Here is a 72,089-nt window from a genome sequence, read left to right as displayed (position 1 = left end):
AAAATATTTACTAAACGATAGAGTTGGAATCATTAAACTTGGATTTAATATCACTGTTGGGGTATGTAGGAAGTTTTGGAAATTGGTACTACTGTGTAATAAATTTCGTATAATTTGAATTGTGAGTGAACCGATAGAGATGGAATCCTGAAACTTGGATTTAGGATTACTGTGGGGGTGTAGGATTGGGAAATGTAGGAAGGTTTGGGAATTGGTACTACTGTGCACTAAATTTGGTACAATTTGAATTGTGGGGGACAGATACAGTTGGAATCCTGAAACTTGGATTTAGGATCACTGTGGGGGTGAAGGTTTTGGGGTATGGAATATGGACGTTTTGGAAATTGGTACTACTGTGTACTAAATTTTGTACAATTTGTACCGATAGAGTTGGAATCCTGAAACTTGGATTTAGGATCACTGTGGGGGTGAAGGTTTGGGTGTGTAGAAAGTTTTAAAAGTTCGTACTGCTGTGTACTAAATTTGGTACAATTTGAATTGTGGGTAAACCGATAGATTTGGAATCCTGAAACTTGGATTTAGGATCTCTGTGGGGGTGTAGGATTTGGTACAGCTTGGATTGTGTGTAAACCGATAGAGTTGGAATCCTGAAACTTGGATTTACGAAGTTTTGTTGGATGGTACAATTTGGATTTGGGCGAACCTTTAGAGGTCGAATTATGAAATTTGGCACAAAATTGTACTCGAATTTAATTTATGGTCGATATTATTGTGTAAATTGCTTAGTGTTTCTGACATATGCAGTTTTCGGTGAAAATAAAAAAAATATGTTAATAGATGTTTAAATATATCCCACAATCGCTAACGAAGTAGCGGGCATATGCAAGTATAAAATTAAATATTAACAGGTCGAAATATCTCATATAAATTTAAGCATCTAAAAACATCGGTATCGAATTTTTATACCCTACACAGCTATGTTGTCAGGGTATTATAGCTTTGTGCAGCCCCAAGAGTTTGTAACGCCGCGAAATATTGGTCCTAGACCCACCTTTATGTATACCGATCGTCATATCTCGACTAGCTGAGTCGATCTAGACATGTGTGTCCGACCGTCAGTCCATCTGTCCATTATAATTTGTAAACACGAGACAGGCCACAATTATGGACCAATCTTCACGAAATTTTGCATGTACGATGGCTTCTGTCCAATGAAGACCCCAATTGCTTTTGGTAAAGATCGGTTAATATTTAGGGGTTGAAATGGACCAAAAACTGATTTTCTGGGCGCTCCAGAGGCCTCAATTATAGTTTTGGCATGTATCGTCTGGTTCTGCTTCTTCTACCTCCACATTCAGGAATGCTCCTCTGCTGCGATGGATGGGGTGGTCTCCAATTATGGTATTCACTCGATATTGCTCTACTGCCTGAGCGACTGCATCCGTGTGAATACCATTCAGACCTGCTTGATAGACTTCTTTATCTAGGTGTTCACGCTTGTACCTTTGGACCTCTCTCTCTATATCATGAAGATCTTTCCTGACGTGCCTGGGTGGGGGAGTCCTGTCCATAAGGCTATGGCAGGGATGTTCCTGACGATAACACCCAAACAAGTACTGCATCGACAACATATAATTGTGACGATGGACGGGTAAGATCTTCGTCTCCTCTTGAAGATGGTCCACTGGAGTCATGATGAGCCACCCTTTTGCAGTTCTCAGGGCAGCGTTCTGGCAGGTCTGAATATTCTTCCACTAACATTCGCGAACCACACTGGCGCCGCATAGCTTACCACTGACCGGCCTATTGCTTCATAAGATGTCAACAAGGTTTCTTTGTCAGTGCCCCAAGTGCTGCCGGCTAGCGACTTGAGGACCTTGTTCCTACTTCTAAGCTTATCGCATAAAGCAGTGGCATGCGCGGACGACTTGAAAAGGCTGTCGAACGTTACTCCCAATATCTTGTGGTAGTTGGTGGTCGGAATCAATTCTCCATCGAACTTATGCTACGTCGCATAAGGGCACTCCGAGCTGAGGAGGAACCACCACAATTTACGAAGGAGGATGTTGCAGATGTCATTAATAACGCTAAGTCATCCAAAGCGTTGGGCCCGGACGGAATTTCCATGGTAATACTTAAGCAGCTGGATGAACCTGAAGTTGAGTACTTAACATCAGCCCTCAACTTGTCGTTAACCACCCACATAGTTCCTGAAGCCTGGAAAATAGGCAGGGTGGTCCCGCTACTGAAGCCAGGCAAAGCCGATTTCACTCCTGTCGCCGGTAGCGAAGACACTTGAGGCGCTACTCCTACCATCGTTGAAAAGCAGTTTTCCAGTTGTCCAACACCAACATGGATTCCGTAAGATGCATAGCACAACAACAGCATTAGAGTCTAAACGCAACCAGGGAGTCACGAGTCAGCGTCATACTTTTTCGCCGGCGTGAAAACCAAACGAAAGAGTTAGCGTTAGCGGCACAAAATGTCAATTATTTGTTTTCATTTTCTGACAGAAAATTTTACTTTGTGCAAACCAAAATCAATTTATTATTTAATAAACAATAATGTCAAGGAACTTGGATAACATTATTGAAAAAAATATTTTTCTTCCATTTTATTATTAATTCGTTAAAAAAACATCCACAATCTTTGAAAATATTCGTTTTTTTTAACAGCACTGCCATATGTTTTGATATAAATTCTCATTGAAATTTGGTACCACCGTTGATTTTTACCTAAAATATGGCAACTCAATTGAGAGCAAGAGAGAAATTTTGAGTATGACGCTGAGCAAAAATGAATAAAATCTATTCTAGCGTCATGCCGCTAGACGCGAACGTCAGCCGTCGCGATTTCCCGTTGCCAATAAGAAACACACGGCAAACGACTGTCGCTGACTCTAGACTCTATGGTTGCGTTTAGACTCTTACACGCCATTTCCACACATATTAGCAGAACAGGCCGTGCAACCGAACAGTTATGGTGGCACTTGACCTATCGAAGGCCTTCGATACCGTCAACCATGCCAAGCTGTTCGAGGATATAGAGAGGACAAATCTCCGACCGTGTTTGAAACGTTGGATAATCAACTATATGTGTGGACGCCAGTCGTATGTGGAATTCAGAAACATGAAGTCTAAACCCCGTAGAGTGAAACAGAGAGTTCCCCAAGGAGGGGTGATATCTCCGGAACTGTACCTTTCTGATATTCCACAACCACCGGACGGCATAGAGATCGTAATGTATGCGGACAATTGCACGATCATGGCATCGGGTCCCATTATTGATGATATATGTGAGAGGCTAAACGTCTACATAGCCGATATTGTTAACTTCTTCCATCTGAGGAATATGAAAATATCCGCCACTAAATCAACAGCCACACTGTTCACCACATGGACGGCTGAAATGAAGCTCCCACTGAACATAATGGTCGATGGAGAACTCCGTGGTAGTTGTGTAGGGTATCGAATGGTCGGCCCCGCCCGACTATACTGCTCCGCTCACTGGTTTATAGTAGTCTTTCAGATTTTTTTTATGCAAAATGAAATTGTGACATATTGTTACTTTGTATTATTTATGTATTCCACACCAGTAGTACCTTTCCTCTTGTTTTATAGCTAATTTCTTCTTCCGAACATAATGACGTTTCCCTCCACCTTTTTATTGCTATTTCTTCTCTACTCACTTCCCTCGACGTTTAGTATTCAAAACGATGTTTAGGTGATTACTTCTGATGTCTAAGTTGAATTCAGGAAACTAGACACGAGCCTACAAGACCAGTGGCGTCGTCGATGACGACGACACACGCTCATTATCATTATGCTAATGTCTGTATGTACATACGTACAAAGGAATTATTTTTATAGAATTCTTATTTCAGCTGTTATCCGGCGTGTGTCACTTTAGTATCTGGCCAATGAATCATAGATGTGTCGGGGTGGACAGAGACGTTTCATTCCTGTAGTTTTTAAATGTTTACCCTGAGTTGAATTATTATTATAATTTTCAAAAATCCACGCCTCATCAACTGGCCTCATCATTGATTAATACCTAAAATCAACAATAAATCTCCATCAAATACCCAATCACCTCCAACGAAAATCACCCACCACAACCTACAGAGATAATTTGCATTTACTTGGAGGCGATATTGACTTGATATTTCGAAAATAAATCAGCTTTTGGATCGTTTTGAAAAAATAAAAATCACATGCACACAAAAATATCTCCTCCATTCATCTAAAAAGATATTCACATCACGTTCTCCCGCTATATCTCTCTCTTTTGGCACGTAGTTGAGAGATGAAGTAACTGCTGATCGAACGCCAACGAAAATGAAATCCGCCAACATTTAAACATCGGACCGACCAACCGTCCATTTTAGCCGTTACTTTTCGTTTTTGCAGATAACAGATGTGGTGGTGAGGGTGCTGCTGCTGATGTTGTTGTTGCTGTCTTAATCTAGTGTTGTTGTTTTTGCTAGTTATTGCACACATTTGGTGTGTGCGTGTGTTTGCTTTGCGTTGATGGTTTATCTCATAAATATTTCTCTTTCGAAAAAAAAAAATAAATAAAAGTAAACACCCACCCGTTACCGTTGACCTTGGATGGATGGATGGACGTAGCGGATACATGCGGATGGTTGGTTAGACATACATATTTCGGAAATTTATGGCAAACGTATGTTAGATGGTGTTTTGTTTTTGTTATTGTTGTAGCACCACTATCTGTGCTTGAGATAAGCATCGTTCGGAACAGCTGCAGACATAAAAAGGAAGCAAATTTCGGAAAAACAAACAGCCGTTTTGCAAAATTTTAGTTATAGGGGTAGGTTTTGTGGCAGGACATGGAGTGAACAAAGGCCAATGTTGTGGAAATTGTTAGTCAATGCAATTATGATTAATCCTTAGGGGACTAATTTTCATGGATATACGAAAAACAAATCTAAAAAAATTGGCAACCCTCTAAATTTGTGTAAGATTTTTTTGTAACCGACTTAAAGCAAACCCACAAAATTCCTCTCTAAGTCGTCGTCATTACTACTTCGTAATGTTGAAATATAGTCACTTCGGTTGGAAAATGCGTCTAGGACTATTATATGGAGACTATGACAAAGGTCAACCCATATGTGTAATTTTTGGTAGGAATATTTGTCACCCAGATAGGCAGATGTATTTTACTTTGGTAGGCAGGTGTACTTTATGGGAATCCAAAATATAAAATTAAAGACAAAATAGTTTAAAAACGTACTCAAACTCCCCAAAATACCGAAAATCCGAAATTACGGTTATAAAGTTGCTATGCCGAAACATGGACCAATATGGATAATTTTGGCTTGAGAGAATTGGCATCCAATGAGAACACAAAATTTCAAATCATACGATACAATTTGGTCGAAAAACATGCTCAAAATTGTTGTTTCTTCATTTATTTCCATCAAAACACACACACACACACATACACGCAAACTTAGTACATAACTGATAAATTAACCAAAAAATATATAAAAATAAATAACATAATCCAAATCAAGGTGTATTTTATTCTTTTTGCAAGGGTTTGCTTCTTCTTTTTCTTGCTTAAGTGAAATTTGACAACAAGGCAAAGAAAAAACAACAACTGAGCAAACGGTGGCGGCAATTGGTCACAGTCCGTAGTAGTGGCAAAACAAAACATGCAAATTTCCTGTGTTAACAGCAACAACAACTACTGCAATGCAATGACATTGAGTGTCAGCACCACACGATGACTGTGTGTGAGAGAGAACAGTTTAGTGTTCTCTCTCAACGGAGGAACAAAGGAGAAATTTGCAAAGCAAAGCTTTGTGTGCGAGTAGTGGGCAAGCCACTGAGACTGGACTTGAGGAAACATGAATAGCAACAACCGGCATGTTATTCTTTGCTTAATTTTTTTTTTGACTTGCTTTTTTTCTTTAAACTTTATACAGTATTTTTCGGTTAATTGACCCTACGGTTAATTGGTTTCCACGCTTAATTGAACCACATGATGGGTCAAAAATATTTCATTTCATAGTAAGCGGGTTCGGATAATTGGTTCCTCGGTTAATTGAACAAAAATTTGTGCAAATTTTGATGTGCAATTAACCGAAAAATACTGTAACAGACATTAGAAATTTGATATTAGAAGAAGAATGTCTTGATTTTGTTTGAATGAAAACAAAATGAACGGTTTAATTCAACGTTGCTGTTGTGTGTGCATGGCAGGAAAAAAGTTTATTCTTCTAATATTGGAAAATAATCTGCTATGCTGTAAAAATAAAAATAGGAATAACCGTTACCAAAACCAGCAGCAACAAAAACAACAACACAAGTGCCAATCACACAATAATCTAGTTTTGTGAATTTTTAGAATTTAGACCAACCACATCATGCTTGCTTTAACCACTAATCGTAGATAAATTGGAACGAACGACGGCGGCGATAAGATAACATATGATAACAAAACAGCACACAGCGGAATGTGAAATGACTTCAGAACTTAAAATTAAAGATAGAATAATTTTGTTCTCGAAGTAGAAGAAGATAAGAAAAACAAAATTGTTGAAAATTGGCAAACCAGTTGACGTTAGTTCTCATGATTAAACGTCATAAAAAAACTGTGAAGCATATTATGATTATTTGTTGTTTTTGGTTTTTGTTATGATTTAGCAAAAAATATACATATATTTTTTTTCAGTTCACTATTCATATCTTTTGCCAGCTTTATCTTGAACAAACAAGCATAAAAAAATTCCCAAAAAAGGTGTCATAATATTTATAACAAAAAAAAACACGTCATATTTTTTTTAATAAATATTTTAAAGAAAAATAGAAAAAAATATTTTCTTTAGAATAACAAAAAACGGCATACCATCACTAATTAAACAAATATGCAAGGCAGAAAAAAATACGTTATTTTTTAAAACCAAAGCCACACAACAGGCATACTCGGCACTTACTTTTATAAATACATACATACATACATGAGGAGAAAGACTGCCATACTTGTATGGGTGTTTTCCGAATGTTTGCTATTTTTGTAGTATTTTTTTGCTTTGCTTTTTTTAATTCACCATAAACAGCTTTAAATGACGACTACCATAAACAGTCATGAGTCATTAATGGCAGCCAGAACAACAACAACAACGAAAAAAGCAAACATCCCAAAAAAGTATCAGTTTTTTTTTGTTATAAAGTACAACAACAAGAAAACACAGATGACAATCCCAGTTTGCTATTTCTTTTCATAATATATTTTTTGTTGTTGTTTTATTTGTCTTTTTTTTCTTTTTGTACATTTTGTACATCATATGCCTTAATTAAGTACAAAGCCGGCTTTTTATTTCGTCCAACAACGTCACCAACCATTCTCATCATCTCTGTGTACATACCATAGTTGTTTGTGTTCTCCTTTATTGGGTTTGTTCTCTCGCACACAACCCCTCCCTAATTAAAATAAACTAACGGAGAGCAGCTCAGTTTATCTCTCCAAACGCTGAGACATGCACTCTACTGCACAGTCGGGCGAAGCACCGCACGCGTGCACTCTCGCGAGAGTAAGTATCGCTATTCTCTCACACACATTCAACTGAACCAATTGAAAAACCATTGACACACACACAAAGAAAAGTGCGTGAGAACAGAATTTTTTATGCTCTGCCCGTTCCTGCTCTACTGTCTTGTCGTTGATATGATGACGACAAAAACCGGCTTATGTTTGCACTTGAATCAACTCTCCACATACACACACAAAGAGTAGTGTAAACGACTCTCTTTCACTCCCTTTCCCCTATTACTCTGTTAGATAAAGGGTATCATCTTCATTATGGTGGGAATAGCTTAAAATAGACTTTTTCTAAGCTTGCGTTTATTTTTCATAGGAAAAAAGAAGAAAACATATGTAAATGAATAAAAAATGCCCAACTATTTTTGGCCAACATAAAAAAGAGAACATTGAAAAAATTCAGCTGGAATTGTATGGCATTTCTTCTCAGCTGTTTGTTGGATCTTTTTTGTTGTTGCTTAAGTAGGCCACACACCTCAAACATGTGCGTTCGATCGGTGTGAAGCTCCTAGCCCACACACGTCAAACGGATCCATTAAACTTCATTTCATATTTATTTTTGAAGCGTGAAGATGGACCGCGATAGTGATGACGGAAAAAAGATGAAATATTTTTATTTAATATAAATGTATTAAATACTTTTACTTTATTCCGGGAAAAAACATTTTTATTTGGCACACAGTAGAATATGTGTACAAATATCAAAAAATCTTCCAAATACATATGTATTGCATTTGTCCGCTGATCCGCACTCCACGAAATTTCTCAACAAATGAGAAAATATCCACACACCAGGCCACAGACGTCAAACATGTGCGCGTCGCACAACGAAAAATTAAAAATTTTTAATTTCTTTCGATCGGTGTGCGCACCGGCAAATCGGTGTGAACACCGTACCACACACGTCAAACATTGCTTCGATTCACACCGATCGAACGCACATGTTTGACGTGTGTGGGCCACTTTATGTGTTGCTCTTATATACATATGTGTTTGTATTTTGTGCAATTTGTTGTGTATGGTAGGAGAAAATACATTTTTTTCTTGGTTTTGTTATGTATTTTAAAGTCTGGTTTTTTGTTGTTGTTGTTATTTATGTTTCACATAAAGGAAATGTTCTTATAAGGATATCTACATTATGTTTCTTCAATTTATTTTCGTTTTCCTTTTCTTATTATATGGAGAAATTATATACGATCGATGATTAATTATAGTTTGAATGCCGCCATATTACTGTGTTGTTGGACTAAGAGAGTCAGAGAGAGAGAGCGAGATAAGTGCGGTCTTATCGGAAATAAATTCTAATTTAGGAACTAAGTACTGTTGATTCTTCGGAAATGATGACTATTATGGCTAGATTTTTGTTGTTGGTGTTAGAAAAAAAATATTAGACGAAATTAATAGAACATTAAAAAAATGGAAAATCTAAATTTTTAATAAAATACATGAATGATTAAAACATTAAAATAAAAAAAAATATTTTATAATTAGAAAAAAATAGGAAAATATTTCATAAATTTCCTTAGGTAAATGAAATGGTAATGATTTGAAAATGTTTGCCTTATTTACATTTTATGACCTTAAAGAAATAATTAAAATAATGTTTCAAATATTGAAAACAATGGAATGGATATTTTGAAAGATAGGAAAATAATTCATAAATTAAAAGTTATATTAATATTTCTTGCAATCCCCTACATTTGAATTTAAAACTAAATAAATTTTGTTTAAAAAATCTCTACATTCCCAACCCGAATTTGAAAAAATCAACACATTTTTATTTGTTTTTTAATTTCTTCATTTTATTTATTTTATAAAAAATTTTATAATTTTGTAATGTCATCGATGCGGATGGTGGGTGACATTCCGAAATAAATGTAATTTTCTCTGGCTTCACTTGAAATTATTAAATTAAAATATATTTAAAATTAAACATATTAATTAAATAATAATAAATAAGAAGAAAATAAAAAAAATTGGAATCGAAAAAAATAAAAAAAATCGGAATAATAAAAACTAAAAAATAACAAAACTTAAAAAATCACAATACAAAATTAAATTTTCTTATCAACCAAATTTTAATTAAAATTAAAAAAATATTAATAATTTGAAATAGATTTAAATAAGAAAAAAAAAAAAATAAAAAATCTGAATAATAAAAATTAAAAAAAAAAAAAAATGATGAGAAAAAAATTAAAAACATCGGAATAATAAAAACTAAAAAAATAACAAAAATTAAAAAATCAATACAAAATTAAATTTTCTTATGAACCAAATTTTAATTAAAAAACCAGTGAGCGGAGCTGTATTGTCGGACGGAGCCGATCATACGACACCCTACACAACTACCACGGAACTCTTACTTTCTGCGGATGTTTATTTCTAGCCTGGGCAATATTTCGTGATATTTGCACCCTATTGACCGATTAGTAATCACCTCAGCACCTCTTCCTTAAACTGACATACATAACTGGAAGCTCATGGAACATTTCGTGATGATTGGTCCATAACAGTGGCCTGTATCGTGTTTACAAATTGTAATGGACGGACGGACGGGCGGACACACATGTCTAGATCGACTCAGCTAGTCGAGATATGACGAAGGGTATACTTAAAGATGGGTCTCGGACCAATATTTCGCGGCGTTACAAACACTTGGGGCAGCACAAAACTATAATACCCTGCCAACATAGTTGTGTAGGATATACAAATTGAATATTAAAAACTGAAAAATATTAACAAAACTTAAAAAAATCAAAATACAAAATTACATGTTGTTATTAACCAAATTTTAATTAAAAAATAATTATTGCACACAATATTTATAATTTTTTTATTAAAATTTGGTTACTAAAAAAATGCAATTTTGACGAATTTATTTTTTTTAATTCCAATTTTTGTTATTCAAAATTTTGAATATTTACTGTGGATTTTTTATTTATATTTTTTTCAAAATTATTTTTAGTTTTTTATTTTTTTTAATTTTACTTATTTATTTTTATATACTTGTTGGTTTTTTTAACTATTTTTTTTGAATATTTTTATTACTGTGGATTTTTTTTATTTATATTTTGTTTTAGTTAAAAAAGTAATTATTTTATATTTTTTTCCAAAATTATTTTCAAAGTTATTTTTTTTATTAATTTTACTCATTTATTTTCATATTTTTGTTAGGGTGTTTTTTCAAAATATTATTGTTTTTATAACCTCCAAATAAGAAAAATGTGTTATTATAATTTTTATTAATTCAAAATCATAAAAGGAAAGAAAATAAAAATTAAATTATTTTTCTTTTATGATTTTTTTATTAATATGAATTATTTTTTATAAAAGTTTTTTCTTTTTTCTTAAATTTTGTTGATAATTGATTTTAAGATTTTGTTTTTTTTTTTAATAAAAATTTGTTTCCGTTCTCCGATAAATTTAATTTTGTTTTTTATATTTGTATTTAATTTTGTTTAATTTTTACTTAAATTTTGTTGATATTTGATTTTGTGATTTTGGTTTTTTTTAAATATTTTTTTGTTTTCCTTTAATGTTTCTTAATTTAATTTATTATTTTTTTTTAATAAAATAACTATTTTTATTTTTCAATTATTAATGATTCATATTTCAAAATATTTTTCAAGTTATTGTTTCTCAGTCCTTTTTACTTATTTTATAATTTAAGATTTTTTTAAATTATTTATATCATTTATTATATATTGTTTAATTGTATTCCCTTGATTTTATAACTTAATATATTTTTTTATTTAATTTTATATGATTTTTATTGTTTTATTTATGTGCTGTGCCCTTTAATTATTAAATATTTTGAAAATATTTTCCTTCCACAATTTTAAACAATATGTTTTTTTTCTTAATTTCCGTTCAATATTTTTTTTGGTTTAACAAAAAATTTAAAAGAAAATTGAACTTAAATCTTCTTGGAAAATAAATGACTTATTGAGACTCAATGATTATGGTGGTTTAATAATTCCCTTATTTTTTGTTAATTGATAAACAATAATTTTACAAAAATATTATTAAATATAAAATAATATAAATTTTTTCTTTTATTTTTTAACTTCCAAAAAAATCCTCAACAAATCTTATCAGTAAAAACGAAACGACTGAGTCACAACAAATGCCACAGCGAAGAGTTTCAATCGTTGGGCTTCTCGTTGATAAACACACATTTTGTTGTTTCATGTCGTGTGTGTGTGTGTGCGCTTTGGTGGGGAGAAAAACCAAACCAAAAACAAACTACGGCTTATGCTCAACAACAGTCTGACTGAGAAAAAAAACAACACCCAATCAGCTACACATACACACACGCACACACACAAATTCAATGAAACAAAACCCCTAAGTCTGATGACTCGCCTATATGGTTGTTTTGTTGTTGTTGCATGATTAAGAGCAAGAGAGTGTTTCAACAAAAGAGTCGTGTCTGAGAGAGTTGTGACTTTATCACTTTGTGTTAAGCCAAAGTATCTGTGTGCCTTAACGGCAAATGCATGTATCTGAAAATGCGGGCTTATTATGAATGTGTGATATTGTTGTTGTTGTGTGGTTGGAGAGATAAAGAGAGTCCACCGCCATTAATTCTCTGGAAATATACGATTGTGCATGCATATTTCCATATATGGTAAAATGTCTGAAAATCCATAGAGAACGAAAAAAGCGCAAGGAGCCATTAGGGGTGGACGCCTTTATAAGCGCCGGCACAACGAGTTTTTGATATCATTACAGTTTGCGTTCTTGTGCTGCGTGTTGGATACATCGCGAGACCTCCCAAACCAACAAACAAAAAGACTTAATTTATTTATTTAATTTTTAGTAATTTAACAAACAAAAAAGTAAGTATTTTTTTGGTGCAAAAAAATGAACAACAACAAGAAAAGACAATATAATGCAATGAACATTAAGAAAAAATATTTAAAAAAAGTGGCAAAGAATTTTTATGAAAACAGTGACTCAAAGAACATTTTGAAAAAATACGGAAAAATTACTAATTTTGAAAAAACACCAAAAACAATTTGTGAAAAATTCGAAAGAAAATGCAGTCAGTCTCAGCTTCAAATCAAGTGGATTACTTCAGATAAAAAATATGATTTATTAAAAAAAAAGTCATAAATTTCAAACAAAAAATTATCAACATTTTTGAGTGATTCTTTTTTCCAACAAATATTACATAATATTATTGTTATCTTGAAAATTCAATACTCATCATCAATCAACGAAAACAAATACGAATGATTTTGATAAGATAATAGTTCAAAAAAATAAAGTGTGAAGATAATTTTAATTTGGTCACATGTGTGGAATCCAATCAAAATTCAAGACATAACCGTTAAGATTTTTTGTATTTTGCTCTGCGAAAGTCTGTGTGTAATACCAAACAATTTGAAAAAAATGGTTTCAAAACTCTAATAAAAAATAACCGTTACACTCCATTGATATGCCAAATTCACACACTTTCTCTCTGCATTTTCTTCTTCTTCTTCTTGTGCAGCAGATATGAATGAAATATCAAGACGAGACATGACTTTCACAAATTTCTGTTTTGCAGAGATCGTTAAAAATAAAAAGAAATTTTGAAAATTCAACAATTGGAGAAAATTGTTCTTTAACGAATTTTTATATTTTGAACAAATTAAAAGAAATGGAGAACATTTTTTAATTTTTGTTTTTCTTTTTGAAAATTAATGTTTTCGCAATTGGATTTTAGGGCGTTAACCTCCACCCTTTGCGATTTTTTTCAAAGAGAAAAAAATTTGAAATAAAACAAAATTTTTTTTTTTTAATTTTGGTTTTGGAAAAACATTATTGAAAGAAAACAAATTTTCAGGGCGTTAACCTTTCTTCCGTATAATGAGATTTTTTTTTCAAAGAAAAAAAATATTGAAGTTTAATTTTTTTGTTTTAACCTCAAAGAATATGAAACAAATTAAAAGAAACAAAAATAATTTTTCATCTGATATAAAATTATTTACAGTTAAACTAAAAATTTAGTTAATTTTTTTTTTTAAATTTCAATATTTTTTTCCAATATTCTTAAATAATACTACAAAAATATATCAAAAATGTTAATTTAAAAATTCTTTCAATCATTTCCAAGCTATTTTTTTCATTTCAAAATGTGAAAAATTTCCGTATTTTTGTATTTACAAAATTTTAACAAGTTTTCTGCAAAATATCAATCTCAAAATTCCAAAAAAAACAAAAATGTCTTTAACCATCATTTTTTTCGATTTAAAAATATATTTCTCTATTAAAAATTTTAACATTTCTTAAAAATATCAATTTCAAAATTCCAAAAAAAAAACCAAAAATGTTTTAACCAACATTTTTTCTCGTATTAAAAATCTAATTCTCCATTAAAAATTATTCAATTAAAAAAAAATTATTCGAATTTGAACATTTTCGGGGATCATGTTTAAGGATAATTATAAACAAATTTCTCAAAATATATTAATTCCAAATATTGATTTAAACATATTCATTCCACAATTGCCATCAACAATTCAAAACTTTTTTTTTTTAATTTTCCCCTTAAACTGGATTACTCCGTTTACGATCTTATTAGAATATTACCACTTCAAATACCAACAACAAACAGAAACCTTGCTCTCATTCAAATATTTCTCCATTTAAATATTTTTCCTAAAAAAATCTTCATAACATTTTCTAAGGGTCTCCAAATGCTATTTAAAAAAAAAATCTTAAAGAATTGTTTTTCTATTTTTTTTCAAAATTCTAACGGTTTAATTTGAATTTGACCTTAAAATTTTCTATTCACCATTTGTTTTTGTCATACATAACTTCCTCCCAAATACAACAAACAAAAAACTCGGTTCCCACCATTTAAAAAAAACTTATCAATTCCATTGACTTTATTAGACAAAAAAACCAAATATTCAAAAAATAACTACTTGAGAATTGAACACGTCATGCAAAACTTCATTATTTTTTTGGCGTTGACACATCAACACCAATATCTCAAGAACTTCTTGTATCTGTGGTGTAAACATTTTAGCAAGTAGCAAACCCACAACTTGAACTTGACTCATTTTGTTTTTTTTTTTGTTCTGTTGCTGAAAATATTTGTTTCCGCAGAGATATAAATATTATGTAGCTGTTCAACACACACACACACTCTCTCACATCATATAAGAATGCCGGTTGTGTGGTCACAATTCCAAAAAAAGAACAAATTTCAAAGAATTATTTTCAACGCAAAAAAATATAACCATTATCTCCAAAATGGTATTGGGTGTGACTCTCTTCTGTTATCTACACTTATTCGCTCTCTCTCTCTTTCCCCTTATTTAACGTTTTTCCATTATATCGTGAAATCGTTGGAACACAAAACATGACCATATATGGTCACAAAAATGGTTAAAAACGTCGATTGCGTTTTGTTATTTCGTTTTTCCAGTATTTTCTCTGCAAATGCAAAATGTGAGAGAGCAAGAGTTTCTTAGCGCAATTACCATGAGTGCGAAAGAACCAGCTATATGCCGTAACCCAAGATAACAGTGAGTTCTCTCTTTGATTGTGTGTTGAAAGAGTATCTTAAACGTGGGTTTTTGTGTGGTTATTTCTAAATATGTCAATATCTGCTGCTGCCTACTCTCTTTTTGTGGATATTTATGTGCTGTTGTTGTTGCTGTGTGTATATAACACACACAGGCACACACCCATATTTGCACAAACGCATATCTTTCTTTACTGCTTTTTCCTTGGCTGCGCCACTGTCACAAATTTACAAATTAACTGACTTATTCGCTTGCTTCAATTCATTCGTAGTCCAGCTGTCAAGCTTTGTGGTTCGTTCGTTCTTCAGTTCATCAACAGTAAATAAATACACGGTACGGTATTTAATTTTCAAAATTTTTTTGAATTACAATCAAAAAAGAAATGTGCAATTTCGATTTAACAAATACTGATTAAAGCAACAAACAATTAAAAGATTAATTTTGTTACTGTGCTCTTTCCCCTTGGAGATTACATAGTGCGAATATTTAACAGAAAGAAAATAGTTTTTTTTTTGTCTTTTTTTTAATTTAATAAATGTGCAACGAATTCTTTAAATGTTTTTAAAAAATATTGTGCATTAATAACGAATTAATATCGTGATTTGTTTTGTTAAGCCGCATCTAATTTAAATAGATTTTTTTCCTTTGTAAATTCTTGTGCAAAATAATTCCTACTATATGTGGCTGGCTTGCCCTTTTTACGCCATTTTCTTTTGCAATTTTTTTTTTGTTTCTTTCCTTCGTTTTCTCCTTGATTTTCTTTTTACATAAAAAGCCGGCTGTGGTGGCCTCCGTACACTTTTGTCTATGCTTCCTCTTTTCTTTCGGTTCTCATTCCGTTACGTATGACTCCCTTTGTTAAGAGAGTTATAACGGAGTTGCCAACCACATTATACATCCGACATATGAGGGTGACAGTTGCCAACCACATTATGCACACTACACATAAAGGCGGCAGCATTGGCTGCTGTCATGGCATAATGTGACAAGTCATTATTTTTTCATTTGCAAATTAAAATTATAAATCAAAAAAATTAAATTTTTAGTACTAAAATTAGTAACTCAATATTTAATTACTATAAATTAACGGAGCACAAAAAAAGGTTAGCTGTGTTTTAAAACAAAATCAGAAGAAAATAATGTACTTGAGAAACGGATGAAATTTTGCAAACAAAAAACTGCCACAATTTTTTTTTATAAAAATTCTTGAGCTATTTTTTCATAAAAATTCTTGCCAATTTTTTTTTAAATTCAAAACAAATTTCAGAATTCCATACTAATTTCCCATCTTTTTAATTTGTTTCCTTTGCAGCAAACAAAATGTGTGACGAAGAAGTTGCTGCATTAGTTGTTGATAACGGTTCCGGTATGTGCAAAGCCGGTTTCGCCGGTGATGATGCACCCCGTGCTGTCTTCCCCTCAATTGTCGGTCGCCCCCGTCATCAAGGTGTCATGGTTGGTATGGGACAAAAGGACTCGTATGTCGGTGATGAAGCCCAAAGCAAACGTGGTATCCTCACATTGAAATACCCCATTGAACACGGTATTGTCACCAACTGGGACGATATGGAAAAGATCTGGCATCACACCTTCTACAATGAATTGCGTGTCGCCCCCGAAGAACATCCCGTCTTGTTGACTGAAGCTCCCTTGAATCCCAAAGCTAATCGCGAAAAGATGACACAAATCATGTTTGAAACCTTCAACACACCCGCTATGTATGTTGCCATTCAGGCTGTATTGTCATTGTACGCCTCCGGTCGTACCACTGGTATTGTCTTGGATTCTGGTGATGGTGTCTCTCACACCGTACCAATCTATGAAGGTTATGCCTTGCCTCACGCTATCTTGCGTTTGGATTTGGCTGGTCGCGATTTGACCGACTACTTGATGAAGATCTTGACTGAACGTGGTTACTCATTCACCACCACCGCTGAACGTGAAATCGTTCGTGACATCAAGGAGAAATTGTGCTATGTCGCCTTGGACTTTGAACAAGAAATGGCCACCGCCGCCTCCAGCTCCAGCTTGGAGAAGAGCTACGAATTGCCCGATGGTCAAGTGATCACCATTGGCAATGAACGTTTCCGCTGCCCCGAAGCCTTGTTCCAACCTTCCTTCTTGGGTATGGAAGCCTGCGGTATCCACGAAACCACCTACAACTCCATCATGAAGTGCGATGTTGATATCCGTAAGGACTTGTACGCCAACACTGTGTTGTCTGGTGGCACCACCATGTACCCTGGTATTGCCGATCGTATGCAAAAGGAAATCACCGCCTTGGCTCCATCCACCATGAAGATCAAGATCATTGCTCCCCCAGAACGCAAATACTCCGTCTGGATCGGTGGTTCCATCTTGGCTTCCTTGTCCACCTTCCAACAGATGTGGATCTCCAAGCAGGAATACGACGAATCCGGCCCATCCATTGTGCACAGAAAGTGCTTCTAAGCGGTTTCTTCCTACAACCAAAAATATACACCACTGCTGCCTCGTCAACTGCATCATCAGTTGTATGGTGGCTGTTGATGATGATGCTGCTGTGGTGTGTGTCGTCGTCGTTAACAACAACAACAACAACAACTGCGTAGAAACCCTTTTAGTAGCTGCCGTATTAGTCGTAGTAATTATAAGGAGAAGTTAAGATCTAACAACAACAACAAGAGGAAAAAGAGGAGGTTTTTATATACAACAACAAACAACTAGAAGAGAATGCTCTACTAAAGAAATTTTCATAATTTTTAATGAAAATTCTCTTTGGTCCAGTGTTTGAAGAAGAAATAATTCCAAAAAAATCATTTTTTTAAAGAAAACCATACGTTCCACACACACCTAAAACTATTACACACAAGAGCAACAAAAAACATACATTTACAAGAACATCCCAAAAAACAACAACAAAAATAATTAATTTGCAAAATATAATAATTTTTATTATTTTTTTAATTTTATTTTAATTTCTTTTTGAAAACAACTCGCAAATGTATTATTATTTCTTAATTATTATTATTATATAATTATATAAAAAACAAAGATGAAAAAAACCCTAAAAACAAACATGTCTTTTTCCTTAAAAAAATCACCAACCATCACCATTTTCACCATAATACCCACCATTCCACATTCACTTTCACAAATTCATTAACTTTTTGAGAAGAGCTGTCTTATCTCCTTTTCCTTTATATCCTTGGTACACCACAGAGAGCTTTGAGAAGAACACATTTTTATAACCTCCTAGCCTATGGTACCAAGGGAATACAATTTGATGATAGACCTTGTTAGACATATTTAAGAGAACAAGGAAATATCAAAAAACATTCCCAATCACCCTCCCCCGGAAAAACCATAATCACAGATTTTTTTTTGCAAAGAATTTTTTTTTATTTAAAAAAATCATAACCCCCAAGAACAACAACAAAAAGACTTCAAATTTTCGATAAATGAAAATTTATCAACTTTTTTTTAAAGATTTTTTTTTCAATAAATTATATTGCAAAGGATTGAAATAGTTGTACTATTGTCCTTTTGTTTAATAAAAAATAACAACAATTGAGCACTCTTATCTTTTTCTAAGGGAACATAATCTACCAAATCGCACACATTTATTTATTAAAAAACAAACAACAACAAGAAAGAAAGAAAATATGCCAAAATTCTAAACCCCCGTATAAAGAAGAAGAAGAGTGTTTTCAGAAATAAAAAAACATTTGCAAACAACAAATTACAACTAATAATTATTTACTACCTACAAACTATTATTATACCTTAAAGCTGAATGATTGAATGAATGTATATGGTGTCGAAGAAGAAAATGAAGATACAGATGAAGAAGAAAAGATACACTAAAAACAACAACAACTACACACGATCTCTATAAATCCAAGTATCACAAAACCTATATATCGAAAAACAAATATCGTGTTGAAAAAGAAAAGATTTGAAAAGGCCACAACATCCATCTCTATAAGAAATAACACAATGAGAACAAAAGCGCGATGCGAAAAAAAGAAATGAAAAAACATCAATGAAATTGTAATAATTTGTCAATAAAAAAAACAACTTTAAAAAATAATTAAAATTCTTTCTATTGTCAGGTTTTCGGTATTTTTTGGGGGGTTTTTAGGTCAGAATCATTAGTGCGTGTGACTTGTTTGTTCGTGTTTAAATATACGTAAACCGTTATAATCTTTTGTTGTGACTTGGCTGTAATACTATAAAACGTCGATACTAAAGGAAGAATTTTTGAGAACATTGCAGTGGATTTTTAAAACGAAATTTTAGAGGTACTATAAATAAGGGTGATACTTTTAAACAATTGAAAGGACTACATATAGGTGTGGATTTTAAAATATTTGTATTTTAAGACCAACAAAACTCGGGGAGTTTTAAAATTATTTTTTTTGAGAGATCAACAATAGATAGGCGTGGATTTTTTTTTAAATTTTATTTTAAAGGGACTATAGATAGTGGTGGATTGTTTAAATGTATGTTTAAAGGGACTATAGATATGCTTAGATTTTTTTAATTTAAGTTTAAAGGGACTAGATAGGCGTGGATTTTTTTAAATTTAATTTTAAAGGGAATATAGATAAGCTTGGATTTTTTTAATGTAAGTTTAAAGGGACTAGATAGGCTTGGATTTTTTTAAATTTAATTTTAAAGGGACTATAGATAGGTGTGGATTTGTTTTAAAATTTAAGTTTAAAGGGACTATAGATAGTGTTGGATTTTTTAAATTTAATTTTAAAGGGACTATAGATAGGCGTGGATTTTTTTAAATTTAAGTTTAAAGGAACTATAGATAGGCGTGGATTTTTTTAAATTTAAATTTCGACAAAGAAAATAAAGAATTCTAGGCAATCCTAAAACTGTTGATTATTGTGAATACCTTTCAAATTAACAACGGCGACGTTGTTTAAATGTTTACATCATTGTGAATTGTCACCATAGCAATAACGGCGGCAGATATGATTTGAAGACTTTGTGAAGTAGTGTGCGGGAATTTGTGTAAACATTTAAACGGCTGTCATTTGAATGAGAAAAACTGCCGCAATATGTTATAAATATTTAATCTAAAGTTTATATGCGATATCAAATAATGGTAGAATAAATCTATTTACAGGACGAAATAAAAGGTAAGGAATTGTTTTTAATATTAGCTGTAACATCGAGTTGTTATTGTTGTAGGAGCTGAAATGCAAAATTGTACAATGTTTTCCTGGTTCTGGCTCCTGCCTATCCAAATGTAGGAAGATTGGGCTGCGTCCTTAAATAATTGGAAGAGAGGAAGTAGGCTTAACTGCATAGTTAAACAGACGGTATAAAAATAAAGTTTATGGACTGTTCGTGGATGTAAGACGTGGATTTTTGGCTATCCATATCCTCGAAGTTTTATCGCGTAAATGCTTGGAAGCTGACGAAGAAAAAGGGACGAATTGTCACAGAGATGGAGACAAAATAAACAAATAAATAAACAAAGCACGGTCCAAAACATCAACTTCCAGGTATCCTCTTCATCAACAAAAATATATTCAAAATATTCGGAAGCCAGTTTGTGATATTGATAATAAAGAATTCAAATAAGAAGGTTAGAAGAAATTCTTAAATTCAAGTTGTTAATAGTTTGAAAGGATTTTTTATGCTTTCTTTTTCTAAGGGCGACAATCAGCCAAATAGGCGTGGATTTTTTTTTAAATATACCTCCTATATATATATATATATATATTCGTCCGATTTTAAGTAAATTGTGGCGTAGGGTATGATAAATACCAAGCAACGGCTCTGATTAGGTTTAACATGGCGAAGCCCAGGCTTATCTTGGTCCCTCTTTCATCTCAATTGTGGACACTGCCCTCCCCGCAATGTCACCTGGGGTCCAAATGAAGGAGTCAGAATGAAGGTCAGAGTAGCAATTAATCGGCTGAAGAACAATAAAGCAGCTGGTGCCGATGTATCACCAGCCAAACTATTCAAGACCGCTGGTCCGATGCTAGTCAGGAGTATTCACCAGCTGATTTGTACAATTTGACTAGAGGAATGCATGCTCAATGATTGGAACCTCAGTATCCCATGTCCCGTGCACAAAAAAGGAGACAAGACGATATGTGTCAACTATAGAGGTATTAGTCTCCTTCCCATCGCATATAAAGTGCTATCCAGCGTGATGTGTGTACGATTGAAGCCAATGGTCAATGACATTATGGGACCATACCAATGTCTCTTTAGGCCTGGCAAATCCACCATTGACCAGATTTTCACTCTGCGCCAGATCCACGAAGAACACATTGACACATTCCATCTATTGGTCGACTCTAAAGCCGCATTCGACAGCCCTATCCGTTCAGAGGTGTTTAAAGCCATATCAGCGTTTGGAATTCCTGCAAAATTAATACTTTAACTGGTACAATGCCAGCAGTTAAAGTCGGAAAGGAACTCTCCGAGCCCTTTAATACCGATCGAGGATTCAGATCAGGTGACAGTTTGTCGTGTGGCCTTTTTAACATCCTGCTGGAAAAGGTCATATGATATGCAAATGTGAACAGAAATGACACTCTGTACACCAAACAGCATATGCTACACCGACGACATCGACATAAAGGATCGAACATTGCGAGCGGTAACAGCCCCCTTTTGAACGAATTGAGAAGGATTCTGCCAAAGTGGGTGGGCAGTAAATTGCGAGAAAACCAATCTGATGATATCAACGCGCAAGACATTCAGTAGACTCGGACCAGCATATGCTACACCGACGACATCGACATAAAGAATCGAACTTTGCGAGCGGTAACAGCCCTCTTTTGAACGAATTGAGAAGGATTCTGCCAAATTGGGTGGATTTCTAAATTGCGAGAAAACCAAGCTGATGGTATCAACGCGCAAGACATTCAGTAGACTCGAACCAACTGTGGACAGCTTCGAGGTAGTCAAAGATTTTATATACCTTGGTACCGCCATAAACAAAACTATAGAATAGTGTTGGCCAACAGATGCTACTATGGCCTAAGTAAGCAACTCAAAACCATATCGAAGCATATGTGTTTTTAAAATATTCCTCTAAGTAAAACGGATATTATTTAATCGTATTTAAATTAAATAATAAATATTACAATATTTTGTCGTGTTCTTTTTTGCATTTATTTTTTATTGTATTATCGTATGTAATAGTACAGCTTTCGGTATAAATTAAAAACAAAATTCAATTTCAATTAAATACAATGTTAATATTGATTAGCATAGTGTATACTTTCCTGTATTAATTTTCCATTCTTTGATGTATTTATATGTAAATAATTAAGCAATGACATGTTGAAATTTAACCATGTGCCGCCATGCAGCCGTATCGGTCTTTCACCCAAAATAATTTTAGTCTCTGCCATTAGTACTTTTGTAACGCTTTGACAGACACGGTTCGTTCGAAGTGTTGTATTAAAAAAAAAACAAAATGTCAATTGAAAATTTTTATCGAAATCAAGAAATTTTTATTACGGGTGGCTCAGGTAAAAAAAAAATTAAATATATAAAAGGAATTTATAAAAAAGATATATGAAAGCATTCAGAGAGGAGGTTGAAGTGAATTTGTTTAAATTTATTTATTTTCGTATAAAAAATATTAAAAACTATTGATAACCTATAAAGTCTTATTTATTTAAATTAACAAACTGTTCGTATATTTCAAATCACATATTCGCTTCGAATAAACTATCAGAAAAAATTCTTCTGATATACAAATAAGGATGTTAATCGTCATGGGAAAAATGGACATAAGATTCGGTTAGGTCAAAAGATTGTTATCATCCTGAAAATAATATACCAAACCGTATAGTTGGTCACAGTACGCAATGAAGACATGTCAAGACATGTCGCAATGAATGATCGGATGCCTCGGATTTTTCAAAAATTTCAAAAATAGCAAATTTTTCTAGGTTCTGCAATAAAGCTTATATGTGATAATAACGTTCAGTGTATCCGACTAATTAATAAATGTTCATGTTCCCCTGCAGGTTTCATTGGAAAGGCACTGATCGAAAAACTTCTGCGTTCGCTGCCAAACTTTGGAAAAATGTATGTTCTGATACGCAGTAAAAAGGGTAAAAGTGCAGCCGAACGTCTGGAAGAAACTTTGAACTCGACGCTATTTCGTCGGGCACGTGAAGAGCAACCCGATGCATTTAAACGTATCATTCCCATTGAGGGTGATTGTAATGAATTGGGACTGGGAATTTCAGCGGAAAATTTACAAAAGCTACAAAATGTCAATTTAATATTTCATGTAGCGGCATGTGTCCGCTTCGATGATACTCTAAAAAATTCCATATTTCTAAATACACGAAGCACTTATGAACTGGTGAAAATTGCGGAACGCATGAAGAATTTAAAGGCATTCATACATGTTTCGACAACATACGCCCATCCGGATCGTATAACTATTGAGGAGATGGTAAGTTGCGGAAAAAATATTTTTAGAAATCCACGCTTATTTTATGTACATCAAAAAAATATTTTTAAAGAAACCTTTGGATAGGTCCTTAAAAACTACATTTAAAAATCCAGGCCTTTGCATAGGCCCTTTAAAACTACTTTTAAAAAATCCACGCCTTTGGATGGGTCCTTAAAAACTACCTTAAAAAATCGAAGCCTTTGGATAGGCCCTTAAAAACTACATTAAAAAAAATCGAGGCTTTTGGATAGGCCCTTAAAAACTACTTTTAAAAAATCCACGCCTTTGGATAGGCCCTTAAAAACTACCTTTAAAAAAACCACGCCTTTGGATGGGTCCTTAAAAACTACCTTAAAAATCGAAGCCATTGGATAGGCCCTTAAAAACTACTTTTAAAAAATCCACGCCTTTGGATGGGTCCTTAAAAACTACCTTAAAAATCGAAGCCTTTGGATAGGCCCTTAAAAACTACTTTTAAAAAATCCACGCCTTTGGATGGGTCCTTAAAAACTACCTTAAAAATCGAAGCCTTTGGATAGGCCCTTAAAAACTACCTTAAAAATCGAGGCTTTTGGATAGGCCCTTAAAAACTACTTTTAAAAAATCCACGCCTTTGGATAGGCCCTTAAAAACTACCTTAAAAATCGAGGCTTTTGGATAGGCCCTTAAAAACTACTTTTAAAAAATCCACGCCTTTGGATAGGCCCTTAAAAACTACTTTTAAAAAATCCACGCCTTTGGATACGCCCTTAAAAACTACTTTTAAAAAATCCAAGCCTTTGGATAGGCCCTTAAAAACTACTTTTAAAAAATCCACGCCTTTGGATACGCCCTTAGTTTTTAACTTTACTTTTTAAAAATCCACGCCTTTGGATAGGCCCTTAAAAACTACTTTCAAAAAATCCACGCCTTTGGATAGGCCCTTAAAAACTACCTTTAAAAAATCCACGCATTTGGATAGGCGTTCTCCGCCTTCGGGGAGCAGAGCTGAATGGTAGGCTGTGAATAACAAATAAACAGTCGCGGACAATTTACGGGCTCAGGGGAGAGTCTCGGAGGAAATGAACGAGTGCCTATGATCCCTGGGCCGACGAGGCAAGAATGGCGCCCCTATACAACCATCTCAAAAGGTCTGGGTCACTACCTCTTTAATGTGGCCCCCTAACGCTGGGGTGTCATGCGACTTCGCGCCTATCAGCGTTCTACGGTTTGCAGTCAGGACACTTTCTATGGAGTCGAATTTTAATACTGGAACTGATGGATGGTTCATCAGTACCAGTAACTGCTAGGCAAGTCGATGCCAAGGAGATCGCTGCCAAGAAGATGTACCAGAGAGCAGTAAACTACTGCAACCGATACGTCGGACGGGACAGCGACTCCATCACGGGAAAGGTGTTCCTTTTAATCAAGAGGAACCTCAAATTTATCTGGAAGTTCTCCAGAAACTATCCAAACTATATTGAGAGGGACTTCTTGATTGATAGGATCCCCCGACCCAGTACTAAGACCACCACGGTAGTCCCTTCAAAGAAGGAGAAACCTGTCGGGGGTTCTAGTACATCTATGAAGCTAAAGCCTGTGTACTCGATAAATATAACGCAATAGATAATAGCACCCCAAGTGTAAACTGAGTACTAAGACGTCCCAACTTTTAAAAAATCCACCTCTTTGGATTGTTCCTTAAAAAATATTTTTTACAAAATCATCGCCTTAGGGTGGTCCTAAAAAACTACTTAAAAAAACCACGCCTTCAAAGGTTTTTAATAAAATTTTATTTTCAATTTTTTAAGGTCTACCCACCCTATGCAGATTGGCGAACCACTATAAAATTGGCCGAAACTTACGATGACGAGATTCTGGATACACTATTTCCCAAATACGCTGAAAGTCACCCGAATACCTATACCTTTACCAAAAGTTTGGCGGAACAAATCATACGCGAATATAGAACAAAGTTGCCTGTGGCCATTTTCCGACCATCTATAGGTAGGTTATAAACATATAAACCATTACAGTCCTTCCCTAATCTCTTTTCCAAAAATTCCCTTTCAGTTATTTCCTCCATTGAGGAACCCTTTCCCGGTTGGGTCGATAATTTCAATGGTCCCATTGGTATGCTGGTCGCCTGTGGCGTTGGTATTATGCGTACAAATAATGGCAATCCCGATTGTATTCCCGATTTTATACCAGTTGATTTTTGTGTACGAACACTGTTGTTAACTGCCTATAAAGTCGTGACGCAACCCACACCATCTGATCAGATTGCCGGAGATGTTGAAGTTTTCCATTGTTCTAATTCGAAAATGAATTCAATTAGTACAGGTGAATTGATTGAAATGGGCAAAAAGGTCATTTTGGAAAATCCATTTGAAAAATGTATTTGGGTGCCGCAGGGCAATATAACCAGATGTGATGTATGGCACTATACTAGGGTGAGTCTGAAGTTCGATCAGCTGATCATCCAATTCTTTACTTTTATTTTAATTTTACATCTTGTTTTTCAGGTATTCTGTGTACAAATATTACCGGCTCTTCTGTTTGACTTTTTGCTGCGATTCACCAAATATCCTCCATTGTAAGTCATTATAGAGTAAATTTTCAATTGCTAAGTTTCTCGATTTGCGGATAATTTTCGAAAAATTATTTATTTCTCCTTAATATTTGCAGTTTGATGAAACTACAAAGACGCATACACTGTACAAAAAATTCATTGGAATTATTTATTAACACCGAATGGAATTTTATTAACACCCGTCTAATGGCCTTGGAGGATCTAGTAGAGGATAAAGACAAGTAAAAAGCAGCAGCATATTTACTTAAAAAAAACATTACCTATTTATTTTCTGATTGTTTTAGAAAAAGATTTGGTTTTCTGCATTACGTTGAGGCCGATAAGGAGGTGTTCCTTGCGAACGGTATTAAGGGAGCCAAAGAATTTCTGTTGAAGGAGCGACCCGTTGCATCGCCACAAGCACGTTTGCGGCTGCGTATTTATATGATTCTGCATAATATTTTAAAATATGTTGGTCTCTATTATCTATTGCGTTATATTTATCGAGTACTGTGTGTCTATTTTAATGTGCAATAATGGGTGGTATTTGATTTTTGTTGTTGTAAATAAATAATTAACATTCCCCCTGGCGGAATATGTGATGCAATTTTGATTGAGTGCCAGTTTTTTAATTTCGCGTAAACAAAAATGTTCAGACTTTTAAAGAAAAATGGAAAAGAATGAATTTAAAAAAATAACCGGCCCAATTATAAATAGCCGAAAGGAAACGGATTTTCAAGAAAAATATTTTTGGTTTGGATGATCTTCCGATTATGAAGAACCTGAGAACAAATATATCTAAATATCAAGATCTATAAATAAGGTCACCAAGGTAGCAATCCAAGATCTATTAATAAGGTCACCAACAAGATCTATTAATAAGGTCACCAAGATAGCAATTGAAATCGGAAAACAGCTGTTTTTTCTCAAGTCTAATGTCAAAAATTTCGACTTTGTTTACGTTTTCATAATGGAAGTCAATTCACAATAATACATTTTGACAGCAAACTTGAGAGGTATCGATAATCAGCTGGTCTCCCTTGGTGACCTTATTTATAGGCCATGGTCACCAAGATAGCAATCGAAATCGGAAAACAGCTGTTTTTTTTCAAGTCTAGTGTCAAAAATTTCGACTTTGTTTACGTTTTCATAATGGAAGCCAATTCACAATAATGCATTTTGACAGCAAACTTGAGAGGCAGCCGATGTCCAGCTGGTCACCCTGGATGACCTTATTTATAGACCTTACTTAAGAACAAATATATGTAAATATCAAGATCTATTAATAAGGTCACCAAGATAGCAATCGAAATCGGAAAACAGCTGTTTTTTCTCAAGTCTAATGTCAAAAATTTCGACTTTGTTTACGTTTTCATAAGGGAAGTCAATTCACAATAATGCATTTTGACAGCAAACTTGAGAGGTATCGATAATCAGCTGGTCTCCCTTGGTGACCTTATTTATAGGCCATGATAAGGTCACAGAGGTAGCAATAGAAATCGGAAACAGCTGTTTTTTCATGTCTAATGTCAAAATAATCGAAGTCAATTCACAACAATGTATTTTGACAGCAAACTTGAGTGGCAGCTGATATCCAGCTGGTCTCCTTGGGCGACCTTATTTATAGCTGTTTACTGATTTCGATTGCTACCTGGGTGACCTTATTTATAGGTCTTGATTACAATATTCAAATAACATTCTAATTAACTCCTAAACGTATGCTACAAAAATATAAATGCAATGAATACATTTACAATAGCTGTGGGGATTCCGAAATATACTTTTAATATAATATGTGGTATTGGGGTTGGGGTATTGGATTTTTTAAAAGTAGTTTTTAAGGGGTTGACTATTTAAAGGCGTGGATTTTTTAAAAGTAGTTTTTAAGGGACTGACATACAAAGGCGTTGATTTTTTAAAAGTAGTTTTTAAGGGATTGACTATTTAAAGGCGTGGATTTTTTAAAAGTAGTTTTTAAGAGACTGACATGCAAAGGCGTGGATTGTTTAAAAGTAGTTTTTAAGAGACTGACATGTAAAGGCGAGGATTTTTTAAAACTAGTTTTTAAGGGACTGACATACAAAGGCGTGGATTTTTTAAAAGTAGTTTTTAAGGGACTGACATACAAGGGCGTGGAATTTTTAAAAGTAGTTTTTAAGGGACTGACATACAAAGGCGTGGATTTTTTAAAAGTAGTTTTTAAGGGACTGACATACAAAGGCGTGGATTTTTTAAAAGTAGTTTTTAACGGACTGACATACAAAGGCGTGGATTTTTTAAAAGTAGTTTTTAACGGACTGACATACAAAGGCGTGGATTTTTTAAAAGTAGTTTTTAAGGGACTGACATACAAAGGCGGGGATTTTTTAAAAGTAGTTTTTAACGGACTGACATACAAAGGCGTGGATTTTTTAAAAGTAGTTTTTAACGGACTGACATACAAAGGCGTGGATTTTTTAAAAGTAGTTTTTAAGGGACTGACATACAAAGGCGTGGATTTTTTAAAAGTAGTTTTTAACGGACTGACATACAAAGGCGTGGATTTTTTAAAAGTGATCCTGGGAATACTCGTATTGGCATCCATTCTATTTGCACTGATTGATTGTCTGGGTTTAAAAAAGAAATCTGCTGCACTTCCAGTAATGCCACCACTATCAGTATTCTGAATTTCGATATTGTGGACATGGCACACGCTCAAAGGCCAATTAACATTTTCCGAAGCAAGTCAGAACGCTTGCCATTATTCACAGCCAAGAAATGCAATTTCATCGATGTTTGCTGTCTCCTCAAATATTTTGAACCTTGACATCAAAAATTAAAAAAATCGAAAACAAAAATAATTGATTATTTTATTTGGTTTCTGTCTCATTTGCATTCAAAACGCACGTATTTTTGTGAACTTTTTCCTAAGATATGCTAATGCTGTGTGTCTTTCAAAATTGATTTCTATTCGTAATTAGAAAGAATCATGGCCATTCGATAATCGGCATTGAAGCATTGATAAACGATTTGAGAATTTTTTTTAATTTTCTGCCAAAATGTCTATAGTGGATTTTTATAAGGATCAGGAAATTTTCGTGACCGGCGGAACAGGTGAGATGAAAAAGAAATTTTTTTAGAAATCATGACTGGACCCATCATAATTGATTTGTTTTCTGATCCTTGCATCCCTTTTAGGTTTCATTGGAAAAGTCTTGGTTGAAAAAATCCTACGATCCTTGCCGAACATCTCAAAACTTTATGTTCTAATTCGCACCAAGAAAAATAAAACTCCCGAAGAACGTTTAAAGGAGCTGCTGAAAACCCCTGTATTTCGTCGTCTTCCCCTAGAACAACCTGATTCGCTTCATAAAATCATAGCCATAGCCGGAGATTGTTGTGAAAAGGGTTTGGCTATTTCATCGCAGGATTTGGAGAAATTGCGTAATGTTTCAATAATATTCCACGTGGCCGCCACAGTACGTTTTGATGAAGCTCTAAGGACTTCATTATTACTGAATACCCGCGGCACATATGAAATGATTAAGTTTGCCCAGGGCTTAAGGAAACTTAAGGCATTTGTACATGTCTCAACGACCTATGCCCATCCCGATTATAAGGAGTTGGAAGAAAAGGTTGAAATAGTCGATTTGTAGCCACTTACCAGTAAAATAGAATTATGCCTTCTAATTTTCTTTAGATATATCCTGCCTATGGTGATTGGCAAACTATGATTAAAGCAGCCGAAACATATGATGAGGAATCGTTAAATATTTTGTTCCCCAAATTGGCACCGAATCATCCGAATAGTTATACCTATACGAAAAGTTTGGCCGAACACATTGTTGATGATAATCGCCATACATTGCCGATTATTATTGTGAGACCTTCCATAGGTACGTTTATATTTTTGCATAACATATACATACTTACTTAGATGGTTTGTGACAGAACATTTGTTCCATAAGCCGAACTTGAAAAATATTTACAAACATGTCGATCTTGTGCACAGCTCTTCCAATTTGAATGATCCTGTTCCGAGATGTTATCTTGATCTTTCCATCGAATTCGTGGCCTTCACCTTCTGCGTAAACCATCACATGGCTCGCTTTTATATGCCTTTTTAGCTAGGACATCCTCATCCATTCATAGAGCAGTACTGGTAATATCAGTTTCTTGTAGAGCGTTTCGTTTTGTACAGCTTCAGATTCATAGACTACATGACCTAGCCAACATATTAGCTGCAACTTGATCCGTCTGACTAGAATAGATGGTACAACTAATGGTTCATTCGACGACGATATTTACCCCTTGCAGCATATCATCTTCCGAAGAATTTTTCTCTCAATTTTTTACTTCTCGTATGACCTTTTTTAGCGGGTTGTTAAAGAGGTCACACGACAAACTGTCACCTTGTCTGAATCCTCATTCGTTATTGAAGGGATCCAAGAGGTCCTTTCTGACTTTAACTGCTGCCCTTGTGCATAGACGTATTAGTTTCGCCTCTGAATGTATAGGACTGTCGAATGCGGCTTTATAGTCTCTTCTACAGCGTCGTACCACGTCCACGTCAGTCGCACTTTTGACAGTCATCTTCATCTTCCAGGGCGGCACATTCACAATTTGTTTTCCAGAATATCTCTATTCTCCGGACAGTATATTAAAATATGAAGCCTATTAAAATTGAATTGTGGCTCTCCCAGTCGTCCAACAAACAATACAACAAATCCACATTAGTTCGAGACTCAATTCATTGAAACTTCTTTCAAATTTCTGTATCCTCCAACTTAAGTTCGGTCGGTACAGAGTCTCTGTCTGATTCATCTTCTAGGGTTAGGGACTCCATAGCCTCCCAACTTATATCTGCAGCTGCAATGCTGGAATAGAAGCTTCCCCGTAAAATATCTTACCGTCACCGCCTTACCGCAGTCTTCTTCTGACTCAGTATTTAATTTCTTTTATTTCTTTGGATTTCTCGAATTGGGTCAGATAAAATTGAATTGTGGCTCTCCCAGCCGTCCACCAAACACTACAAAAATCCACATTAGTTTCGAATCTCAATTCATGTAGACTTCTTCAAATTACTGGATCTTCAGCCATACAAAGTTTAAAATTGTCTTTTTCGTCCTTTTGCCGCCACCACCTTGCCACACTCTTCTGACTCAGTTTTCTATCAATTATATAATTTTTCTTTCTGTCCATAGTGATTAGCAGCTACGAAGAACCAATACCAGGATATATAGACAACTTTAATGGTCCCATTGGCTTGTTGGTAGCCAGTGGTCTTGGTGTATTACGTTCCACTTATAGTAATCCTGAAATAGTTCCCGACATTATTGCTGTGGATATGTGTGCTAAATCGCTGCTTGTGGCAGCATTTAAATTGGGCACAAGAACTGCACCACTCTCTGCCGCCGCCACCGATCAATTGGAAATCTACAATTGTTGTAATTCATCGAAACGTCACATGAGTTCGGACGATATTGTTGATGTGGGTAAAAAGAATATTCGTATAATACCATTTGAGAAATGTATATGGTTGCCAGAGGGCAGTATGACCAATAATTGGTTATTGCATTATTCTAGGGTAAGTGGACTTTATTGTGTGTGTGTGTGAAGTTAGGAAAATGAAATTTTGATTTAACTTGAAATTTTGTTTTTTTGCTTTTAGTTTATTTTCTTGCAGATAATACCGGCAATTTTTCTGGATCTGCTCTTAGTTGCTTTCGGACAAAAGCCGTTGTAAGTATTTTTAATGATTCATAGTGCTTTCAGGATAAATGTGGGATTTGTATGATGTCGATCATTGAAAAGTATATAGAGATTGGTGTAGAGTGGAAGGAAAGAAAGAGAAAAGCGGATTAAAGAAGATGTACGTGTTTTTCTCTGTCCCAGCCGCTTTAGCTCCATAGTAGGCTAGAAATTAGAAATTACCACCCAGCCATTACTCTTATTTCAATTTTGCTCAGGTTCAACGGTGAGTTTTTTTCCTGACAGAGATGGCCAGAAGGATGAGGATACATTACACCTAGGTTCGTTGTGCCATAATTTTTTTACAGGCTCTTTCGTCAAAGAATGTCTTAATATTTCGAAAAAATGGGTGGTCTGATTGAGTCAGTGATTGCTAGATCTGTAGATCGCTTAGCTAATTCTCATTTCCCTTAAAATCACAGTGTCCTAGTACCCAGCAGTTATTGTCTCCAAAGCGGCTCTGCACTCAAGGACAATCTCGGACTTCATGTTGAAGAATTCCATGATTTGAAGAGCTGCTTGCATATCCACAAAGATCTTTGCATCCATACATGTATATTTTTGCCTGGAATACTACACGACCACAGTCACTACCTGTACGTGGACTCAAGAACTTTCACAGTAGACTCCAATTAAAGTGCCTTCTTCTATCTTAAGATAGAACCTTCTTCTAGGATAAAGTTAGTACACTATCTTCTGATGATCGACTTCAAGAAAACCTTTGAAACCATAAGACGAACAATGAAATATGAAAGGCTTTTAGTAAAAAGGAAGTAATCCTGAAAATAATCAGAATAATAACAGCGATGTACTAGTGTGCGGAACTCTCAAGACTGTTCAGGAGAAAAGTAAGGATGTTTCTCACCAACGTGGGAGTAAAATTAGGATGCCCTCTGTCAACCATAATATTCACAATTGTATTGGATGAAATATTGAATGAATAGAAAAGATATCTGAAATTATTAGTTCTATTTTTGGAACACCAATAAAAGACAGTTCTTTAGCTCTTGATAAAGATGGTTCTCTCGCATAATCGTTATTGACATTTTACATCATTTCCTCATTTCAGAGTATTAAGTATACATCGCCGTTTGGTAGCAACAACCCAAATTTTATACACCTTCCTAAATAATGAATGGGAGTTCAAAAATGATAATTTCCGGGCACTAGAAAAAATTATTGCGGAAAATGAGAGGTAAGTGCAATATTTTTCCAAATGCTACGTCAAAATATTAACCATCACACAAAATATATTATCTCCTAGACCCACTTTCAAGTACCTTGACTACTGTGATTGCGACCAAGAAGAATATTACTTAAACGCCGCCAGAGGTGCTAAAGAATTTTTACTCAAAGAGAAACCCGAACCATCGAAGGGAGCCCATATTCGAATGCAAATATTTAAAGTTCTACATTATACAATTCAATATATTTGTTCATATTATTTTGCTCGCTATTTGTTATTGAAATGTATAGGTTATGTACACTATATTTGGAATTGAAATAAATGTAAGAAGATAGTGGTGTATTAAAGTACACTAATTACAAAAAAAAAAAAAAAAACAGATCAAGATTGTCAGACATTTATTAAAAAATCAGATTAGGATTAATCTTAGGTTGGCTATTGGTTTTCTGATAAACATGAGGGTAGCCAAAGAATTTTGGCCTCTATTGGCAATAGCCATAAGTATATGGGATAGGAATTTATTGGTTCGGATGGCAGATGACGACTTCGGTTTCCAATATGTTGTCTTCAAGAGTTGAGAATATTGCTATAGCCGGATCAAATTCAATCGATTTTTATTATAGATTTCGGACGGTATGGGATGACAGAGGGCTGAAAGCATATACCAACGGAATACTCATGAAATGCTTAAAGTCGAGAGAAATTACTAAAACTCAAAGCATGTATACTCATATCAACTGTAAATGTAAGGAGAAAGGAAAAAAATAAATATCCGTAGGTAGGAAGGCATCTCCACTCCAAAATCAGGATAAGGGTTGGTTGAAAAACATGGATCTCCATATAACAGGTGCGTTAGGTGATCTTTACCTAGCAGGATTTAGATCAGTTTAGTTAAGGTCGGAATAACTGGCACCACCTGGGGCAAATAAACATAATGATAACGACGGACTATCCAGGGTTCTACGGGGTGGCAGCTACTGCTATTATATGATTGTCCTAAATTTCTGTTTTTGGTTTGAAGTTGGAGATTATCGAAAAACACCGCATTTGGAATACTTCTCGCATCAAGAATTTGAAAAATAGAAGTTAACGTCAGAACAGCATCACCGAAACATATATTTGTAGAAATGGGGGGATATTCACGAAATAAATGTTGAACAATATGAGCGAGAAATGACACTGGCGTGCAAGAGTCCATTTTGATGTTTGGCTAAGGAACTCAACGAAAACTTGCCGCAAATTAAGATACTGACAAAGCTACGATCTTTTTTGTTTCAGACCTTTTGTTTAAGTTCCAAATAAATATCTAAAAACTCTCCTAACTTTTAAAACATCTTCATGTGTAATATTCTCTAAATTTCCTAGATATGTAGCAAACGCTGTATCAAGTCTTCTACTTCCAAACATTAGATACATTAATGCTCCAATCACTTCTCCATACGGGAATTCTGTTTTTGCTTTCCTTTCTTTATTGGATGATGTAATTTTTTCCATACTGTAGACTGCTTTCTTAAGTTCTCCTTCTTCGTATGTTAGAGTCCAATACTGTTCTTCTATATTCTTTCCTTGTTGCCGGTATGATATCACCCATATCAGAATTTACCTTCCGTATCTTCCGTCAGGTTCAGTATTAAATACACAATGTGGAGTAATTTTTTTTTCCGATTTATTCAACTCGTATTCATTACAATTACCTATACTTTCTAATATTACAAACCATAACAAAATTGTAAGTCTGCAAACAAATAGATACTCACCACGATTTGCAGAATAGATTCCCCTCTGGTGAGTATATTTCTTCAATGTTGCATTTTTGCACATTGTTTATATTTGTCTGTTCTAATTTGAAATTGGTCTTTATGTTTTATTTATCATATATGACATCTGACACCGCGAATTAATATCGATCGAAAGCTTTCTTAACAAAAATGCTAATAAAGCAACCATCGATATGTAAATGATACCTATATACGTTGTAATTTATTTCAAGTTCTTGGCAAGGCATTTTTGTTGGCCACAGTTTAGATTTGAATGTCAAGAAACCAAAATCAAAAGCGGACGCAAAGAGCAAAATGTCCATTGCAAAATATTATGCAGGCCAAGAGATTCTTATTACGGGAGGATCAGGTACAGGAATTTAAGGAAATATCCAAAATATTTATATCGGAAAAGAATAATATATTTTTCATTCCCCAGGTTTCATTGGCAAAGTCCTAATCGAAAAGATCCTGCGCTCACTGCCCGATATTGGAAAAGTCTATATTTTATTACGCAGCAAAAAGGGTAGAAATGCCCAGGAACGTTTAGAGGATATCCTTCAAATGCCACTATTCGAACAAGTCGGCAAATCTCAACCGGAAGCGTATAAGAAGTTAATCGCCATCAATGGTGAATGTCAAGAATTGGGCTTGGGACTTTCGCCCGTAGATTTAGCAAAATTAAAAAATGTTACCATTGTATTTCATGTGGCCGCAACGGTACGCTTCGATGATGACATAAAGACATCGATACTCCTGAATACCCGTGGTACTCATGAAATGCTTAAGGTTGCTGAGAAATTGCCAAAACTCAAAGTTTTTGTACACGTCTCAACTACATATTCACATCCCGATTTAAGGGTGGTCGATGAAAAGGTAAGAAGAAAGTAAAGCTAAATATTCTTACATAGGAAGACAATAAAAATCACTGCAACATCAGGATATGGGTAGTTTGAAAAATATGGTCATTAACAAGTATCTCCATAAAGCTGTACCCAACCGGGTTTAGATTAGTCGGTGTGAAGACTGTGAAGCTAAGGAAAGGATACAAAAATCTTGATAACGTATTTTGGACTTCAAATATGCGTCCTTTTCATTTTTCCAATTGTCTATCCGAATCAAAACATTTTCCGCTATTATATCTCTTTGCAGATATATCCCCCATACGCAGACTGGCGTACGGCCATCAAATTGGCGGAGACTTACGATCAGGAGACTTTAAATATGCTACTACCCAAATTCTGTCCAGGACACCCGAATTCATATACGCTTTCAAAAAATTTAGCCGAACACATTGTACAGGAGTATAGCCAAAAATTGCCTGTAGTAATTTTCCGGCCATCCATAGGTAAGCTAAAATTTTATTTTTAATGATCCACCTTTATTTCGTATGTCTCACATATATTTTCAGTGGTAAGCAGCTATAAGGAACCCTTTCCCGGTTGGATTGATAATTTCAATGGTCCGGTCGGCATGCTTGTTGCCTGTGGTCTTGGTATTATGCGTACCAATCACGCGGATCCAGATATTGTACCCGATATAATACCAGTTGATATGGTTGTTAATTCCCTATTGGTCACGGGCTATAAACACGCAAAGGCCAATGACAAACTCATACGAAGTGATCGGAAATTGGAGGTGTACAATTGTAGTTTATCATCGAAACGACATTTGTCGATGGGTACCATAATTGATATGGGTAAAAAGACGGTTTTAAAATATCCATATGAAAAATGTATTTGGCTGCCGGAGGGTTCAATAACTCGTTGCGCATTTTGGCATTATCTGAGGGTAAGTACACAGATCCATAACGATGAAGAGGATCAAACGTGGATTTAGGCCTTGTTTTCGGTATTTCGAATGTTCATTCTAACCTCACATATTCTAGAGGATTAGAAGCGATAATTATTAAAATAGAAAAATAGAGCACCCTTGGAAGATTTTTTTTAGGTTAGGTTGCTTGTCAAGATAAAATTTCAAAGAACAGCTGTATTCAGATCTAAAATTTTTTAATAGGTCAATTTATCCTACTAACACGATCATTCATTTCAGTTCTTCGGCTTGCAAGTGATCCCAGCAATTTTACTAGATATTTTCATACGATTGGCTGGACATCCAGCAGTGTACGTATTTGAAGTTCTTCGTTTTCATACTACCAATTTCCAAATACTTACTAATACCACATTTTTTCTAGATTATTGAAAATTCAAAGACGCATCAAGAGTACCACGGAAATTCTCAAAGTATTTACAAATACCGAATGGCATTTCATAAATAACAATTTCAAATCATTGGAAAATCTTATTGAGGATCAGGAGAGGTAAGATTTTTGGGTTTTTTTTTGAAAAATATGTATATCAAATTAAAAAATTTCAGATCCACCTTTAAATTTCTGGACTATTTAGATTCGGATATGGATGAATATCTTATAGAATGTGCAAAAGGTGCTAAAAAGTTTTTGCTCAAAGAAAATCCAATACCATCGAAGGGGGCACGTATACGTATTCGCATATTTTGGGTCTTACATTATGCAATACAATATATAGGGCTATATTATATTGTAAAAAACTTCCTATTGCTTCTATATAATATGTTGGTGAAATAAAAATGTACGTGGATATTTGTTTTTTAGTAGATTTCCCTATATTTCTAATTAAAATTATTGTTTTTGTGGGCTACATGAATCGGAGGAACAACTTATTTGGGTCGGAAGTCAATCCTAATACAAAGCGTTCTGATGGTTACAATATCGCAAAGAAGGACACATGATAGAAAACTATCGAGCACTAATTAAGCACTGGACGTAGACAGTTCTTTCCTCTCTGAGAAAGGCCTTGCGACCATCCCTCCATCCTCGTTGCAAGGAGATAGATTAACAACAGTCCAACTCGATGTAGTGAGGTTGGGAGTTTGCAGCGCCAACATTTTCAGCAGGAGTTTCTTGTCCACTGAAGTTGGGGAACCCAGGCTGAGAGGATCCGTCTGGTTGGGATCTCAGATAAGGAGACCGCAGCAAGGTTGGCTCCTTCCCAGAGTGCACCAAAGCCGTCAACAGTTCTCACGAGGATTTCTCGATTTCCTGTTCAAACAGTTTATGACTTTGACACCCATCTGCATGAAGGCACTGTCAAACTGACGATCCTCCTGATCCGACTCACAGACGATAGCTGATCGAAAGGCTGCTTCAAAGAGTTACCGATGACTGCACTAATATTACCACAAGGACCAGATTTGTCAATGATTGCCACTTGAAGGTCTTCGTCAGCAGCTACCATCCTCTCCATCTGAAGCTCACGATGGTGAGTGTACGGATAAATTCTTTCGAATTTCCTTATGAATCTCATCTTGCCCTTGATGAGGTGATCTTCCCTCTCCGAAAGCAAATTCGCGTCTCGCTAAACGTGCTTGTAGTGTTTCGCATCAGATACTTCTCGGGCATTTCCGACCTTTGAGCCGCAGTCCGTTGCTGGGGCCTCGATAGATTCCCCATCGTCGGACATCGCCTTCACCGCCTTTGAAGTTTATTGTCGGCAAGTGCCGACACAGGACCTGTTTCAGTCAGACTTCAATCGATCGGTCAACAAGGTCTACGCTTCTTTCGTTGAGTCTATAATAATCCCCCTGTGTAGACTTGGCCGGAACCACCGTAGTGTCCAGCTCATCATTAGTCAGGGTAAGATTTAGTAGCAGTTCCACTGGAAGCGTATCTCCACATCCTGTCTGCTTGTCGAACATTTCCCTACTCTGCTCCTCTAAACTATCGCGGAAAGCGTTAAGGGTCCCGTCTAGGTCGTCCCCTCCCAGTCCTGTCATGGACAAATTTGCATCAGTGTTGACTTGCTCGTTTACCAATTGAATTGCCAGTTCGTCACGTAGCTTGCGATCTCATCAACGATTGCCGCCGGTACTGAGTTATCAATTCCCTGCACTATAAAATGTATTCCTTTTATTCTTCTAGTATCATAGTTTATTAATTTAAGGGCACTACCCCGATCCATTTTGGTCCACGGGTGATCCCTAATGTTTCCACGAAGTACAGAGAAAAGTTGGCCTAGGTCAGTTTGGCACTGCACATCATGGATACCCCCTTCCCATCCGCCTCCCGTGAAGACGCGCCTAGTAGGAGATTGGCAACTCCCCTAGGCTAATCAATTATAAGATTGGGCGCCAGACGGTATCTGGAGTACCGGGACCAAAAAATGCTATACTGTAGTGTACAACAGGAAGCTCCTAGGATGGTGTAAATGTCTCCGAAGATATTTGACCTATTCATTTCCAGCATTCCACATCCTCCTGTAACAGTCTAGTAATCCTGACCACGATATTACAAGATTACTAGACTGTTACACTATGTAAATGTATCTGTACTTTGTGTTTATATTGGATTATTTAGATGTCGATTTAGATAAACATAAAACAGCTGAACGATGTGAACTAGTTCACACACAGTCCCCACCAGTGAACCAGCCTAACAGTGTCCGTGTGACCTGTGAGAATGTGTATGTTTGTAAACAACAATCTTTCAGTCTCCCTCCCACCTCATTCGTAAATATTCCGTTATCCGCTTTGAGTTCTGCTTTATCGGTCATTTTGCCTTCTCCTGCCATTCGTTAGCATGGAACGTTTTTCATTTTTTCTTCAGTCGCAGTCGGTGGAAAAAGCGTCTAAAACGTACAGATTTTTATTGGCGAAAAAAATATCAAAAAAATAAAAATAAACAATCAATTTCTGAATTGTGGAAAAGATATCGTGAATGCAATGAATTGAAATTACCACAAAAGAAAGAAGCAAAATAAAAATTCTACAAAGAGAAATGTTAAAATTTGTTTAGGTGCTAATACTCTGTGAGAAGTGAATGGTGGATTACACAAAACATCTCGGATAGTTCGCCTATTGTAATTATGGCCGCGCCACAGCAATACTCCCTTAGATGGAACAATTATTTTCGGCATCTTACCTATGCCCTGGACAATCATCGGGTAAATGATGATTTTGTCGATGTCAGCCTGCTGTGTGATGGCAGGAAGATAAAGGCCCACAAGGTGGTGCTCTCAGCATGTAGTTCATATTTCAAGGAGATTTTCACAGAAAATCCTCATCCCCATCCGGTTATAATATTTAAGTTTATCAAATATGAAGATCTCAATTCAATCATAGAGTTTATGTATCAGGTGAGTACAATCTTCTTGATTGATCAACCTGGGAAATGTTACAAATGTTGTATTTTCTTTCTTCTCTACTTAAGGGCGAAGTAAATGTCCAGCAAGAAGCATTGCAATCATTTCTACAAACCGCCGAGCTGCTGGCAGTCCAAGGCCTTACGGCCGAAGAAAAAGAGAAACCCAAACCGCCCACTCCTGTACTCGACGATCAAAAACTCATGAAATCCATACCGAGCACAATACGTGCCGTCAATGATGCCACAGCGGCAACACAAACCATCGATATACCATTGCTCCAGCCACACGCGACCCAACTGCAAATGCCCAGTCTGCAAACACAGACGGCACAAGTACAAAACACAAACCATCAACATCAGCAACATCATCATCATCATCAGCAGGTTCCGACACAAATACAAAATTTACAACTTCATGCGAATCCCCAGAATACCGGCAACCAAGTGACCACACATCATCAGGTAACTACGGCAACGACGGGTCACCCACAGCAACATATACAATTACAACAACAACATCATACTCATCAGCAGCAGCAACAACAGCAGACCCATAGCCAGCCAGTCCAAGTAACAACCCAAGCTGGAACATTAAATACAAATATTGTAACATTACCCGCCTCAACTGCAACAGCAGCAACAATGGGAGTAGGAGGAGTTTCGATGAAGAAACGAAAAATCACTTTTTCCGATGATGATGATAATATTTATACCACAGAAGCGGTGGATGAACAAACAATAGTTAAGAGTAAGTTTTATGGGAGGGGGTCTATGGCGTCGAAAAAATTTTTTTAAGAAATCTATTTTTGGCAAAAAATATTCTTTGCTTCGCTAAGACTTGACAAAGTATTCATTAAAATACCTGGGATAGCTATGGCTGGAAGAAAATATTTATAAAACAACTTCGACAATAAGTTCAAAAAAGTATTTTTAAGAAATCTAAACTCCACCAAGGTTTGAGAATTATTCTTAAAAATATCAGCACTCAGATATGGCTTGTAAAAATTATTCGTAAAGAATCAAGCTCCTTTAAGTCTTCAAAAATTATTCATAAAAATATCCACTCTGTTTTGGCTTCAAAAAAGTATTTATAAACCTGTAAGGAAAGCAGTAAAGTCGGACTGAGCCGACTATATGATACCCTTCACCACTTTAGGTATATTTTACATATGTATACTTACAATTGCATACCAATGTTCTCTCGAAGGAACATACTCATGTCTTTCTGTAACCTATGCTAAATTTAATTTCAGTAGGGCAGATTTATATATCTAAATCTGAACCGATTTCAACAAAACTTGGCACATATCAATCTAGACCTAATTCAATACGGACCAATATTGGCAGTATGGAGCTCTATTTACATAAAATCGGACGAAACTAAATATGGTAGCCATATCTATATCTGAAGCGATTCCAACTAAATTTGGCACAATCAATCGGCTTAAGTTGAGTTTAGGGTAGATCCTATCAATCTAGGCCTAATTCAGTACTCTGTGCAAAATTTTGTCTAAATCGGGCCAATATTGCCAGTATGGTGCTCCATTTACGTAAAAACGGACGAAACTATATGTGGGAGCTATATGTAAATCTGAACCGATTTTCTCCAATTTCAATAGGGTTCGTCCTTGGGCCAATTAAGTGACATGTGCCAAATTTCATCCAAATCGGATCATAAATGCGACCTGTACTTTGTTCACAAAAATACATGGACGGATGGACAGACGGACATGCATAAATCGACTCAGAAAGAGCATATTCTTAAAAGGAACCACCTCGATTCCTTTTGCCTGTTACAAACATATGCACAAAGACATAATGCCCTGTACCACAGTGTGGTGAAGGGTATAAAAATGCTTAAAAATCAAAAACCTTAAAAAATCTATATTCTACTTAGTATGTTTCTCTGCTTCTAGGGCTGCTGTGGCTTCACAAAGAATATCTGTAAACAATAGATTTTTTAAATTCATATTTTAATAATGTAATCTATGTCCTGGAAAAAATATTCGACAGTTCTACAATTCCATAATAAATATAAAACAATTTTTAACAGTTCTGGATCGGTCCTACATAAGTGTTCTAATTTTTTTTCTTTTTTCCAGCTGCTGATATGACAATTTTAAGAGGTGCCATCAAAATGGATATCCCCGAGTACATAGTTGGTGATGTTGATGATGATGATCGTCTGTCCGATGGTGACGTAGCACCGGGTAACAATCAAGATTCTGCAACGGGTGGACAAAATGTAACACAATACACATCCGAATATGAAATATTAACCGAATCCGAAATTGAAGAGAAATATCAACATGGTGATAATTCGGAAATTTCTTTAGAAATGGGACGTTTGCTAAATCAAACAACATCATCGGGTAATGCGGGGGGACAACATCATTTGGACGATAATAATTCCAATTCAAATGTTTTACTAAAATCCGACAATAAAGGTGGTGGCGGTGGCAGCGGAGGAGGAGGAGGCGGCGGCAATACATCAGCAGGTATGTAAAAAAATTAGTTAACGTTTTTAGTCATTTATGTTTATATATAAAAATATTATTTTTTTATTTGGTTTGTTTTTTGTTCTATATATATATATATATATATCATTATTATTTCTTTAATTTTTATTACTCATATTTAATATTGTATACAATATTTGTTGCCGGTAGTGATGAGTGAGCAAATTTTATTACAATGTTACATTTGTGTTTAACAAACGAATATGTCTCCAAAGTTAATATTTCCAAGTAGCAGTTATATTTTATTATTATTTTTTTCAATCCTTGTTTATTGTACTTTATATGTTGTCCATTGTTTTACTTTTGTGTTTGGTTTTATCCATTCTAGAATAGTGCTTGTAAGAAAATATTTGTTTTTTTTTTAATCCGTCTGTAGTAGGGGAGGTAAATGAGGTCTGAATTGCTTAACTTCTTATAAAGTAAAAAATGAACAATTAAAAGAAATGGATTGTCAAAGGTGAAACAATGTTGAATAGGAAGGGCTTCGAAAATGATGATGAAAAAAATATGGTTTATGAAAGAGGAGGGCTGAGTCCGGTTTTGTTCATAATGTATCTGATCTCCTATAAGTGTATCCATTTCGTCTTCTGTTCTAGTTGAGTGTATAGCTTTGTGATGTTATCGTCTGATCGCTGTTGAAATCACGATATATTTTTTAACGGAATAATTTTGATTTGTTTTTTGGTTCCCAATGATTGACAAATGTTCATACAAAAGATCCCAGACGCATTTTCCAATATAAACTTCCATTTAGGTTGAAGGTCATTCCGAGGCATTTTGGGGGGTAAACACCTTGTTCACAAAATATATTCAATATAAATCCATGTTTCTATATGAACTTCCCAAACAAATTTTTATACAACATTTTCGTTATGTTTCAGACAATATGGAGTCGATTTACAAATGTCTGCCTGTCTGTCTGTCCGACCGGCTGGTGCACACGATAACTCTGGAAGGGAATCCGATGTCATCCAAACTTTACACATCCACTTTTTCTGGTACCTCCACACAAAATGGTCAACATTTTCCAAACGTCTCACGACCAATTTTCTTGGTTAACCCAACCCCCACCCCCCACGTGTCATTCATTCAATGCATCACAATTTGTATGCTAGATCTCCAGAAAAGAACCTCTACCGGTTCAGATCTTGATATAGCTCCCATATATATTTTCTTCAGATTTTATGTAAATTGTGCACTAAAGACCCTTAATATCTCCCGATTTTCACGAAAAATTCACAAACAATTTGAGTGCCTAAATTTTTTGAATCCCTGAAAAATATTTTTTAAAAAAGTCCACACATACTGGCGCTGTGGCATAACTAAACTGTAATAATATTGATAATAAAATAAAAAATAATAAAAAAAAAAACATCTGAAAAAGTGCTAACATCGGGCAACCAGGATATGTGCTTGGCTTTAGTGTTGATTTTAGGAATCACCATCAGTTTTCACATTTAGAACTCATTGTAATAATTTTTACTCTCAGATAGCGTTTTTATATATTTTTCTCTTTTACTAGCATCTGAGTTCTAAGCTATTAGTCTCACTATTTTCAAATTCCTTTAAAATTTTAATAATGGTGCGGGGTATGTTCATTTCTTATTTTATATTTTCTTTATTGAATTTTATAATATCGATTTTTTTCTTCGAAATTAATATATATTTGTTTTAAATTAGTTAACTCGAAATTTGTTATTGTTGTAATAAATTTCTTTTCTTTTCATTTCATTTCTTTGTATTATGTTCGTGTTGTAATGCCACCCATCTTTTTTTCTAGTTGTTATATTAAATCCTTTCCTTTGCGCACCATTCATCTTGTTGGTTAATTGTATTCTTGTTATTGTTAGTTGGATTGTTGTGTATGTTGTTGTTGTTCTTCATTTGTGTTTTCATTTTGTTTCTCTATTTTCTTCTTATTCTGTATATTTTTAGATTTACCCAATAATAAATGGACAGAATGTCAATTTTGCAAAATGGTCATAACGACAGTTAATCTTTGGAGACATATTCGTACACAGCACACCCCGCAACCACCGCGTAAATGTGAACTATGCAATAAGAATTTCAAAAATAAATACAGTCTGCGGGAACACATACGAATTTCGCATGAACAAAAATTGGGCCTAAAACCGGAAAACTGATCGATAGTTAAAGAAGAATGTAAATATTTTATATTAAGAAGCTAGTCGTCGTCATCGCGTCATTGTCATCATTATCCTCGTTCAAAATGATCACCAACAATCATCTAAATTAAACCTATTTTTATTAGTTTATGAACCAAAAATTAATAACAATTAAATTGGTTGTAGTTGAGCTACAACAGCATTGCCATCACATTTAATTATGGAAACAATTGTGTGTGTGTTTTTTTAATATCCCCAAAAGTATGCCATGAAAATGTCTTCATTTTCACATGGCATTTTATCTCCTATCTTACTTCTATTTAAGATTGTTTAAAATTTAATGAATAAATTATAGCAATTAAAATATAATATCAATACAATACCAGAAAATAAATGATGTGTATATAAATAAAATAACATTTAAATATTAGGGAACTATTAACTATAAGCATCACATAATATTACTTTATTTTCATATAATATACAATTAATTTATAAAAAAACAAAATACGATTTGTAGCCCCTTTATATCTATGATGAATATTTTCTAAACATAGCAGTTAAAACAACGACATCCAATCTGCAATGTTTTTGAATTCTATTTAAAAAAATATTCCTTCACATAAAAATTCACTTAAATTCAATTCATTCCCTTAAATTTAATTTTGTTTTTATTTGCTATTTGAAATCATGGACATAAATTAAAAAATCCCCACAAACATGAATTGTATATTATAAAAATGTAGTTACTGTAAATATTAATTAGTATTATAATTTTCTAAATTTGTTGTACATTTCTAATATTTTCATTTTTCAACTCACATTCTCAATCACATTACTCCTAACTATCATCATGGCTAGAATTTGAAATTCTATGTTTAGTAATTTCTTGTGAATGTTTAAGAGATAAAACAAAATGAAAATTATAATATTAATAAAAAAAAACAAATAAACAAAATACAAAAATAAATTATCTGATCTGATATATATAAAAACACAAATAATATGGAATACTTTAATTATTTCAGGATTTTTAAGGCGATATGGAAAATAAATTCCTTGAAAGCATTTTTTTGAAGAAAAAAAAACAAAATTTTTTAAAATCTACGTCTTGTGGTAGACCTTTAAAATGTACTTTAAAAAATCTACGCCTTGTGGTAGACCTTAAGAATGTACTTTAAGAAATCTAGGCCTTGTGGTAGACCTTAAGAAAGTACTTTAAAAAATCTACGCCTTGTGGCAGACCTTAAAAATGTACTTTAAAAAATCTACGCCTTGTGGTAGACCTTTTAAAATGTACTTTAAAAATCTACGCCATGTGGTAGACCTTAAAAATGTACTTTAAAAAATCTACGCCTTGTGGTAGACCTTTTAAAATGTACTTTAAAAATCTACGCCATGTGGTAGACCTTAAAAATGTACTTTAAAAAATCTACGCCTGGTGGTAGAATTTAAAATTTGTTTTAAAAAATATACGCCTGGTGGTAGACTTTTAACATTTGTTTTAAAAAATCTAGAACTTTAAAAAATATTTTTTTTTAGAAAATCCTGCAACCTATGCTAAATTTTGTAAATCGATTTAAAACAAACTTGACACACGCTACTGGGCATGCCGCACTGTTTAAAATTTAAACGCAATCAGACACCCATTGATTATTTGGTGTACAATTAACATTAATAAGTCGAAATTATATATGGAAGCTATGCTATATCTGAACCAATTTCAAAGAAACTCGCCAGAGATTAATTTATATTAACTTCAGTACGTTGTGTCAATCGGCCTAGATATGGAGCTATATAAAATTCGTACAAATCGAATGATTTTCAGATATTTTGGTACTCCATTTACCTAAAATCGGGCGAAACTATATATGGGAGCTATATCTAACTCTGAACCGATTTTCATGAAACTTAGCACGCATAATTCGAGACTTAATTCAATACGCTATGCCAAAATCCGTGCCAATCAAAAGATTTACAGGGACTTTGCTGCACCATTTACCTTAAATCGGACGAAGCTATATCTAAATCTGAACCGATTTTCACGAATCTTAGCACACATCATTCTAGACTTAATTCAATACGCTATGCCAAAATTCGTGCAAATCGAATGATTTTCAGGGACTTTGGTGCACCATTTACATTAAATCGGGCGAAACTATATATGGGAGCTATATCTAAATCTGAACCGATTTTCACGAAACTTAGCACACATAATTCGAGACTTAATTCAGTAGTCTATACCAAATTTCGTGCAAATCGAAAAATATATAGGGTCATTGGTGCACCATTTACATTATATCGGACGAAAATATATATGGGAGCTATATCTAAATCTGAACCGATTTTCACCTATTTCAATGGGGTTTGTCCTTGGGCCAAATAAATAAGCTGTGCCAACTTTCATCCAAATCGGATTATAAATGCGATCTGTACTTTGTTTAACATCAACAGGCGGATGGACCGACGGACATGCGTAAATCGACTCCATGCATATTCTCAAAAAGAATCATGAGTCTATCTCGATTCCTTTTGCCTGTTACAAACATATGCACAAAGGCATAATACCCTGTACCACAGTGTGGTGAAATGTATAAAAATCCACGCCTTTTGTTGGTCCCTTTAAAAATATTTTTTAATAAAATCCACGCCTTTTGCCTTTTTTTTATATCCACGCTGATCTTAAAAATTTTTCCCTTAAAATTTTAATTTCTACTTCTCTTTTTTTGTTTCAGGAAAATATTTGTTGTGTAAAATCTGTAAACGTAAACTGAATTCGCCAAATGCCTTAAGACGTCACATTGCCTCGAAACATTCAAAAATTATGGGCAAAGAATTTGATTGTGCGGTTTGCAATAAAAGTTTCAAAACCAAGTGGTCTCTGTCTACGCATAATTCCAGATTTCATCGTGATATGAAACCGGTAAAGGAATGTATAAAAATGGATTTTGTAGATGGTTGAAGATAAGATGCAGGCAATAAAAAAATAAATTTTCAAAAAATATAGTTTTTATATAAAAAAATGTTTAGTTTATTTTTGAAGGTTAGTCAATTATCTTTTGTATTTCTTACATCTAGAGAACATTTTGGAAAATAGTTTTTTTATTATTTTTAACAAAACGAGAACCAGGCACCCCACACTTTAAATATCTGCAAAACCAGGCAGAGGGAATTTCTCACTGAATTTCTCAATTTCATTGCGCAAAGCAACAATCTTGCTTTGAATTTCGGCATTTTCGTGAACGGTCTTTTGGAAATCAACCAATTTGGGGCCAGATACCTTCATGGCTTCACCGCAGATCTTCAGAGCAGCATCAATGTATTCAACAACAGCATCGATGTCAGTTTCCACCAAACCACGGGTGGTCAAGGCAGGTGTACCCAAACGAATGCCGGATGGGTTCATGGCAGACTTATCACCAGGTACGGTGTTCTTGTTGCAGGCAATATTGACTTCTTCCAAGACGTATTCAGCACGAGAGCCGGTCAGACCGACATTACGCAAATCGACCAAAACTAAATGGACATCAGTGCCACCAGTGGCAATGTTATAGCCCTTCTTCATCAGACCTTCACACAAACGGCGGGCATTGGCAATGACTTGGGTTTGGTATTCCTTGAATTCGGGAGATTTGGCTTGTTTGAAAGCGGTGGCAATACCTGCAATGGCATTGTTGTGGGGACCACCTGCCAAGAAAATAAAGTTCGATTATTAATTAAAATAAAAACATTTCTTTAGAAATTAAAAACCTACCCTGCAAGCCGGGGAACACGGCATTATTAATACGATCCTCCAAATCGTACATAATCTTCTCACCATTAGGCTTAACCTTACGCACACCCTTGCGATAGAAAATCACACCGGCACGTGGACCTCTCAACGTCTTGTGGGTGGTGGTACTGACCACATCGGCATATTCAAATGGTGATGGAATCAAACCAGCCGCAACCAAACCAGCAACATGAGCCATATCGGCAAACAAATAGGCATCATTATCATTGCACACCTGACGGAAGCGGGCATAGTCCAGACAGCGAGAATAGCACGAAACACCGGCAATAATAACCTTGGGTTTGAACAGTTTGGCATTGGCAGCCAAGCCATCGTAATCCACCAAACCGGTAGAGGCATCGACCTTATATGGCATCGATTCGAAGAAAATTGATGTGGCCGAAATACGTTTATTGGCTGTCATGAAGCCATGGGTCAAATGACCACCATCGGGCAAGTCCAGACCCATAATGCGATCATGCGGCTGCAAGAGACCAGTGTAGACAGCAAAATTGGCTGGTGAACCGGAATAAGGCTGGACATTGACACCCCATTCTTCGGGATTCAAGTTGAAGGCTTCCAATGCACGTTTTTGGGCCAGAATTTCGATTTTATCAATGAATTGATTGCCACCATAGTAACTGAAAATTAAAAAAAAATGAAATTAGTATTAAACCAGTAAGGAAAGTAGCAAAGTCGGACGGGGCCGACTATATGATACCCTTCACCACTTTGGGTATATTCAACAGATGAATCCTAACAAACGTCGCATTTTTAAAGGACCAGTAAAATGAAGTTGGATCCATAAACATGTCATTCTGCAACCGATACTAAAATTTTCATTTGGTCAGATATAGAAGCTATATCTAAATTCGAACCGATTTCAGGAAACTTAACACACATCATTCTAGACCTAATTCATTACGCTGTGCCAAATTTCATGCAAATCGAAAGATATATAGGGACTTTGGTGCACCATTTACATAAAATCGGACGATGCTATATATGGGAGCTATATTTAAATCTGAACCGATTTCAGGAAATTTAACAAACATCATTACAGACCTAATTCATAACGCTGTGCCAAATTTCGTCCAAATCGAAAGATATTAAGGGACTTTGGTGTACCATTTACATAAAATCGGACGATGCTATATATGGGAGCTTTATCTAAATCTGAACCGATTTTCAAGGAACCTTACACACACCATTCTAGACCTAATTCATTGCGCTGTGCTAAAGGTTTTTGGTGCACCAATTACCTTAAATCGGATGAAAATATATATGGGAGCTAAATCTGAACCGATTGTTACGAAACTTTGCACACATCATTCTAGACTGAATTCAGTACACTATGCCAAAATTCGTGCAAATCAAGAGATTTCCAGGGACTTTAGTGGACTATTCACCTTAAATCGGACGAAGATATATATGGGAGCTATATCTAAATCTGGACCGATTTTCACGAAACTTAACACACATTATTATAGACGCAATTTAGTACGCTATGCCAAATTTCGTGCAAATCGAAAGATATATAGGGTCTTTGGTGCACCAATTACCTTAAATCGGAAGAAAATATATATGGGAGCTATATCTAAATCTAAACCGATTTTTCCCAATTTCAATAGGGTCAAACAAATGAGCTGTGCCAAATTTCATCCAATTCGGATCATAAATGCGACCTGTATTTTGTTTACAATTTAACATGGACAGACGGACGGACATGTATAAATCAACTCAGAAAGTGATTCTATGCGTACCACAGTGTGGTGAAGGTTATAAAAAGGTCAGCACCAGTCGTAGATTTAAAAAAAATATTCTTTTAAGGCTTTGATTTTTTCAAAATATTATTTTAAATCAATAAGGAAATATTTCCAATAAAATTATTTAACTTCGATTATTTTTGGATTACGGTTTTTTTTTGAGATAATCTAATCTGTATTATAATGCTTCACTTTAGGGGTGTGGCAGCAATGGAAAATTTATTCTAGATTGTTTTTTTTTTAACTACATTTAATTTAAAATAATATTGGATACCTAATGAACAGATATTTTAATTTCAATTCAACAACAAAATATTAAACAGATTTCAAACATGCAAAATTCTACTTTTTCAAAAAAAAAACTACTGTTGAATCTATTTAAAAAAACCTACCGTTTACCGGGTAAACCTTCAGAATATTTATTGTGCAGACATGAACCCAAACATTCCAACACGGACAAGGAGGTGAAATTTTCACTGGCAATCATTTCCAAACCCTGAGCTTGACGTTTCTTTTCTTGTTTGATCAAATCCAACAATTCGGTATCAATTTCCCGAATGGAGGAGGTCAACAGTTTGGAGTTTCCAGACATTTTCTAAAATTGGGAAAAAGGAAATAAAGATAGAATAAATTAATAACAAAAAATTAAATAAATAAAAGAAAAAATAAAAAAAATAAAAAAATATATAAAAAAATCAAATAATTAATTAAAAGGATAAATAATTGAAAAATAAAAAATGATAAAAATTGAAAAAAATAAAAATAATAATAAAAAATTAAGTAATTGAAAAAAATAAAATTTACTTTCGAAGCCATGTTTTGTAATTTTCTTTTCTTTCTCAAGATTATGTTTAACACAAAAAAAAATATATTAATATATTTTTTTTATAAAATATATATATTTTTATATAAACTTGACTGGATGCCTTTCCAAGTGCAACTGCAGCAGTGCAGTGTGGGCAAGGCTTTACAATAACTTGGTGTTTTACGAAAAACAAAAATAATCAATACAATTAATAACAAGATCGATTAATGTAATTTATTTACAACTAGCAACAACAACAACAACAAGAAAACATATTTTGCAAAATACTCTGCTCCATGCCAAGTGGAAGGGAATCTGCTGTTATTTCGGACTACCTCCTTTCCTATCTACCACCAAGATCAGAGTTCAAGTTTTTGTTTTTTTGCCACGGAATCCAGATAAGTCCAGAGTGAGGAGAGAGAAAGAGACACATACACAAAAATAGTGATAACGGCGACAAGTCGTCAGTCATTGACGGAATTGGCAACATGTAATATTTACAAAATATTTCATTTCATTTAAATATTCCAAAAAATAAGGGAAATAAAACTACTATCAATGGGAGGAGAGATAGATTGGCAACGAGAGTAGACGACGACTTAGTAGCACAAAAATATTTTTGTTTTATTATTTTTTTAAAAATTTGTTGTTGTTATTTTTATTATTACTTAATATTATGGTGGCTTGACATACGTCGTGGTTGTGGAATACTATTCTGAAATTCGACTGGATCTTTTGACTGTCGTTGTTTGACTGAAATTCTTTCAATTGTTGCCAAAAATAGCAAAGCTAATTTTTTTTGGAAAGATTTGTTGTTGCTACGTTTTGCCAAAATTTGATAACATTTCACACGCAAAATGTTATGAACTTTTGCTTATCTATTAGCGAAAACAAAAAAATATTAATAACAATGTTTTACAAATGGATGTTGAAAAATCCGGATTCTGTTGATTTATTATAGGCTTTTTATTTGTAAATAAAATACATAAATTGTTTTTAAATAATTTATATATAAATTATATTTTTTAATACATAAAAGTGGCCATAAGTTCGGAAACCTGAACTTTTTTATACACTTTTCACATTCAAAATATTCGGATTCTGTTGTTTTATTATAGGCTTTTTATTTGTAAATAAAATATATAAATTGTTTTTAAATAATATATATAAATTATATTTTTTTGTATGTAACAAGTAACAAGTGAAGTTCGTCCGGGCCGAACTTTGGATACTGACAGATACTTGAAATGAAAATATAGGGAAAATATCAAAAAGTGCATCTATACAGATAATTCTACAAAAAAATATATTCTGCAATTTTTAATGGATGATTTTTCCTAAAATCTGAAAACCTCAAAACGTGGAATGCTACAAATACCGCATGGTAGAGAATAAAATCCTCAAACTATTGCAATTTAGATTGCAAAGTTATATGAGGCTATGCATTAAAAGGGGACCAATATTGATTACATAGTTTAGTAATTATCGAATATTTGGGGGTTATCATTATATGAGGGCTATGCCTAATTAATAAACGATATATGTCAATTTCGAACCCAATATTTTAGTTATGTATGTCAATTCTTCCCTTCAGGAATTATCATTATATGGAGGAGATGCCTGAGAATGCCTGCCGATATACATGAAATAAACATTTCAGAAATGTTTATGGATATTTTTCCTAAACACACAAAAAAAATTGGACCGATATTAACGACGCATGGTATGGAATATCCCCAAAATACTGCAATTTTGAGGTTACAGTTATATAAGGCCATCACCACAGGTTTTATGTAGTAGTTCATTCTCGAACCTCACGTTCTAATTTTTTATCTCGATGTCCTCCGCAGGTAGAATGATTACAACAGTCTTAGAACACAATCCAAAACGTGGAACCAATCAGAAAACTATTTTAATATAAAAAGGGAGTCATATGGGGACTACCCCTAAAAGGGGGCGAATATTAATAATTGTTTGTAGGGCGATTTGCTGCCATATACGACTACAAAATACCAAATTTCAGCGAATTCGGTTGAAAAACTCGCTCAAGAACCCCAAAATACCGAAAATTGGGGGTGACCTTATATGGGGGCTACCCGAAAAATGGAACTACATATATTTATAATTTTTAGTGGAGAAATTTGGTACCCAATAAGAACCCATTGTATCAAATTTCAGCGAATTCGGTTTAAAAAACGCGCTCTAGAACCCAAAATAGCGAACATTTGGGATACCCTTATATGGGGGCTACCCGAAAAAATGGAATTATATTTATAATTTTTAGTGGAGAAATTTGGTACCCAAAAAGAAACCATTGTACAAAATGTCAGCGAATTCGGTTTAAAAACGCGCTTAAAACCCACCAAAATACCGTAAATATGGGGGCTATCAGAAAAAGTGGAAAGATATTTATAATTTTTAGTGGAAACATTTGGTACCCAATATGAACCCATTGTACCAAATTTCAGCGAATTCGATATTTGGTGCACCATTTACTTAAACTCGGACGACAATATTTATTAAAACAACAACAAAGCAGACACAGACAACACAGCTTATTGCTACAGACATCTAACGCGTAGGAGGGGATCGTGCAATTAACAAATAACACTCAGTGCAATAATAACTTTTGACCGTGGTAGTCACACTACGCTAGTTTTAAGCTAATTATTTAATGTTTGTTATTTAAAATCTTATGAGTTATATGTTTTTAGTATTAAAAAGCTGTGATATATATTCTAATTAGTTGTAATGTTTATTTATTGTAGATCAACTTCCCTGAAGATGAAATTCAACGAATTTCGAAATATTGGAAAATAATAAATAAATACAAAACATTGACCACAAGCTCGATCAACCATCTCTAATTTATTAAACATTAGAAAGGTCGAAAAATCATAAACATAATTATTAAAACTATATCGAAATCTAAACCGATTTCATCGAAACTTGACACAGGTTAGGTTTTACCAACGCACATCATTCTAGACTTTATTCAATACGCTATGCCAAATTTCGTCAAAATCGTATATATATATACAGAGACTTTGATATACTATTTACATGAAATCGGACGAATATATATATATATATATATATATGGGAGCTATAACTAAATCTAAACCGATTTTCAGGAAACTTAACACACATAATTCTAGACCTAATTCAATACGTTGTGCGAAATTTCGTGCAAATCGAAAGATATATAGGGACTTTGGTACACCATTTACATTAAATCGGACGAAAATATATATGAGAGCTATATCTAAATCTGAACCGATTTTTCCCATTTTCAATAGGGTTCGTTCTTGGGCCAAATAAGTGACCGATGCGTCTTTTTTGAACACCTATTTCTATATAAAGGAGTTGTCAAATCGAAACCGCGCTTTATGTGCTAGGCTAAGAACTTTCCGAACTGCCCTCGTATTATATTTTTAAAGTAAAGTTGTAGAACCAAACTTAGACTTTTTAAACATTATTTTAAACGTCCGTCACAGAGCACTGATTTTTATTAGAATATTTTTTAAAAGATGTACCACAGATTTTACCAAATATTTTTTTCCACAGAGCGAACACTTTTTACAGGATTACCACCGGGCTTAGATTTTTTACAATATCTTGAAAAGACTATCTCCAAAGAAAATGTTGATGTTGGTCATTGTTCTTTATTTCTTACTGACAAATGTTTACAAATATTTGCAGGTTTTATTATTCATTTAAAAAAACATGGGATATTTCCCCATATTTCCATTCTACGCAGAAAACAAACATTCTGATAATAAAGATAGAGAATAAGATAAATAAACAATTGAAACAAACAACACACCAAGAACTTTTATTGTTTTTTTTTTCAAAGAATTGCAATAAGCTGCAATATACAGAGAATTTTATAAGAATTGAATGTTTGTAAATGATGAATACGTATACCCAACATGACTGTACATACATTAATCAATCTCAATACAACATTATATCGAGAATGTTGTAGGGACTTTATTCTTCTCAATATGTCTCCTCAATTTTATTTATATAAAAAAAACAACACAACAGCCTCGCTTTCGGGCACTGATGCTTGCGACTAAACCTTTGCTGCGAAACAAGAAATCATTGATTTATTTTAGGCACTAAACGCCAACGTACGTCATCGAACTGATATGGATTGGCCCAATCCATTCTTAGTAGGCAGCAAATATAACATTAATAAAAGTATTTTTATTCTTGAATAACAATTTCAATTAAGCGTAATAAGTGAGCCTACAGACACTATATAATTAAGGTGACCATCACACATTTTACCTATAGATAAACTGTACACATATATGATAATATTGAAATTCAGAACAGGTTAGACATGTTTCTTTTGAAATTAAACCAAGTTATTAGTTATTTGGAAATTTTTATAATTCTAAATGGATTGCAAATTGTTATCCTATTACTAAATAATATGGAATTAAATTATATTTTATAGATTATATTTGAGATAAAAACTATCTACTAAAGCAAAAATATTATTGCAGAATGAATAAATTAATAATAAATACGTAATGAGTAACAAATAATATAAGAAGCTATCTTATAAATTCTGGAAGATAGTATATGTTGTCATCATATTTTCAAAACGTATTTGTTATATGTTTGCGGAATCCCGCATATCATTTAGGTCACCATTATATGTATTTTCAAAATGGGGGGCTTGTCTTGTCTCCAAGTGTTTATCTTTGTTACTAGCCCATACAAATATATGTATATACATATACATACACAGAGAGACATATGCCTAAATCGCAGACTTTTTTCGCTATCTTCGCACATATACACCACCTTATAATTTACGATTAACAACAATCATCATTTAATTGGGGTATTGTTAAATTTTAGACATAGAAATGTATATACACAACATATGTATGTATTTATATTATCATCATGGTGAAACCTCGAACTTTGTTTGACAAACTTATTTGAAAATTTATGTTTATTTTGATCCGAAATCGTTTGAAATATAAATTTACTAACATCAGTTTTTTGCGAACTATTTGCAATAAATTTAAAGCTCACAGCTCATCTATTTGGCCCAAGTACAAACCCTATTGAAATTGGGAAAAATCGGTTCTGATTTAGATATAGCTTCCATATATATATTTTCGTCCGATTTAAGGTAAATGGTGCACCAAAGTACCTATTTATCTTTCGATTTGCACGAAATTTGGCACATCGTACCAAATTAAGTCTAGAGTGTTGTGTGTTAGGTTTCGTGAAAATAGGTTCAGATTTAGATATAGCTCCCAAATATATTTTCGTCCGATTTTAGGAAAATAGTGGACTAAAGTCCCTATATATCCTTAGATTTGCTCGAAATTTGGCATAGAGTACTGAATAAAGTCTAGAACGATGTATGTTAAATTTCGTGAAAATCGTTTCCGATTTAGATATAACTCCCATATATTTTTTCGTCTGATTTTTGGTAAATAGTGCCCCAAAGTCCCTTCGATTTGCACAAAATTTGCTATAGAGTACTATATTTAGTCTGGAGTGATGCGTGTTAAGTTTCGCGAAAATCGGTTCAGATTTAGATATAGCTCCCATATATATTTCCGATTTAATGTAAATGGTGCACCAGAGACCCTATATATTCTTCGATTTCCACGAAATTTGACATATCGTACTGAATTGAGTCTAGAAAGATGTGTGCTAAGTTTCGTGAGGATCCGTTCACATTTAGATATATCTTCCAAATATATATTTTCGTCCGATTTTACATAAATGGTGTACCAAACTCCTAATGTTTGTCCGATTAACACGACATTTTGCACAACGTATCAAATTGAGACTTGAAGGACGTTATTGTGTTCTTTTGAAATTGGTGCAGATGCAGCCATAGCTTCCATATGTATTTCGAACGGTTGCTGATTGAAATTTGTCCCATGGTACGCATACGACTCTAAATCTGCCCGAATGAAATTACATTTATCATAGGGTGCAGAAAGACATGAGTATATTCCTTCGAGGTAACATTGACCTGGAATTGTAAGTATACATATGTACAGAATACCCAAAGTGGTGAAGGGTAGTCGGCCCTGTCCGGCTTTACTACTTTTCCTTACTGGTTTTTTAAATACTTTTTAAAAGTCTACCACAAGGCGTATATTTTTTCAATTTGCTTTTGCTTTAAGAATATTTTATAAAAGTCTACCACCAGAGCTATTTTTTTAATTTTTTAAAAGATTACAAGGGGTAGATTTTTAAAAAAAAAAACATTTTTCTAATATTGTTATATGGACATGATAACCCCATAGGTTGTTGTTGAGTTGTGCGTGTGGGATAGATCTACATACGAACTATTTATATGCTTGTATGTATGTATATATTTATACCAGCCAGACATTGGTTCAGAACCAACACATGCTTTCGCAGACATAATTAAATAAAAAATGAATGACTGTCTGACAGACAGATTGGTTTGTCGTTCATGGCAATGGAAATGTGTTTTGTTGTTCTGCTGTGTTAGTGCGAAAAAGCACGTGTTTCCAACGATTTCAGGTTTCTTTCACAGATGTGTGGTTGATTTTTTTATTTTTCTACACACTTCTTTGATCATGCCAGGGTAGTTTCTATTCACAAGGATTCCCAGAAAGTAGATTGGTGATCCTCTCGAATTAGATTTAAAACGGAATCTTATTCACAAAAATCATGGTAGTAATTGTTTATAAGAATTACACAAATATTTTGATTTGTTTGTTTTTTTTTAATGACGCAAATTTATATATGTAGGGCCACTAGAATTTCGCGTATTTTTAAAAAAGTTACAATCAAAATAAATAAACAATTATCAAAACTCACCGTTGCCGAGTTTGAATTGAATGCTGGACTACTTAAAGATACCGATCGCACTGAACCGCCAATAAGACCGCTGTGGCCAACGTACCGATCACGTTTGCCCAACGAAGAACTGCCGCCGCATAAAATTCCATTTCTCTCAGAGTTTGGATATGTTGCTGACGACGACAACGTCGATGCCAATTTAGCAGCATAAGCCAAAGAAGAGAATGGTGAAGTAGTGGCAGAACCACCAGTCACAACAGAAGATCGCGCTATGTTAAATAACGGCAATGTTACCTTGTTATATCCAATGGCTTGCATTTTCGACTTTTTCACTTGTTCTCTACCGTTGGCAGAAGGAAAATCGAATCAAGACTCAAATGTACACTCCCCTTAAGTGTTTTGAACTCAACTGGAAGATTAAATGAAAGACCAGACTGAAATAAGTAGAAAATAAAAAAATATAGATTAATATTTCAAACTTTGTCTAACTGATAATCTGTATTTGTTGGTAGATGTGTGTGTCTGGGCATGTTTTATTTTGATGTCCGGCATCTTCTTATACAACAATTTCTGTATTTTTTTTTTCTTATTTTATTTATGACTTCTTTGTTAGTTTCCATTACTTGAAGTTTGTTTTCACATTTCATCGATTTGCTTGTGGTCTCTTGCCGAATTCGTTTGATAACCTCTTGAACTTTTTCTGCTGGACGAGATGAGACAATCCCTCCTGGCTGGCTATGGTTGTTGTGTATGTGTGTGTGTTTTTTTGTTATTGCGGTATTTTGAATTATGTTAATTATTAACATGTTTATGTTAATAATTAGCAAAACAGCTGATTGGACAGGTACTGTCAAAACTACAATTGATTAGAGAAACGTAACGGTACGTGACGATATGATAAGAAGAACTGGATCTTTATACTAGAGCAAAAAATTAATAGACGAGCTGGAGGGAGTCTTAAAAGACGAGAGGAAATCTTTATAAACGAGTAGAAGACGGGTTCTTTGTAGCTGGCCTAGATGAGAGACTTTATATAAGAGTTAAAAGAGGGTCTTTAAAGACGAACCTAGCTTTGTTCAGAGCACTGGTGGGCATAACAAAATTGAGAGTACTTGTGGATGAGCATAACTGACAAATGTTCATTAAAATCTACTGTCGAAAAGAGAAAAAAGAGAATGCGCGTTTAACCAACGACGCTCAGTTACGGTAGCATATATGGATAAGCATGCCTGGTTCAGAGCCTTCCACCTCAAGCGGCGATTTTTAAAGTCAGTGTCACCTATGGTGTGGAATTTTAAAGCCTAGAACTTGATTTCGGATTTTTAAAGCTTAGATTTTTCAGAGCCTCCCACCTTAGGCGTGGATTTTTAATGTCAGAACCGCTTTATGTTTTTTAAAGCTTAGATTTTTCAGAGCTTCCCACCTTAGATTTTTCAGAGCCTCATACTTTATGCTTGGTTTTTAATGCTTACATTTTTAGAGCCTCCAGACTTAATGGTGGATTTTTAAAACCTAGATTTTCCAGATCCATCCACCTTACGTTAGATTTTTCAGAGTCACCTTATGCGTCGATTTTATAGCCAAGATGTTTCAAAGCCTCATAATATGTGCGTGAATTTTAAAAGCCTAAAATTTTCAGAGCCTCCTGCCTTAATCGTGAATTTTTAAAATCTAGATTTTCCAGATCCAACCTTACGTTAAATATTAAAAGCCTAGATTTTTCAGAGACACCTTATGTATGGAATTTTAAAGCCAAGATTTTTCAGAGTCTCATATATCTTTTTCAGAGCCTTCTGCCTTAATAGTGGATTTTTGAAACATAAATTCATATCCAATCCAGATCCACCCACCTTACGTTAGATTTTTCAGAGCCTCCCACCTTAGATTTTTAAAGCCTAGATTTTACAGAGCCACCTTATGCGTGGATTTTAAAGCCAAGATTTTTCAGAGCCTCTTACTTTATGCGCGGATTTTAAAGCTTAGCTTTTTTAGAGCCTCCTGTTTTAATTGTAGATTTTTAAATCCTACATTTTCCAGAACCACCCTTACGTTAGATTTTTTAGAGCCTTCCACCTAAAGCCAAGATTTTCAGAGCCTCATACTTTATGCATAGATTTGAAAGCCTAGCTTTTTCAGAGCCTCCTGCCTTAGTCGTGGATTTTTAAAACATAGATTTTCCAGATCCTCTCATCTTTGGTTAGATTTTTCAGAACCCTCTACCTCCTAGAGGTGGATTTTTAAGCCTAGATTTTTCGGTTTATAGACGAGTTGGAGGGAGTCTTTATAAAAGACCTAAAGGGAGTGTATATGAACTGAAGTGCGTTTTTTTAGACGAGCTGAAAGGGGTCTTTATAAACGAACTGAAGGAAGACTTTTTATATGAGGTGAAGGAAGTCTTTATAGACGAGGTGAAGAGAGTCGTTATAGTCAAACTGTGGGGAGTCTTTATCTACCAGCTAAAGAGGGAGTCTTTATAGACGAGCTGAAAAGGAAGTACAGACGAGTTGAAGAGGGAGTATAGAAGAGTTGAAGACAGATTCTTTATAGACGGGTGTTAGACAAATTCTTTATAGATTTGCAGAAGAGGAAGTCTTTATAGACGAGCTGAAGGGAGTCTTTATAGACGAACTGAAGAGGGAATCTTTATCGAGCTGAAGAGAGCCTTTATAGACGAGCTGGGGGGAGGGCATGTCAAAACCTTAACCTTTATAGATAATATTCAGGCAAGATCTTCAATATTCTAAAATCATGAAATGTCTTCTTTCAGTCATATCGTCATTGTAAATTGAGATCAGAACCATCAAAATCTCATTTTTGACATTGCCCCAAACTTATAAACGTGACTATGTCAAAAAATTGACATTGAATTCGACAAAAATCTGCAAATAATCTAAAAAGGAGCGGAAGCGTTATGTGAGAATTCTGACAGAATATGATCCTTCATCAAAAAATATGTCGTTGAAGATGTTTTCCGGAATACCAAATTACCGACAAATATTTTTACAAGTTGCAAATGTTATAAACATGGTGGCATCACTGGGTAAATTCAATTTACAGATCCCTACATATGTTTGACAAGACCGGGAAAATTCTGTCGTATTTCGATTTTCAGAACCCTAAAATGTAAACAAACAAAAACCATTAACCAACCATGGAAGCCGTTGACGGAGAATCAACAACCTCACTTCCTGTCGTAACAAATCCTGAGGATTTCAAACCCAAAGATGATGGCATGCATTTAATTATTGAACCAGGATATTCCTTGGCAACGCTTCGGGAGTTCGTCAAATCATCGTGTCTGGCGGAAAAATGTCAATTCATTGAGACAACCGATGAAATACAGGAGGTAATGCTTTTGAATTATTGTAAAGGAATGTCTTAATTTGAATGGTTTTTGTTATAATTCCAGATATGTCGCCACTTTATTGCTCTACTCCGCAAAGAAGAATTGAATCTGGATGAGGTCACATCGATGTTTGTTTGTGCCTGTCTGAGTTATTTTGTCAATGCCACACCGGAGAATTTTGAATGGCGTTCCCAGTTGTTGCAGAAAACATTCCAATATGTTGATACATTGCATCCGGTTCATGTGAGTGAGCTATTACGATTAGAATGTTTGGTGTTGAAAAATACCGGCACATTTTCGACATTACGTCTATATAGCTCGTATATACGGACCATCTTCAGCTTGTCTACAAACACTGCCTCCAGCTTGTCTATAAAGACTCCCTCTTCAGCTTGTCTATGTAAAGACTCCCTTCAGATGGTCTATTAAGATCCTCTTTAATTTGACCCCCCTAGCTTTGTCTATAAAGACCCCTGCTGCTCGTCTATAGAAGTCTTCCTCTTCAGTAGGTCTAAAAGACACTTCGTCCTCGTCAGCTCCTCCATAAAGACTCCCTTCAGTTCGTATATAAAGACACCCTTAGGCTCGTTTATAAAACCCCATCAGCTCGTCTATAAACACTCTTCAACTCGTCTAAAAAGACTACATTCAGCTCGTTTATAAGCAGGGAGTCTGCTTCAGCTCGTCTACAAAGTCTCCATTCAGCTTGTCCATAAAGACTCCCTCTGGTTCGTCCTTTCAGTGCGTCCATTAAGACTCTCTTCAGCTGATCTACTTAGACTCCTTAGCTAGTCTATAAATTCACCTCCTCCCTTCTTTAAATACTCCCTTCAGCTCTCCCCTTCGATTCTATTACCTAAACGTGTTTACCTAATCTTTCCACTTTTCTTTACAGCTCCATGTGGCCACCAAACGTCTATGGGAGGCAATGAAAACCGATGGCATTGATTTCGTTTTCAATGTCATTGCCATCAGTCATCAAATTGCAATTGCCAGTGAAACGGGTCGAGCCATTGCCATTTGCCTTATTTGGACAATATTATTTAATATAACCGAAACAAATATTCAAATGTATTGTTTTCATGAACTCAGTGAACTTATAAAAATTCTCAATGAATTAGATGATCAGCTACTGATCAAAGAGGATAATACCCGAGTGGTATATATACTAATACAAAGTATTGGATTCCTGGTGAATTCAATTGTTTTTGGTCAAAATAAAGATTTCGAGAAGGCCGGTTATCGCAACTATTTTTCATATACCAAAAGGGAATTGGAAAAATTGAAAGACTATGCTGAGCATTTGTCGAAGCTGTGGAAAATTGATATATCTGTGGCACAGAATAATTACGATTTGAGAATGACGGTATGTAGTTCAAATTTTATTTTGTTGTTGTATTTATTAAATTCTTGTATTTCTTTTCAGATAAGTGAATATATTGAATTGAATATTGTCGGAGCACTGCAGGAGAAAATTACAGAAATGCAAGCAACCAAATAAATTAAATTAAAAAAAATTGTAATTTATTTTTGATTTTAAATGTTAAGAAATGAAAAACAAAAATTGTGAATTAGTTCTAGCAATTTTAGGGTCAAAGAAAAATGGGGACTTGGATCCCTTCCTTTGTCTACGAAGACTCCCTGGTCAATTTGACTCCCTTCAGCTCGTCTATAAAGACTCCCTCTTAAGCTCGTCTATAAAGACTCCCTCTTTAGCTCGCCTATAAAGACTCCCTCTTTAGCTCGTCTATAAAGACTCCCTCTTTAGCTCGTCTATAAAGACTCCCTCTTTAGCTCGTCTATAAAGACTCCCATCAGCTCGTGTATAAATCTCTTTTCAGTTCGCCTATAAAGACTCCCTTCAGCTCGTCTATAAAGACTCCCATCAGCCCGTCTATAAAGACTCCGATCAGCTCGTGTATAAATCTCTTTTCAGTTCGCCTATAAAGACTCCCTTTAGTACGTCTATAAAGACTGACTACTTTCCAATCGTCCTTTTTATAGTCTTCTAACTCAGATCGGCCATAAAAGGCCCCTTTTAGCTACTCGATAAAACCCAAACCTCTTAAATTTTTATGGGTATATTTTGTTTATATATTTTTTTTAATTATTATTTATAAATATAATTTCCCTCTTCATTCATTTCATCCCATTATTATTCCCATATTAAAATCCCTTCATATTGGCTACTCTAATCGTATGGGTCATTTGTGTATTAACAGCTGTTTCGCAAAACCACTGAGTGGAACAAATTGAGAAAAAAACAGACTGTGTTGGTGAGAGACACCAACAGAGAGCTAAAGTGCGATGTTATTTAACGTGAAAATGAAACTCCAATTGGATTTGAAACTCAGTTGATTTTTGTTGTGCTGACGGTTGGTCGCATTTGATCCGCAAGTGGATGATAAAATAGCAACAAGAACGGTGTTTAGACCAAATATAAATACGAAAAACAGACAATAATGGAGAAAAATTGGAATTTATTAATTAAAATGTAATAAAAAAGAGAATGAAGAACAAAAATTAAACGAAAATATTTAAAATATAAGAAATAATCCCCTTTGAGGCGGCCTAAGTCTGTGAGTAGCGTTTATAAAAAAACAGTTATAAAAAAGCAAAGAAATAATGAAAAATTAAGATTTTATAAAAAAGCAACAACAACAAATCCCATAACGTAAAATATGTTATGTTGTGGTCAAACAGGAAAAAATAAAAATATATCACAACAACAATACTGATATTGTCAGAAATTGCTAAAAATTATTTTTGGTACACGAAGATGGATTTTTTTTATATTCTCCTCAAATAATCATCAATAGATATACTTTTATTTAGTTTTCTTTAAAACAAAAATAAACAAAACTCTTAAACTTAGGTTTATGTTTTATATTTTTCTTCTTCTTCAAAACACACCGAAATAAACGTGAATTCACTCGTGCATATTTATACAACCCCCCTCAATTGTAAGTTATAGTGTTTGTGTGTGTGTGGTGACCCAACAAGCAACAACAAAGTTGTGCAAAATCAGAATAAGTGTCAAGTTCATTGTCCAAAAACAAATGTCGAAAATAAAATGCGCCCGTCCGATGCCCACACAAACGCAACACACAACAACAAATATAATATTATCAAGTTGTTGTCAACAACAGCATATAACACAGGTTACAATAATAATAGCAACAACCACACCAACTTCACAACAAGAAATGCCGGCACCACAACTTTGCCAAAATATAAGCATCCACATTGCGAGAGACCAACACTCCACCCCCTTTCTCTTGTTTAAAAAAGTCCCATACAGAAAACATAACAGTGGAAGCAACAGTAGCACCGTTATGCATTTGCTGTATTGTGGGTGGCTTGTTGGCAGGGCTGCCAGATTTGACGATTTATCGTCATTTTGACGATTTTTTGGTCAAAAATTGAAAAATGACGATTTGACGATTTTTGCCCAAAAAATGACGATTTTTGGTCATTTTAGTAATATTGCAATATTTGGGTTCTTTTTGTTATGGCAACATCAAAAATGTATAAAGCGAAAGAAAAAGAAAAAAGAATATGAATATTTGGCATATGTGTGTGAGGTATACTTTGTATTGTTACAAAGCCAACAACAGTTTAGGTGTACCCAGATATAAGAAAAACTACCAATCAGATGTGCCGTTCTCTGGGTAGACAGCAACAAAACAAATATATGTTAACGGTTATTGTTTTTTGACACGGGCAAATAGAAGAAAATTGGTGAACGGAAAAGTTGTTATATTAAATTTAAGTTTCAATTTATACAAAGTTATTACAATTTTAAAAAGATTCGATTTGAAAGCATTTTTAAAATTGTATCTATGATATCTATGAAGTCCCACGTATATTAGTAATGAAAAGAATAATTCATTTTTCGATATCCTTAAAGAATTTCCACATTTTGCGAACGAAGATGAAAAACAAAAATTGGATTCAGAATTTCGCGAACTAAGGTTGTTTGATTTTGATAACATTTGTGAAAATGATGAAACCAATTTATTTCGTTTTTGGAATGCAATATTTGATTTGAAACGTGGTGATGGTTCATATGTTTTTCCTATAATAACTAAATTTGTACGGAAGGTAATGGTATTACCCCATTCCTCAGCAAATGTTGAGCGTGTTTTCAGCCAAGTAAATCTTAATAAAACGAAAAGTCGAAATTCCCCCAATAAGGGTTCAATGGAGAAATTTATACCAAAGATTATTTAAAAGTTAACAAAACAAATTGTTATGATACGATAATTAAAACCGACATGTTGAAAATGATTAACACAAATATTTCTTTTCAAAATGAATGACTTAATTAAAGTCGAAATTACTATTCAAATATATTTTTATAAAATAAATGAATTTCTTGATTAGCTTTAAAAACGTGTTTAATAAATTGAATGCCTCTTTTATGTTCGTTTTAATAAAAAAATATATTTAAATATATCTAAACGTGCGTATTTAAATTTTTGACGATTTTTGATAAAAAAAAATCGTCATTTTGACGATTTTTCCAAAAAAAAATCTGGCAGCCCTGCTTGTTGGGTGTCTAGTGGCGTCTCTGTGTGTGAGCATGGAGATGAAAGAGCCATTTAGGCACCATCAACATAATTCTCTCCTAGAGATATGTAAGTACGTACATGTGCATGCACACGCATTACTCATCCATTCACTACCCCCACACAAATACAAATTTTCTAATCGTATTTTTTGATGATGGTCGGCTAACCAAACCGAATTTCGTTGTTGTACCTGGATTTGTTGCTCCTCTGCATGTTTAGTCACTGATTGTTTGTGTGTGTGCTTTGTTGTTGTTAGTTTTTAGCACGTGTATTATTGTGGGTGGTTTTGGGAAAACCGTATATTGCCAATTGAATGGGGAGAGCAAAGCCTTTATACATTTGCCATGGATGCATGCACAATCATCATCATTATCCTCTCTTTCTCTCTGTGTATTTGTTTCTGGGCTGACGTTAGATGGGTGATGGGGGTATCTTTCTGTGTCGTCATTGCTGCTGATCATTTGAATTGCTTTGTTGTTAGTTCTTGTTGTTGTTGCTGTTAAACGGCATATACATTAGAACTTTTTATCGGGTTAACCTACTTTATGAGGATTTATTTGACATATATGCAAAGGAATTGACAATTGAAATCCACTGGGTTAACGAAATCCGGTTAAATTATTCAAATGATACAACAAGTGTTTTTACTAATTTATAAACATTGTTCCAATTAGATTTTGATGTGAAATGCGCTCTCTCTTTATGTTATCAATTGGATTTTTTGTAGATTTTCCAAAGAAAAATAATTTTAAAATAAAACAAGGCGTTAATTTTAAATTAAGATTTTTTTCAAAGTGTGATTTTTCAATAAAATATTTTTTGGTTTTTTTCTAGTCTCAAACGAGGCGTGCATTTTTTAAAGAATAATTTTGGAACATAAAAAATGGAACTTTAAAATGTTGTATTTTTTATTATATTTGTTATTATTATTTGTCTTGTGTAAATATGTGATTTTTTATGAAATATTTTCAGCAATCAAAAATGAAGGAAAAATTAAAATTGAATTAAAAAACAAATTTTTATGAAATAAAATAACATGAATCGTATCTCGTTTTTTTTTTGTTCATATACCAAATTTGATTTTTTGTGCTTCGTTTTGGAATTTTTGTTCGTGGTTTTTATGAATGATATAAACGAACGGCAAGACACGAGCAGTACATAGTTGCTTCTGAGGGGATTCGCTGTGAATGTGTTCATTTTTTTTATTAATATGTTGGAATTTTGTTTTTGTTTTTTTTTGCTTTATATAAACCAAAATTGTGCGAGAAACCCCACAAAAAATATATCATCTAAGGAAAAAATTCAAAATAAAAAAATAAATAATAAGGAAAAGACATAAAACAAAATTTCAAAACATCTTTTTTAGATTGATTACCGAAGTTGGAGCATTATGGCAACAGTATTTTTAGAATGTTATCATTTGTGATTTGTTATTTTTTTCCTTCAATTTTAATCAGTAATTTTGGGAATAACAACCAGTAAGGAAAGTAGTCAAGTCGGACTGGGACGACTATATGATACCCTTCTCCCCTTTGGGTAAATTGTACATATATATCCTTACAATTGTATGACAATGTTCCTTCGAAGGAACATGTTCACCTTTCTTTCTACAACCTATGATAAATTGAATTTCATTAGCGCAGATTTAGAGTCGTCTGCATACCATGGTACAAATTTATGCAAAACGATTTATAGCAAAATTGATACACGCTATTCAGTAAGCTCGCACTGTTCAAAATTGAAATTCAATCAAACACCCGTTCGAGATACATATGTAAGCTATGGCTGCCTCTCACCAAGTTCAACCAAACCCAATAACGTCATTCAAGTCTCAATTTGATACGTTGTGCAAAATTTCGTGTTAATCGGACAAACATTAGGAGTTTGGTGCACCATTTGTGTTAAATTGAACGAAAATATAAATGGGAGATATATCTAAATAGGACTCGATTTTCTCCAAACTTAGCAAACATCATTCTAGACTCAGTTCACTACACTATGACAAATTTCGTGCAAATCAAAAGATATATAGGGACTTTAGTGCCCCATTTACCTTAAATCGAACGAAAATATATATGGGAGCTTTATCTAAATCTGAAACGATTTTCTCGAAACGTAACACACGTCATTCAAGACTCAATTTCGTACACTATACAAAATTTTGTGCAAATCGAAAGTTATATATGGGCTTTGCTGCCCCATTTACCTTAAGTCGGATGAAAATATATATGGAACTATATCTAAATTTGAACCGATTTTCACGAAACTTTGCACACATCATTCTAGACTCAATTCAGTATGCTGTGCCAAATTTCATGGAAATCGAAAGATATATAGGGACTTTGGTACACAACTTACATTAAACCGGACGAAAATATATATGGGAGCTATATCCAAATCTGGACCGATTTTCAAGAAACTTATCACACATCATTGTACACCTAATTCAGTACGTTGTGAAACATTTCGTGCAAATCGAGAGATATAGAGGGACTTCGTTGCACCATTTACATAAAATCGGACGAAAATATATATGGGATCTAAATCTGAATCGATTTTCTCGAAACTTAGCACACATCATTCTAGACTCAATTTCATGGAAATCGAAAGATATATAAAGACTTGGGTGCACCATTTACATAAAATTGGTCAAAAATATATATGGGAGCTATATCATAATCTTAACCGATTTCCACGAAACTTAGCACACATCATTCTAGACTCAATTCAGCAGGGTACACCAAATTTCGTGCAAATCGATAGATATATTAGGACTTTAGTGCCACATTTACCTTAAATCGGACGAAAATTATATGGGGGCTATATCTGAATCTGAACCGATTTTTCCTAATTTCAATACGGTTCGTCCTTGGGCTGAATAAGTGACATATGTCAAATTTCATCCAATTCGGATCATAAATGCGACCTGTACTTTGTTTACAATTTAACATGGACAGACGGACGGACGGACATGCATAAATCGACTCAGAATGTGATTCTCTGCATTTTCTGAAAAGAAACCATGTGTGTATCTCGTTTCCTTTTGCATGTTACAGACATATGCACAAAGACATAATACCCTGTACAACCCTTGTGTGGATGCTTAAAAAATATTTTTTTTTGTAAAAAATCCACGCATTGAAATAAATTGAATAAATTATAAATAAGAAAAAATTATAGTACAGAATAAATTAAATATTTTTGTTGCCATGTTATTGTTATTTTTGTTCCACACAACATCAACAAAAAACTAAAATCCCCTTGAGAGTGTCCTAGAAATATGAAATTAAAATTAAAAAAAATTAAAAAAAAAAAAACACCGGACACACACACTATCGAACACATGGAGATAAACATGTCTTGAAAAAAAAAACTAAAATGTAAATAAAAAAAACACCACAGGCAATTATTTTAATACTGTTTTTTTATTTCTGGCGGCCCATTCTGCTACCGATGGCAGTGGATGGTAGCGATGGTGGTGGTAAGCAACAGATAAATAAAAATTTAATTGAAATATTTTTTTCGAACCATTTTTTTTTTTAATTACGTATAAATTATAGAATTAGCAAGAAAACTACAAACAATGACAACAGCAAGAAAATCAACAAAAACAAAAATTGCAAGTGAAATAATGATTTTTTCAGTTTTTTGTTGTTTGGGGATTTTCAATTGTTGTTATTATAATATGCTATCGTGGTTGTTGTGCTTTGCTTTTCAACAAATTATGACATGAAAATTTTGTCGAATTTTTTGCCATTTTTCATTAATAGTAAAATAATTTTTTTGTTCATCTTAATTTTTTTTCCTCTGAGGTGCTGATTGCGATCCATAGACATACACACAGAAGTATATATGTACGTACTATGTGTACGATATGTCCTAAAATGTCAGTTTATAAAATTGATGTGAACAAATTGTAATTAAAAAATATACAATAAAAAATTAAAATGTATGTGTGGCAGAATTATTAATCATTAACGAGATTTTCACAAAATTTAGCACACATCATTCTAGACTCAATTCAGAACGATATGCCAAAGTTCGTGGCAATCGAAGGATATATAGGGGCTTTAGTGCTTCATTTATATAAAATCGGACGAAAATATATGGGAGCCAGGGACGTAAAAAATAAATTTACTGTGAAAATTTTTCACAGTAAATTTATGTTTGCAACAGCGATTTTTTTATTTTGTACTACCGAATTTTCTAAAAAATTTGTTCTCATACACACACACACTTTTTCACTAAAGAACCTTTTCCAATCCTGGAATCCTAAAATTGAAACCAGTGAGCGGAGCAGTATAATCGGACGGGGCCGACCATGCGATACCCTACATAACTACCACTGAATTCTTACTTTCTGCTGATGTTTATTTCGAGCCTGTGCAATATTTGTGATATTTGCACCCTCTTGCCCGATTAGAGGTCAACACATTTTAGTTACACTGACATATTTTTCGAATATTCTTAATATTCAGTACAGGCCTTCTAATTACTTGTCCCGATTCTCTTCGCCATGGGTTGTGTTGTGATGTTCGGCTCGTGCCATATAAATCGGCTCCAAAAAAAAAAAAAAAAAAAAAAAAACACAAAAAAAACCAGTAAGAAAAGTAGTAAAGTCGGACTGGGCCGACTATATGATACCCTTCACCACTTTGGGTACATTTTACATATGTATCCGAAAAGACGTCGCTGTACTGTATAAAATTCAATCTCAATCAGACACCCATTGAATATTTGGCGTACAATTAACATAAATAAGTCGAAATTATATTTGGAAGCTAAGGCATATCTATATCTGAACCGATTTCAAGCAAACCTGTCAGAGATCCATACCATAGTCAATCGAACTATGGTATGGATCTTTAGTGTACAATTTGCTTAAAACCATCACATCATTCTAGACTTAATTTAGTACGCTATGCCAATATTCTTGCCAATCAAAAGATTTGCAGGGACTTTGGTGCACCATTTACCTAAAATCGGGCGAAACTATATATGGAAGCTATATCTAAATATGAACCGATTTTCACGAAACTTGGCACAAGCCATTCTAGACTTAATTCAATACGCTATGCCAAAATTCGTGCAAATCAAATCATTTTCAGGGACTTTGGTGCACCATTTACCTAAAATCGGCCGCAACTATATATGGGAGCTATATCTAAATCTGAACGAATTTTCACGAAACTTAGCACACATCATTCTAGACCTAATTCAGTAGGCTATACCAAATTTCGTGCAAATCAAAAGATATGTAGGGACTTTGGTACACCATTTACCCAAAATCGGGCGATACTATATATGGGAGCTATATCTAAATCTGAACCGATTTTCTCGAAACTTGGCACAAGATATTCTAGACTTAATTCAATACGCTATGCCTAAATTCGTGCAAATCAAATCATTTTTAGGCACTTTGGTGCACCATTTACCTAAAATCGGCCGAAACTATATATGGTAGCTATATCTAAATCTGAACCGATTTTCACGAAACTTGGCATACATCATTCTAGACCTAATTTAGATATATAGGGTCTTTGGTACACCATTTACCTTAAATCGGACGAATATATATATGGGAGCTATATCTAAATCTGAACCGATTTTTCCCAATATCAATAGGGTTCGTCCTTGGGCCAAATAAGTGAGCTGTGCCAAATTTCATCCAAATCGGATCATAAATGCGACCTGTACTTTGTTTACAATTTAACATCAACAGACGGACGGACAGGCATAAATCGACTCAGAAAGTGATTCTATGCATATTCTCAAAAGGAACTATGAGTCTATCTCGATTCCTTTTGCCTGTTACAAACATATGCACAAAGACATAATACCCTGTACCACAGTGTGGTGAAGGGTATATAAATAAGTTTTCGGTCCACTTCATTCCAAATTTTTGATGTGACCATTACCGAAAATTATAGGCGTTGTCCTTGGCCATAACTGGAACCTCTTTCAAAATTTTAAAGCGATCAGCGCTATATTTCTGTTCTCTAATTGTAATGAGTTACTAAATAATATCTGAATACCTAAGCAGCTGTTAATATTTACGTGTAACTTACACATCCGAGTACATACGACAATATAATTGGTATCAATTTAAAGGCCAACCACTCTCCTTAGATATACTGTCAACTCCTATGTCCTTCAGGAGTAAATACATACTGCATAGAATACAAATGTTGTAATTTTTCACACAAACGTCAGGGTCCATTTGACCCGCTAAATATTGACTGATCTTTATCAAAACAGGCGTGCTTATTCTTTGACCCCGTCCCCTTCTCTATGTAAAAATTCGCGATATTTGGGCTATAAATATGGCCTCTGGAGCGACCCGAAAATCAGACAAAAATAAATTATTTGGTCCACTACATCCCCTAAATATTAACCGATCTTTACAAAAAACAATATGGGTCTTCATTGGCCAGAACTGGTTCTACATGCAAAATTTCGTGAAGATTGG

General features: G+C 34.3%; 5 protein-coding genes across 6 annotated transcripts; 4 read left to right on the top strand and 1 right to left on the bottom strand.

Moving 5' to 3' along the window:
- Nucleotides 1-12,225: 12,225 nt before the first annotated feature.
- Nucleotides 12,226-17,531, top strand: LOC133331156 (actin-5C). Of its 2 annotated transcripts, none has more exons than XM_061539551.1 (2): nt 12,226-12,368; nt 16,363-17,531. In XM_061539551.1, the coding sequence occupies exon 2, from the start codon at nt 16,371-16,373 to the stop codon at nt 17,499-17,501; it is 1,131 nt and encodes a 376-aa protein (XP_061395535.1). In that variant the 5' UTR covers nt 12,226-12,368; nt 16,363-16,370; the 3' UTR covers nt 17,502-17,531. The 2 variants fall into 2 exon arrangements, with proteins under 2 accessions (XP_061395535.1, XP_061395536.1); XM_061539552.1 differs by lacking the exon at nt 12,226-12,368 and adding an exon at nt 15,280-15,383.
- A 4,960-nt stretch (nt 17,532-22,491) lies between these two features.
- LOC133331158 (putative fatty acyl-CoA reductase CG5065) lies at nt 22,492-26,575 on the top strand. Its single transcript, XM_061539554.1, has 7 exons — nt 22,492-22,546; nt 23,051-23,487; nt 25,278-25,473; nt 25,540-25,919; nt 25,992-26,062; nt 26,155-26,280; nt 26,344-26,575. The coding sequence occupies exons 1-7, from the start codon at nt 22,492-22,494 to the stop codon at nt 26,573-26,575; spliced, it is 1,497 nt and encodes a 498-aa protein (XP_061395538.1).
- Nucleotides 26,576-39,611: 13,036 nt separating this feature from the next.
- LOC133331157 (modifier of mdg4-like) lies at nt 39,612-47,505 on the top strand. Its single transcript, XM_061539553.1, has 5 exons — nt 39,612-39,882; nt 39,957-40,638; nt 41,993-42,388; nt 44,345-44,400; nt 47,264-47,505. The coding sequence occupies exons 1-5, from the start codon at nt 39,613-39,615 to the stop codon at nt 47,495-47,497; spliced, it is 1,638 nt and encodes a 545-aa protein (XP_061395537.1). The 5' UTR covers nt 39,612; the 3' UTR covers nt 47,498-47,505.
- Nucleotides 47,506-47,677: 172 nt separating this feature from the next.
- On the bottom strand, nt 47,678-50,947 carry LOC133331159 (serine hydroxymethyltransferase-like). The gene is made up of 4 exons (XM_061539555.1): nt 50,878-50,947; nt 50,466-50,668; nt 48,290-48,948; nt 47,678-48,222 (listed from the first exon to the last, which is right to left on the bottom strand). The coding sequence occupies exons 1-4, from the start codon at nt 50,887-50,889 to the stop codon at nt 47,678-47,680; spliced, it is 1,419 nt and encodes a 472-aa protein (XP_061395539.1). The 5' UTR covers nt 50,890-50,947.
- Nucleotides 50,948-60,851: 9,904 nt separating this feature from the next.
- LOC133331160 (uncharacterized) lies at nt 60,852-62,547 on the top strand. The gene is made up of 4 exons (XM_061539556.1): nt 60,852-61,046; nt 61,110-61,289; nt 61,942-62,412; nt 62,473-62,547. The coding sequence occupies exons 1-4, from the start codon at nt 60,852-60,854 to the stop codon at nt 62,545-62,547; spliced, it is 921 nt and encodes a 306-aa protein (XP_061395540.1).
- Nucleotides 62,548-72,089: the final 9,542 nt, after the last annotated feature.

This window comes from Musca vetustissima, unplaced genomic scaffold (genome assembly GCF_032173495.1).
Source record: "Musca vetustissima isolate MV318-11 ecotype Yass unplaced genomic scaffold, APGP_CSIRO_Mvet_v1 utg20322, whole genome shotgun sequence".
In the NCBI taxonomy this organism is placed as follows: domain Eukaryota; kingdom Metazoa; phylum Arthropoda; class Insecta; order Diptera; family Muscidae; genus Musca; species Musca vetustissima.
This window is presented reverse-complemented; position numbering and strand designations above follow the sequence as displayed.

What these genes read in the sequence shown, in the direction of transcription:
- LOC133331156 (XM_061539551.1), top strand. Translation starts at nt 16,371, where the DNA reads ATGTGTGACGAAGAAGTTGCTGCATTAGTTGTTGATAACGGTTCCGGT.
- LOC133331158 (XM_061539554.1), top strand. Translation starts at nt 22,492, where the DNA reads ATGTCAATTGAAAATTTTTATCGAAATCAAGAAATTTTTATTACGGGT. An exon ending in GTATAACTATTGAGGAGATG is followed by an intron (nt 23,488 to 25,277) that starts GTAAGTTGCGGA and finishes CAATTTTTTAAG; the next exon opens with GTCTACCCACCCTATGCAGA. An exon ending in CATTTTCCGACCATCTATAG is followed by an intron (nt 25,474 to 25,539) that starts GTAGGTTATAAA and finishes ATTCCCTTTCAG; the next exon opens with TTATTTCCTCCATTGAGGAA.
- LOC133331157 (XM_061539553.1), top strand. Translation starts at nt 39,613, where the DNA reads ATGGCCGCGCCACAGCAATACTCCCTTAGATGGAACAATTATTTTCGG. An exon ending in TCATAGAGTTTATGTATCAG is followed by an intron (nt 39,883 to 39,956) that starts GTGAGTACAATC and finishes TCTCTACTTAAG; the next exon opens with GGCGAAGTAAATGTCCAGCA. An exon ending in GCAAAATGGTCATAACGACA is followed by an intron (nt 44,401 to 47,263) that starts GTTAATCTTTGG and finishes TTCTCTTTTTTT; the next exon opens with GTTTCAGGAAAATATTTGTT.
- LOC133331159 (XM_061539555.1), bottom strand. An exon ending in GAAGGTTTACCCGGTAAACG is followed by an intron (nt 48,949 to 50,465) that starts GTAGGTTTTTTT and finishes TTTAATTTTCAG; the next exon opens with TTACTATGGTGGCAATCAAT. An exon ending in CGTGTTCCCCGGCTTGCAGG is followed by an intron (nt 48,223 to 48,289) that starts GTAGGTTTTTAA and finishes TTTTCTTGGCAG; the next exon opens with GTGGTCCCCACAACAATGCC.
- LOC133331160 (XM_061539556.1), top strand. Translation starts at nt 60,852, where the DNA reads ATGGAAGCCGTTGACGGAGAATCAACAACCTCACTTCCTGTCGTAACA. An exon ending in CAACCGATGAAATACAGGAG is followed by an intron (nt 61,047 to 61,109) that starts GTAATGCTTTTG and finishes TTATAATTCCAG; the next exon opens with ATATGTCGCCACTTTATTGC. An exon ending in ATACATTGCATCCGGTTCAT is followed by an intron (nt 61,290 to 61,941) that starts GTGAGTGAGCTA and finishes TTTTCTTTACAG; the next exon opens with CTCCATGTGGCCACCAAACG.